Raw genomic sequence first — 59,689 nt, 5'->3', positions numbered from 1 at the left:
AACAAAGACAACAGCTGAAAAAATGCAGTTCTCATATCATAAATAGAGCAAATATAATTAGAGCCTCGACAGAGATCTAATTAGTGTCTTACTACAAAGCTTCAGCCTAATCTTAGCCTATTCAACCTGTACTTGGCTTTGAAGTAAATTTACAACTCATGTCCTCGAGCTCTGACATTTGCAAATAAATTTTACCTCTTTTCTGCTAAAGCTATTTTAAGTCAGTCCTATATAGTTTCAGCTTCCCTTACCTAAAGTAATAAAAAAAGTGATCAGGCCTCTGCTAATTTTTAATGCATTCAATAATTTTTTGCAGTTGTTTTAATACATACATAATTGCAAGTTTAATTTTTGTTGTAAAGGATCAGTCAGATCTGGTACAGTGAATTGTGCCAAGCTGAGCTGAGAACAGGATCAGACAGATAGTGAAATTTGGGGGGGGGAATAATTTGATAACATCAAAAAAATGATTTCAAGATTTAAAGCACTACTGTTTTTCACAATATTTCTCATGTAACTTCTCAATGCCTCTCTTAAGATGCTCAAGCACCTGCCACATTACAGTACAGCTAAGGGACACCTGTGAACAAACCTGCAGACCACCAAACTTATTAGCCAGAATAGTGCTTTTCCTCCTTTGTTTCCCATTTCCAGCTACCTTGAAGTTGTTTTCTGTTTTTTTGCTCTGGCTTCCTACATGAAAGGAGCTATAATTTAGGCAGACTGAACCAGGCTCACCCTTAAAACCAGTTTGTTTCCACTTCATACTTAACATTAGCCACATTAAGTTCTGTTTAGTTCCACTTTCAGAATTATTTAAAATACCTCCATCCTACAACATTTCTCATAAGTACAGTTCAGCAAGATAGAGTTCTTACAAAGCCTGTAAACCCAGAGGAGGAGTCTGAAGAGACAAAAAACATCAAATGATTTCCAAAATTTAAGAGCTGACACATGATTCAGTCAGCTCTTTGGCACATGGCAAAATCCATATACATACAAATTTTTCACAACAGCAAAGTCAGTAACCACTGGTCGTATTAGGCAGTATGTTAACTTCTGTGTTATTTTTTGCCACTTTCTGGTATGCCTGGATTTTTAAATTCTCCACTGTGTTTCTGTGTGCATTTCTTCATACATGACATCAACTGAGTCCCATTCTCCAGTATTTTCCATCTATTTCATATAGTATGCAAGTGATGTTATTTCCCATATTGTTTTGACACAATGACAGCTGTACATCTGCCTTCAAATAACTGTTCTTCCTTCAGTCTAAACATTCTTGCGTGATTTTGTTCACCTGATCCAGAAAGCAGTGCCACTTTATTGTTCAGACAAAAAAAAAAGATTTTGTAGGTGTTCTCTGCTACTGTTAAGGCAAACAGTAATTGTGCTTTCATCAATATGAGTCAAAATCAGGGGTAGAAGAAAAAAAAAAAAAGACCACCTTATTTGATCAGTTGATTTTGAAGTAGTACTACAAGAGGAGCAATGTATGATTCAATAATTTTGACTAAAGACAGCTAGAGTTCCAAGTTCCATCCAAACTGAGATTAAGCCACCTGTGTACAGATGTTACGCACACATGATGTCAATTTGCAGGGAATAAGGTAATCTGAGTAAGGGTCACTATTTAACTGACAAAGGTCATTCATCTCCCTATTTTTTTATTAATCTAAATACTGCTTCTCTTGTTCATTAAAGAATGGGGTAAAGACAGAAACATCACAGAAATAAAGCTCTGTGCCTGCTTTTTTTAAGTCAGTCCCTTCTCTAATATGCATTAAAGACTCAAAACACCAGGAAGCAATTTGTCATACATCTTTAATCATAATATAGTAGTGTTTCTCCCTTTAATGAATACTCTCTATGTTGCCCTTCTTAATGAAAACCAAATACCAGCAAGAAAGTGAAATTGCAATGCATAAAAAGCATGACATAAATTTATCTTTCAGCGTCTTTGCATAACTACTTGCACACAGTTGGAAAACCTTAACAAATTTTAGGGAATTGCAGCCATTCTCTAGACATAACCTTTGTCTAATTCACATCTAAATGTTACCCAAGGCAGTCAAGTTTTCTCCTGGAAAACCAATTTACCAAATCATTCTCAGACAGGTACAGTGACAGCAGCAGTACAAGTTCTGAAGTTTTAAAACAGCTCACTGTGGCAGAGAACTGGATGTGCAGCAATTCATTTACACATCTTGATTTTGACCAGATGTCACAATCCACAGGAACTACAAGTTACTTTGAAGCTAAATCTACACCAAAATTTTTGCTGTACTTGAAATTCTTACTGATGTAAGAGAGGTCTGTGACCTCCTGAGGACTTCAGTCAATTCACAACAAGCAGCACCCCAAATGGAATAAAAAGTCACTCCAGAGGATCCTTTTGTCCTAAATTTGCAAAAAGCAGCATCCATAATCAGTTTAAATGGAAGACAAATTTCAAAAAGACTGCCAGTGAATTGCAAGCAGCTATGAATATCAAAACCAGATGCCTGCAAGTGTCTTCTGGCACGATTAATTTTTTACAATAATACAGCTTTCTGAGCAGAGAGAACTTCAAATAGGCTGGATGTATTTTATTCAAGCAGCACAGGAAGAATCAAATACATTACTTGTGTGTTCAATTATCAAGCAACAGTTCCTACGTTTAAAAACTGCATTCACACCTTCACTTTTACAATTAAATACTGCCACATTAGTTTCTCTGCTTAGTAATAATTTGTATGGAAATCAGAGCCTTGTTAACGCAAAATATTATGTTTAATTACAAAGGTGCTTAAAACAGAAGTACAAAGTCAAAGAAGTGCAACGTACTAGAACACTGACCTAAAAATTCTAATTAAATTGTGACATTTGAGGAAACTGGTGTGAGATGTGTACAGGAATTAAGGTTATTACATGAAAATGACTGATGAAAGATGCTGAACACTTCAGTCAAACAAAATATAAGGTCAGCAATCCTTAAGTCTTGTGGGGTTTTGGGGAGTTACATCTCATATCTATACTCAACAGACAGTTCCTCAAATGCTGGCACATAGAAAAAGCTGAGGTGGATGCCTGTGATGAGAGAAAATTGAGAGGTGTGCTATTGTGTTACCTGTAAGTCTGTGTGTGCTGCATGTTGACAGCCAGAAATACCTTTGCAACATCAAATCATGACAGAGCTGTAACAATACCTTCACAGCTGACTGATTAGAGGCACTATCACCAATTCACTTAGGGCCCATTGTTTCTTACAGTGGAGAAATAAATGTCAGGGCTTTTAAAATGGAAGTTGTCTAAACCTTTCTGAATAATTAATAATGCCTGCACTGGAAATATTAAAGCAGAGCAGAGGAAAATAACTTGTATTTGCATTAGATTTAACTAAAGAGGTACAAACATTAAGTTAATAAGAGAACTACATGAGCTTAGATGAATCTCAGTGGCTGCATGCCTTCCTACAGCCTAAAAGTAAGCTTAAACAAACGTTGGAGAACAAATGTAGATGTTAATGAAGACAACTAATTATGGAGATCACTTCATCTCCACCTACTCATTGAGTCTTAATCACTGTTTAAATCTGAGTTTAAATCCAAGACCAACTTGCTAGCAGGGTGCCAGTTCTTAAAAAGACGGAAAAGCAACATAAATTATTTATTCTGTCATTAGTAACAAAAGGAAAATACCCTTTACTAGGTTGTATGTTTAGTTCCGCAACAGACAGCTGGGACAGTGAGAAAAAGGCTGCAAAGAAAGATCTGTCTGGTCTTCTTGCCCATAAGAGAAAAATTATAAAGTATCACAACAGAATCCCTGTACAAAGCAACAAACAGCTCACAAGGGCACCCCATTCTCTCTTTCCTCAGATTAATCTACACCAAAAAAAAAAAAAAAAAAAAAGGGTCAGCTTTCTAATACCCCTAGGCCAGTGAGGGAATCTGTGGGAATAAGGGGAATGCAGAGAGCTAATAAATCGGCCATATAAATTTGGAGCATCTGAGAATTCAACAGAGAAAAACTCGGATGAGGACGTGACAAAGACAAGGATATTGAAAAGGGATCCATGAAAGTCCTGTTTCTACAGCTTGTCCACATAAATACCAACCACTTGCCCGGCTTCTAGAACTCACCATTGTGAGTTCCTAAGCCTAAATCTACCTAGGTATGCCCTAAGTTGCTGAAGTTAGTTTTATAGGTGCTTAAATCCTTTATGCACCTTTCTTCAGCCTTCATTACAACAGGGACCATGACCACTTAAATCCCAGAGTGCAGATAATATGTTAGTAATTCCACAAAAGCAAGTGATTATTTTGGGTTATTTTCTTACCTGCATGCTGATTCAGAAAGCTCTAGACACACCATGAATAAACAGCTCTAGTCTTAATTCACTGCATATAAAGTAATACCTAGTCTTTACAAATATATATGTGTATTACTGAGTTGTGGAATAAAACAGAAAAGAGCATCAGAAGTTTTAGGAGAGATACAAAGACACAGAGACCAGGAGCAATAGCTGCAGTTTGATAGATACATCTTACTTGTGTGTCAGAAGCAATAAACTAGTAGAGCTTTAGGGGAGTTTTTTGCACTTCTCAAATTAAACTACTCAAACTGGCTGTTTGCCTTTAGGTTTTCCACAGTCATTCTATCTAGTCTGTACTGGAAAAAAAATTAAAGAAGGCTTCAAACTACATTCCATGTTTTCAAATCAATGAAGCAAAAAAACTGAGAACCAAGTTGCTGGACAATGAAAATGTGATGCAAGTGTGGCTTTTCTGTTAACTTTTCAAATGCACATAAGGAATCCAAACATGATTTCCTAAAAAACATTTGAGCTATCTCGTTTATCTCTTGTGCAGGTGCTGCATTTTATTTGAGGAATAGGAAATATAACTATGACTACAGATCTTGGCCCCAGAAGAGAACATGGCAAAATACTGACAGATACTGATGAGGCAATAAACTAAGAGCCTTTTGGTACAGAAAGTTTGGAATACTTGATAATGTAATGCAGAAAATGTTAAGAGAAACATGTGGGGATGTCCAAAGGCATCCAGAGGGACGCATATTGCAAGAAAGCAGGAAATAATCTCCCTTGGAATCAAGAAATGTAAGAGGTGCAATACACTTGCATACAGAACAACACATGCATGTTACATAGGAAATACAGCATTATGCCACATCTTTTAAAATTAACTGTTACATTTCTTCACACAGGGATATGAATTGTGCTGTTCTAGTTACTCTCAATTCTAGTGTTAGTTTCCTTATGAAAAAAGCAATTATCCAAACAGCACATTCCCTGAGTCAACACAGAAAATCCACATAGCTGATTTTCATTTGGAAGAGTCCTCATAACTTTAGGGGAGGGGAAAACATGCAGTTTGCTACTGTGCTAGTTTTGGGTTGGTTTAGTACTTCATACATATGCAACTGCATTAATGCTGTAATTACATCTTAACTTACAAAACTGTCTATGATCCAATCCCAGTTTGGGAGAAATGCTTTGTAATTCTTTCCCTGAAGAGATCTCTCCAACTGGAATCCCATTCACATCCCAGGGTAAAAACTCAGCCAAAACATACACAAAGGTATGAACATCTTCTACATAACATGAAAAAAAACCTATTAATTTTGCAACTGTCATACAGATTTGAGACACAAAGAGAGCTAGAGATAGAATCATTCAAACAACTCTACATGGATACAGGGGATAGAGGGTAAAAAAATCCCTTGTCAGCCACAGTCTTACTCTGCACCTTTTGATTTTAATTTGCAGGTAAAAGCGTGAAAGTTCCACCCTTTAAGGGTTGCAGAGATTCTCTCAAATCCAACCTAAAAGAATAATTATTTATATTTATATTCTGTTTATTTCTAATAAGAATTCACAAACATTTGGCTATCTGGATTGAAAAATAGAACTACTTTACATAAATATCTTCAACATCCAAGAAAATGTACAAATCTAAAGTCAAACACATTTGGCTTGCAACAAGTCCCCTTTGCTATTGTCTTTATAAAGGCTCAGTTTTAAAGAAAAGTAGTAATTTTAAATATAACCAGTACACTGCAAATGCCATCCCATTGTATGGTGACACTCACCATTCTTCTATACTTCTAGGGAAAATGAAAAATAACATTTCACATCTGCTTGCAAGAAACATATACCTAATTTTGGTCCTGGGTAGGTAATCTCCACTCCTACATTTTGGAGTGGTCTTTTTACAATTCAGAGAAAGATTGCACCTGAAATAGTCAGCAGCATTCTGCCAAACCAAAGCATTTAGTCCCCAAGGCTTTGGGTTGAGTGTGTGAAAGTCGAAAACCATGATGACATTGCTGATTTTGCACTTGTGAAGGCTCCTCCAACAGAGTGACCTGCAATACAAAACAAAGATCAATAGTGAAGTGTCATCTTTACTGAGTTGCTACAAAGAAATATTAAAAAATATATTACTTAATCAGTTGTCCAATTTGGGATTTAAAATCCAATTCCAGAGTCAGAAAATATTCAAAGAACTTGAACACAGCAACTCAGCAGAAATGGGCTATGATGTCCTTTGCCTGGGAAGGCTTGATAAACTTGATAAAGGCACTCCTTTCACCAGAGTGCACCACAGCAAAAAGAAAACACAGACTCCAATGGAATAAAAGAGAAATTTAAGCAATTTTTGGTACAGCTATTGCCAAACAACTATCAGGCCCCTTAACGGATTAATTTCCATTAACTCACACTGCAAGATGACAGTGTGATAATGCAACAAGTACTTTTCCAGAAAATTACAAACTGCTACAAAATCTGCAGAAACTGACATAAGGACTTTTTCTGATCTCAACCAGCTTTGGAGAGTTTCAGTGAAAATTGTATCAAAGTTGAGAATAACTCAATGCAGATGCTGGTCAAAGTATTTACCAGATTACATGGAATCTCTTGCCTAAACATCTCTCTTCCCATATGTACCTCCAGGCCATACTGGAAAACGAAGGTACACTAATTTCTTTAGCTGCTTCTCTTTCTGCTATTACACAATATATGGAGCCTCAATTAGCAGCTTCACCCTTCAAAATGTTGCTCTGATTTGTGCATGTTCTAGAGTACACTTGGACTAAAACAGAATATAACTGAGTAATGGGATCCTTCAAAAAAGATCCAGCATAGATGTAAACTTTTCAAAAGATTCTTACCTACAGCTTTTCCAGTTTGTACCACATTCCGGCTGGTAGAAACCATCACATTTCCAATCTTCTTTCCACGTTCACTGTTTTGCACTGAGCTGAAGAACAGAGATACTGAAAACTGTTAGGTGACTGACTTCTTATTACTCCCAGATGTAAATAAACTGGTTAAAATATGCATCATTATACACAGATTTATACAGCATACATGTATATATAGTTCACATATATGGTCAAGCCGAACTCCTGCATTCACCTTATCCAAAGAGACCAGTTAGGGAAGCTTCTCAGAGGATGAAAAGATGCTGCCAGCAGGACAGGAAATCAAAACACCCAATGGTTCATTCTTACACAGTACACTTTAAACCTTTCACAGACTCCACAGGGTTCGAAAAGACCTTTGAGATCATGGAGTCCAACCCAGGACTGAACACGACCCCTGTCAACCAGATCATGGCACTGAGGTCCAATCTTTCCTTAAACACCTCCAGGGACAGTGACTCCACTATTTCCCTAGACAGCCCATTCCAATGCTCAATCAATCTTTCCTAAACATTTACCAAAATGCATTTATGATCGAAATCACAAAGTCAGATCTGCAGTAGTTTTGGGAATTCTTAGCCATAATACTTAACCTTTAAACAGAACAAGTGTAACTGATCAGTCCTTTTTTTCTAGATAGAGCTTACTTTGTATCTTTGTCTAAGATTAAATTCTTGATCAAGGACAGTTTACACTCATGCTTTTGTTAAAGAAATGCAAGAAAATGACAGACATGGTCATCATTTGGAAAGAAAAGCACAACACTTGAAAATAATCTCATTTAGTTTTAAATGGCAACTTTGAAGTCCACATTTCAGGCTTTGAAAACCTATTAATGTGAAACTTAACAACACATCATGCCACATTCTTTTCCCACTTTCAAAATCTTCAGTGTTGATGGAAAAAGCAGAAAAAACAGAATACACCAAAACCAAGTCTAAGCTCAGTTTGCAACAGCAAGTAATTTTGATGAGGATCTGCTATCAAAGTCCCACCTGCATAATAAAGGCACTGTTGTAAAAATACTTATTATTAGAAGCACACTAGGAACTACTGGTCCTTTTACACTGATGTCACACTACCTAGAAGAGTTAGTAACTCCCCTTTCAGATAAGGGGACAAAACCAGGCTGAACAGAAACCTCCAGAGCTTTCAAATTAAGACTTTGTAGAAAGATCATCCATTAATAAAAGAGAGAGAGAGACTGTTGTTTTATGGTCAGCACAGCTAAATGAGGAAAAAAATCTATTTTGCCTACTGCATAAACTCCAGGCTGAATTTTGGCTTCATTTAGCGCTGGACAGCTATGGAAAAAACAAGTACCACTGAGTTTTAGGCTTGAATTTTAAAGGCAGCAGTTGAGATCAACTTAAAGTTCAACTGAGTCGAGTACAGTAAGACTATGCAAAACTCATTTGAAACTTGTAACTTGAAGGAACTGAACCACATCTCACTATGCATGCAGTGAACTTTGAGTTTTAGAACAATGCTGTATTAAAAAAAACAGCTAATTAGAAAGGGGGGGGGAAAGCTATTTTGTCCTAATAATGAGACAAAGTCAAATAACTAATGAAGGTTTTAACAGCTTTAGCTAACAAATTAAAAGTAAACGTACAAAAGCCTTATAATTGCAATGCAAAAAAATCAAGGCTGTATTATGTAAAGTCTAACACAAAATAGTGCATTTGCCCTTTTTTTTTTTAATTATTATTTATTTCAGGCAAATGTTTCATCTTTAGATGTGGTGCTGTTTTGCAAAAGAACTTTAATAAATAAATAGAGTATAGTTTCATGAAGATAGCCATTTGAATCCATATCTTGTTTAGTTCACGATAGCAATAGTTATTGATATTTGACCACACTTCTAAAAAATACAAATGAAAGTACTATGTACTTACTGTGACAACCTTAACTTAACATCTGATACAGAGTACTGTCCCTGGAATGGATGGCTAGAAGAAGAGGAAAAACCCAAGAAAACATTAATTTCTTTTGCATTATGAATCTGTATCATGCAATTATTAGCTATATTCCCCTCTGTGACTTACAAAATAAAAGTTAAAATATTTTGCAGGTATACTACTCTATCTCTTCAGAGAAGTCTGGGTTACAGTGACTATTCAATGACAGATTTCTTATGAACTACCTGAAAGGTGCCTTCTATTTACAGATGAAATATTAACAACTTTTTTACACTAAGTCAAAAGCACCTCCTTCCAGTAACACACGGCAAAGAGAAAATATCCCTTAAATAGACCAAAAGAGCCTTGTAGATCTAAGGAAAAGCCTTTTTCACACTACAGCAACTGACAAAGTAAAAGCAAACAAAACTCCCTGCAGCAGAGTAATAACCCACAGTAAACCGAACACGTGCACAGCCAACAATAGTACCAAGCCTGGCATTGTCACATCTTTCAGTGAAAATGCACGCAGAACAGCCAGCTCCCCTCTATCCCATCAGTCAGTTAACACCTTGGACACAGCTAGTCCCTGCACACCCAGAAGCAGTTAATAAAAAGCAGAACCATCTGAGGACAGTTCCTGAGGAATAACAAACTTTCTGTAGCTGGGAACAGCTGACAATCAACTTGCACAAGTTTAACTTCTCCTGACTCTGGATATGTTTTTCTCCATAAAACTACTACCTCAAATTAGAGTAAATACTACAAAGTTTCCTTACCTAGAATTTACCTCTGCAAGAGCTGGATGCTTGTTGCTATTCCATACTCTGTAGTTGTGAGTATTTTTCCAGGCTGTTACAAATGCTGTTCCGAAGTCTGACAAAATCTTTTCATTGTCTGATAAATTAAAATAAAGATGAGAATTTGAAGAAATTAGAGATGCAATATATACAAGACACATTACTTTTTTCTTGTAGGAAAAAATTCATTTTTCCAGGCTCTTATCAAATCAATAACAATTAAAACTCCAGTACTAAAGCCTGGGTCCTTCAAAAATGGTTTATTTTTATTTTAAAGTGTCAAAAATATACAGTATCAGAGGACAAGAAAAAAAAAGCAAAAAATTACTTTTCTTATTTTTAATTAATTTATAAAGCTCTAAGAGCTCAATTGAGGAAAAAAGTAATCCAAATATATGTCTCTTGACTTTTCCTCTGGGCAGTGACAGAAAGGGGAAAAGAATGGCCACATAACAACCAAGAACAAAACCACAATTTGCAGTGGTCTTGGTCAGATACATTGGGCTTTGCTGTACTGTTATTACTCATTCAAATTTAGTAACTCCCAAATCCATTCCAAAAGTGCAGTAGGAAATACTGTGGAATAAACTTATCATAACAACAACCCCTTTAAATCACTGAAGAGTATAGGAAATAATTTAACAGCCAGCCAGTGCAGTAGTATGAGTTCCCAGAAAATCCTGATATTTCATATCAATCTGGTAATCCTCTTAAAATATTAATTTTGTCAGACCAAGAACCTGTCATCTTCCAGACTTTAAAATCATCTTCTCAATCCCATGCTTTCTCACATATACCACGAAACAAAATCTGAATTTAATTAGTGTGAATAGAGAAAAATCATTATGAGAATGAAGTTAACAGGGCAAGTGCAAGGCAAGCTAAGCATTTTCCACAAGTAAAAAACACTGATTCTTTTATTTATATTCATACAAAAGGTTGGAACATAGAGAATTCCCTCTGAGGTAAAGCAAAAGATGTTGAGCTGCAGGAAACAAAAGCTTATAAAACCTGTAAATGACACTTTTCATGTATGAATCCCTACTTAGGACCACAGCAAGAAGGGAAAAGACCTGGAACAATCTAGCAAAACTTCCTGAAGACAGATGCTTAACTTCAGGTCTCCTTGAATCCAAGTAATTTCCCAAAATTAACTTGAGGTTGCAACACAATCTAGAATACACTCAGATTTGTAAGTTTCATCCCATACAGGTTTCAGGTATTTCTACTTATGAGGAAAACTTAATCAAGGAGAAGATGATATTCTAATAAGAAAGTGCCTGTAAGACTGTGAATTAAGGATTACAAGCTTGTGAAGAAGTAACAATGATAGCCAAAGACAACTGAAAAAGCAGTCTAAAATTAAACTTTAAGCTGAGGGCAATCCACTGACAGACCACACGTTGATAGCAACAGAGCAAATGCTTGACATGTCCAACCTCATCTCCATCCCCAAACAAGATATCTGTTCTACCTGGTTGCAGCACAGCAGCAAGCAGTGCATGAAGGTAAGCACTGAACTGAGCCCTGATCCACTCATCTCCTCCTTCCCATCCAGTGCCATCAAGGAACACATCATCTCTGTTCTCAGTTACATGCTTCACCAAATAATCTGAAAATCTTAGGTCAGCAGTTGTTGGGTTCAGGATCTTACGGAGTTCTGGGTCGTGGATTTGTACATGAGCATCTTCTATCTGTTTGAAATAATTTCAAGGGTAAATATTTATCTAAATAAAACTGTTTATACAAACTTTACACTACTACATACTGCTACCTAAATCTAAACCCTCATTTCCCCAAAATACCAAGAAGAAACAAATGGCCAAAGAAACAATGAACTAACTGTTCTCAGAAAGTCAGATACTATCTGACTTACCCAGAGTTCAATCATTTCCCTGGCACACAGTAAAAGCTGCTTATTTGATAGGATTTGGTAGAAAGTTTGGCAGAGGAAGTATAGTGCTCTTTGATTATCACCTCTACTAAGTCAATTACCTATATGGAACCCTTAGGTTCCCAGATGCTGATTATATAGTTGGGTCTATTTGCTAGAAGTGACACAGTGGGTGTTCTAGATACTGTGTTTTTACACTCTTGATTAAATCAGATGGAAGTCAAATCAGTACCTGCATCTGATTCTCATCTGCAAGCACTTATTTTTGAAGTCCTCACTAAAAAGCCATGAAAAAGCCCATGATATGTAAAATGAAATTACATCAGCAACACAGAAAAATTCAACAACTGCCCTGCAAATCCAAATATCAGACACATATGAAAATGTGGACAGTAGTTTTGCACAGCTTATCTAATCCTGTCCTCTTGAGTCACAGAAATTCAACAAACTTCTGCATCTGAGAATTTATTTAATATGGAATTTTGAATTCAGGCATGCACGTGAAACTGTAAAGCTACATTTAAAATAGAACCTCAGCTGCCCCCAACATTCCCCCCAGCTCAAATACAAAGATCCATACTTCCACAATTGCATCACTCAGGTGTTTCTGCTGTCGGAACAGGATATTGGTAGCTCCCGCAACAAAGCCACGGACTGTCACATCCGACAAGAGATGATGCTGCTGCAGCGCCATGTATGGCAAACAAAGGTACCCCTGAAGCAAGAGAGACATTCAGAGAAATAACATTTTTAAAAGTGCCTGTACGCAGCGGTATTCCTAATAAAAGCCAGCATATTTCACCTGGAATGAACCTTGGTTACTGCAGTTTCAGCCACAATCATCTGTTGTTTTGCTACATTTGCAAAGCGAAGCCATCAGATTCCACATGAACTAAATTTTTCAAGAGACTGTGTTGCCTTTCAGTCTTAGGATTGAAACCGAAATCCAAAGCAAAGGACAATAATTTAATGTGCTTGTAAGGCAACAGAATAAGAGCAATAATAAGCAACAAGAATGAGGCCTCATGTCAGTTCAGAGACAAGAAGCCAGTGGAGACAAGGATTCATCTCTCTAGCTGTACACATGATGTATTCTGGTAGTTGTGAGGCACATAATGCAGGAAAGCTGCAGACAGCTATCCACATTTTGTGGGTGGAAATTTCCAGACACCAGAGATAGCAATCAATTTTTGATAAGCATAGGTACTGCTTTAAGAAGGAGCAGGACAGAAAGCAACACATTGTGCTTTTTAGTCACTTCAGAGTGGTAAATTAATCTAGTATCCTGCGCTCCAGTTCAAAAAAAAACCTGAAACTTTTTGAAGAAAGGCTTTGAGTTAGTAATTTAGGGATTATTGAGAGATAGACAGGCAAATTTCTTTGTGAACATAGGATCAACATTCCCCTGATATCTTATTCCAGCTGTTCAACTGCATAAAACCCAAAGCAACTTATTCACTAGGGCTAATGGCACATTGGACAGAAACAAAGAGCACACACACTATCACCCAGTATGTGGCAATTGGAAACATATGGAAGAAAGAAGCATAACTACTCCCTTTTGTTATATTAGACACAGGGATGGCCTTAGAGATGAAAAGCAATTATCAGTTCAAAATAAAACAGCCTGTGTCAAAGGAACAAACAGTGCTCTGAAAGGAATCCCAAACCTAAACCAGAAAGTTTTCAAAGAATACAGCTTAAGAAGTAGGAAAAGAAAGGTTTAATTACTGTATACTAAAATAGTAAAGTCTGGGAGATCTTTAACTATTTAAAGTATCAAATTTCAGTTTACAAATGCACATTTGTAAGTACAACTTTTATTTCCATGAACATGTTCCATTCTTTTTTAAAAGAGTGCAAATGAAATTGCTGTTACACCTTACAGACTGGTAGTAAAGAAACAAATACCACAAGCTATTTTCCCTTATGCTCAGGGATAATCCTTGATAATTATTATGTCACCTGGCAAAACCTCCTCCCATTCAAATTCATCAGATTTATTAGCCTTTCCATGGCATGGCATAAAACAATCCTGAGTTAAGAGCTCTAAATGAGATGCAAACTTTCCAGTAAGTGGTTAAAACTGACCTTGAATCAAATTTTTCTGCTAACTCAGACGTACAAAGCCTTTTCTGCTTTAATTACACTGGCTGAACTCAAGTGAAAAGTGCCTTTGTGGAACAGAAGGTAAACATGTAGAAACTGTCAGCTTCCTTAAAATTCTTTCCATTTGATGATCTTAGCAGCAAACAAAAGTTTGTACTTGGAGGTCCCATTATCAATTATTTTAGTCTTGCTTTCCCTGTAGTATTTTCAAAGAACTAGACTAAATACAACTTATAGGCTATAGCTCACATTAGACAGATCATAAGGACAAATATCAAATGAAGATCTGTGTTGAAATAGCATTTCTAATGGTGCCATGAGGCAATACAGGGCAATGACATTTGAGCTGCTCACTTTGGCCCACACAGTGTACTACTTCCAATGAAAGCTACAGTGAGAAGATTAAACACAATGGTAAAATACAACATTCTGCAAGAAATGCAAATAAACCCCTGCAAAGGAAGAAAAAAATACTTTAAATATCAGCAGCTTGAGGAAATAAATCTGAATCTTATCTTCTACTATGGGCAAATGTTCACTTAAAAGTTTATTACATTAAAAACAAAACAATGAAATGTACCATACAACTTCTTTTATTGATAGCAGTATCTTTAAAAGGGATACATTCTAACTGGTTTTTATAGCGAACTTGCCCTATTAACCAGTCCTACTTACCAGACCTATTGCTTGATATCTGACTATGCCTATCACAGTCCTTAGAGATTCTGGAATACCTGGAGCTCAGTTAGGTATCAGTGCAAGCTTAAAGTTCAGCAGCTCAGCACCATGCACAGAGAAAGAGATACAGACAAAGTCATCATGGACAGGAGGGTGAAATTTCATTCTTATATATTTTTATGTGCGTGTATATATATATATATATACACACACACACATATATATATATATACATATATATATATATATATATATATATATATATATATATACACACTTTGTGCATATATACACATATGCATTTAAAAATACATATATAGATATAAATTAAAAGAGGGAAACAGACTTAGGTGTCAGCAAAGGTAGACCTTTCAGAATCTTTGTTTAGATTAAGGTATCTAAATGCTTCTGAAGTACTTTGATCTTGCCCTATATAGGTTAGATCACCAGTTTCTCAGAGTTAAGGAAAACTGTAGTTTTTGCTACAAACAATTTATTAACCACAGTGGGGCTGCAAGTGATCACCATGTAAAATTGCAAAAAAAATGCAAATAGTATTAACATATAGGTATGAAAGTGGAATGCAAATATGCATGTGCACAACCCTCTCAGGCCTTTCAACCTACCTAGGAGAGACCATACTAAAATGTTTTGTAGTCCCCTATTGTCTACCTGGAGTTCAGTAACCAAAATTATTAGCTATTTCTGGAAAAAAAACTGTCTTTATGAGTTACCAGGTGCCAAAAAGAACAAGCTTACCTTTGTAAAAATAGCCAGTGGCATCCCATACTGGTCCTCCTCCAACCCAGACACCAGTCCTTGAACAAGCACCATGTGCCCAGTGTTTGCCTGGGGCTGCACAGTTATGGGGAGGCCTTCAGAACTCACACCGTTGCTCCGAAGATTTTCCGCCTGATCTGATGCTGGATTCTCATGTTGTCCTTCTTTCAAATTAGACTCCTCCAAAATGCTGGGATCTAGGGTCTCCCAGTCACTTTCTGAGTACACTAGAGAAGCATGGGAAGGGACTTCCAAGCGCTGCACAGTACTGTTGGAGGGCTGAGCTCTATGGCAAGTCTTCTCGGGCTGGGAGAAAGGCACATTTGCTTTTTGACCTTCCAGTGAATTATTTTCTGCCATCTTCCTGTCTCCCTTTCCCATTCCTAGGTTTGCATTTGACACATCAGCAGCAGACACAGAAACATAGTCATCCAACCGTGGTGTATTTTCCTGCAAGCCAGCATCCTCTGATGTGCTCTTTCTTGGTCTGTACTGTGAGCAGTCACTAAGACCATGTTCAATCATACCTGGAAAGAACAGCACACACAAATATCAGTATCTCAATTGAAATTTAAGTGACTCTTGTGGGGGGGGTGGGGGGTGGAAGTGCTCTTGTGTACATAAAGGAAATAATGTACTTTAAAACTACTTTGGGGAGGGAGGGGTGTGTTAAAAAAAACAAACTCTATGCTTTCTCTCCCAAAGAATCTGCCCCAACATTTTGCTTTAAGAAGACTGGTTAGAAGCTAAGGATTAACAAAGGTAGGGATTATGTTTGTTTGTTTATTTGTTTTTAAGAGCACACGTAGAAGGAAAAGTTTATATTTTGGGGTTTTAAGGAACTCAACAGGAATGTGTTACTTATTCAGGGGCCCCCACCTATGTTACCTACAGGAAATACAGAAAATCCAGTGGCTCCAATTAAGCACAAGAAATAACCCATAAAGTGCAAGTAGCAAGTGTTAGGAGATGTGCACAGTACATGGAACATGCACACAAGTCACCCGTTTTTCAGGCAACATATCAACTTAACTTTATTATCACATGAGTTGATTTCCAAATGACAGCATAACCTGTCTCAGTTATCACCAGAAATCATACAAAAAGAAGTTCAAACTTCTCTTCTTACCAGGAAAGAGTGACAAGACAGCCATCAGAGCTCCCACCAATCTATTTACAGGAGAAATATAAAACAGCACCTGGTGGCAGGAGGGAGGGCAATGGGAGGAAAAGAATGCAAGAGAAGAAAGGGGAATTAGGGATGGGAGAATGAGAAAAATAACATTACTCTCATGCATGAAAAAAGACACATGCAAACTATTCAAGGCACTACTTTTTATGCTATATTAGAAAATCTTACTAGCAAAACTTCCTACAACAGTTCAAAGTAAATATTTAAATATGTCTACATATATATGTCTACATATATATATATGCACAAGTGTTTGTAACACACTTCTCAATAATTAAGATTTTTCTATTGGTTTTTAAGACTTTTTTCCTAATTGATCCAGTTACTGAGGAACTGAAGGAAAAAAGTTGTTCCTGGCATGCTTCATAAATTCTTGCTCATTTGTAGCACATTAAATTCTCTGTTATAAATCAAAGAGGCCAACTAATCTCCACTCCAGAACACTGATACAAACCTATGCAAAAACATTTCTTTTAAGAAATTCTATTAAGGATATGTAGAGACATGAAAAATAGGATAAATGCTGCATGCATTTATTACAGTAATATTCATATGTAACAAAAAAGATATTTTGGAAACAGAAGACATGACTGATACTAATTTTGGTAAAGCACTAACATGGGAAAACAGAATCTTCTTAATTAAATCACAGAGACTGGAATTAGTAAATTAGTCAGGAATTCAAAAGGTGGTGTCAAAGACCAGAAAAGAAAGAAGAAACAGAAGGCAGACTGAATATTACTTCTGGAATTTCTTCAAAATAGGCCTTCAGGGTAAAAGGGGGAGAAGAAAAAATAACAAACAAAACCAAAACAACCCAATCCCAAAAAATCCCCTCAAAAGTAAACTTTTTTAAAAATGCCATTTTAACATCCTTAATCAGCACAATACCAGTAAAAAAACCATACATGAGCATTACGAGGAATCAAGATAAATCAAGTAAAGGAATATAGAATAATCTAACTTTATGACTTTGCAGTCCAGTTTAGTAGGCCTATGATGTAAGTAAAAGTGCAAGTTTGTGGACTTGGCCTTAATAAGAGACTTCTGCTGTAAGAAAGAAACTTTAGAAGAAGCTGATAAATAATAGCTCATTGTCCCACTAGTATTTGCCAGTCTACAAGCTAGTGAATGGATGGAACAAAGAGAAAGACCTACACAGCCTTGACGCAGACCAAATGATATTTAATGGTACCTCAGCTGAAAACAGACTATGTATATTATTCTAAACATACTACAAAGAAAAACTGTACAAGATAGGTGAATTCAAATTGCAACAACCACTGAAAAAGCATGATGAGAAGAACAAGCAGCTCATCTGTGGAAAGAGTTTTGGTTGACTCCAATGGAAATGAAAATGTCTAACTTTAAAGATGCTGCTTTATAATATATGTATGAAAAATGCATGATACAATAGCAATGAACTGCAACAGAAAGCTTATGATACTCCCACTGGTTTAGATTCTCAGACACAATGGATTCTTAGCCAAGCTTATTTTTAAGCCTACAGAAACAATTAAGCCTATAAAGAAGTGCCTTGTTTTAAAGAAATCTATTCCAGTCTAGGTTTTTGTTTGGGTATACCACTTACTTAAGGCAAATACCTTTTTATATTTGTTTCATCTGGTCCCTTTCTGTCTATAAGGATGCACAGTCCCTTACCCCTCCCAACCCCACTACATGGCCCACAGCATTTACATCAGCAAACTGGGTGGTCCTGGCAGCAGAAATTGAAATTATCACCATCTGGAAGTAGTCTTCCAGCCTAATAACAGATGAGAGGTGAAAAAAAATTCTTTTAGCCCGTGGAAAAACATCAACCAAATTGCTACGGATTAAAGGAAATTAGTCTGTGGCATTTTTCAGATCAAGGAAAATTGGCATTACGAGTGGCTTCTTGCGTATTATATTTAAAGTCTTTGAACATACAGATTCCCACAGTTGTTCTGAAACCAGAACATTTGCGAGAAAACAGGCAGTGCCTGAAAACCAAAACTTTCTTTTGAAATTGCAAGTGTTGTGTTCCTGTCAGAGCTTAAGAAAAAACAGACACAAGCAACCTGCAGGTTTGTTCCATAAGCATTCGGTTACTTTCAAAACAATTCTGTATGTTTGACAAGTGTGAACACACTTGGGAAACCCTCTCCTCTCTTCCTGTGCATTTGTGTCTTATGGTTTGAGCAGTTCCAGAAAAGAACCACAGCTCAGTGAAGTATTTTCTTTGTATGTGTCCAAATGCTGAACTGATCTGGTGACCCCTACTGTGCCATAATCGTATTTTCCCAAGCGAACCTTTTGCATAGCCTTTAATATAGTCATCTTCAGCATATATTCTCATCATCAAATACTGAGAACTGTCAAGGTATACCTGACCTCCAGAATTTAGTGACAAGTGCAAAAGCTTCAGAGAAGCTGCTACATCTATATTAAAATGGAATAGCATATTTACTGCCCCAAGGAAGATACCTCCACAACTGTTTTGATAACTTATAGATTAAATCCTACCAGCTTTACAGCTGCAGCTAACAGGAAATTCTAACACGCCAGCCCAGCAATCTGAAGAAGTTGGGTTTTAGCGCAGCAGTTCACTGAAGAAAAAGTAGCATTTGGGAAACTGAAACAAAGCTTTAAATAACATTTTTAAACCAAAACAAAACAAAATCCCTTCATAAATATGTCTGGCAGCTGAGTCATTTCACTCAAAGCTCTTGCTCTAGGGCACTAATATGAACACAGAAGAAAACAAATGTCTTGATTTCACATCTGCTTTCACATTTTGTGTATTACACTTAAATTACTAAAATAGCATTGCTTCTGAGGCAGTAAGATAGCCCAAAGCAAGCACTGAGTTTAGAATTTAGCAGTTATTATCAATTTATAATTTGAGTTTAGCCTGACCTAACAGATACAGCTCTCTTCACTGTCTCTTGCAGGTGTCCATGGAACTCAGGTCTGAAGGACACTTCTAGCACTTGTTTCTTTTGGTCTGTCTATTTAAAGTCTGCCTGAACCAGAAGTTCTACTTACTGGATCTCTGTCAAGCTGTACCTTTTTAGGTACCCACATTTTTTATATGTTCCTCCACACAGGTACCTATCTGCATGATGTGTATCCTGTCCTATATTTTACAGTAGGTTAAGTTTGTCTGGTTGCATTTCTTCATGTTTTACTTTGGCTGAGATTAAAGAAGCAAAGTATGGACAGAGCAGAAGTGGAGGCAAATTTACAGGTCAACACACAGCAGTTTCTTTTAGCCTAACAATCCAATTTATATATTGATGTAAAGTTGTTGATATGATTCCAGATGCTTCTATTTTACAGATGAAAATTATTTAAGAGACATATTTCTATTTAAACTACATGACTCAGCTTATAAAATGTTACCTTTTTCTCTAGAAGAATCAATTTAAAAAGGATCAAGACCTGAAAAAAAACACAAAAAGAAAAAAAATGGTGAGTGAACCAGTGCCATTTTTCAAAAATAATGTGCAAACATAACCTCTTGTTGAAGATTTTATGTTAATCACTGCATAACAATCAAATGACCAAATGCATTTTACCAGTGGAAACGAGTGTTCCAATACCCTTTTTCCACCTGAGCACCCATTTAAAAATAGCATGAGATGAAAAAAACTCCAAAAAACAACCAAAACCTCCATAAACGAGAACTGTGTAATTTGAATCATGTGTAGCTTAGCAGAAGGGACATGTTGTGCAATTCCAGAATTTTAAAAAACAGTAAACTACATAAACATAAAATTTTGAGTTCCTCCACAAAATTATTGAAAAAAATCCAGCAAAATAGTATTCACCTCACCTAATTCTGGGCATCTACAGATGAGGCATCTAGATTAGAAGTGGCTGTTCAGACTCTCTACACTCAAGAAAAAAACACAGATGCTTCTGGGGTATGATTGGCAGACATCTGAAGTTAAACAAAAATGAATTCTACCCCAAAAATCTACTGAGCAGGTGCAAATACACCATGAAATTCAGATTCTCAAAGTTGTTTCCTTGATTCATCTCAGTTAATAGAAGATTCTAAATGCTAATTCTACTTTAGCTATAATATGTGTATATATATTCAATGTCAACAGAAATTAGGATAAAGAAGGACAGGTCCAAGTCCCCTCAGTTCTGTGATCGCAGAAGCTACAAAATTTACAAAACACAGGATAAACGCTCCAAGTTGTGTCTGCACAGACTTCAGCAATAGTGTTTTATCACATTCATTAAAAGGAGAAACAGGAAATAGAAACAAAATCACAAATGAGATAGCATTTGCACTTTGGGACAGGATTAAAAAATGTCACACAAACCTAGAAATCTCCAGGAATCCCTCAGACTAACAAAACTCCTTAGTCTGGAATGTGCTTTCATTGAAGTTATGCAGGTGAAATGGCAGGGAAAAATCAGGAGCCCCTAAACAGCAGTACTTAGGAAATAGTCTTCTTACTCCTAGCTGAGGTATGTCTAGATATATTTATTTTTCTGTTCCTCACAAAGCATTTTATTCCCCAAAATAGTGCAGTCCTTTAAATATCTAGTAGAGAATGCCTACCTTGTGTCTAAAATGGAGAACAAGATCCCGAGGAGACAGACCTGAGACACCAAAAAGAGAGCAATTATTACAATTCAACAGCTGATAGGGATACTAATTTACTTCGTCACCGTTTTTCAGCGTGAGGGAGACAGCCATTATGGATTCTGTGCGAACCTGGTTATTTCAATAGCAGAATTCATATAAAATTCTTTTTTTTGTTTGTTTTTTTTTTTTTTCCCCAGCAGGAGCAAGAATTCATCAACAATAGAGTCAATAATAACATGAGTATTTGTGATCTGCATTAACATCTGTTGGCTGCCACACAGCGTTAGGGAAACACTGAGGTAAATACTACACTGTGCATTCAGAAAGGACAGGGAAGAGTCAGAACTGGATGGTGAGATATCCTAAATAAGGGGTAGATGCAAGCTTGAAAAATTTGATGGTGTAGGGTGCTCAATGTGAAAATTAATTACTAAAAGCAGATAAACAGTTGCTAGTCAGACTGTTAGGCAAAGGAGTAATATGGCTTTCAATCTGCAGCTAAATCCTGTTATGAAAGCAGAAGTCCATTTTACATTTATTTAAATCCATTAATAAAGAAATGCAGACCTCTGGTGCTTAATCTATTAATGCACATAAACAAATTAGCTCAAGAGAGGCATGTTTAGGGTAACATCTCTGCTGCTTTGTACAAAACAAGTCACTTACCAAGGTAAACTTGTGACCCTTCTAATGAAGTATTGCCCAAGGAACTATTCATATGATCATAAAGTTCCTGTAAAAGTTAGAACAAAGACAAAAAAACCCCAGAAGGTGTCAATGGCACATGGTCACACAAAATCCAGAATAAATAAAATTCACTTATTTAAGGATTTCAGTGGCTTTTTCCAGAAAGAAAACTACATTTTGCTAATGGAATCAACAGAGATACAGGCTGACAACCAACTCAAAACTTGTAACAAATCAGAAAGATTTATCATATTAGGGCAGTACATTTAGTTCATGTTAAAGTATTACAGGAGCTGAATAACTGAAGGACTTATACAAAAGCAGTATTTGAGCAATAAATTAAAGTAAGTTTGTGGCCATACACTGAAAGCTGTTCTGTGTGGCATCTACTAGAAAGTTACCTTTAGAATTGAAATTTGTGAGAAGTCTTTTTCTTCAAAATATGCATGTGTGATGAGTTGCAGCTTTGCCTGAAGTAACCCATATAAAGGCTTGGAAGAAAAACAAACAGAAAAGCAAGTGAATAAAACTACTTAGTCACTCATTCTGAACTTCAATCTTCTTCCATGCTTATATTGCAATACTGACACTTCATCATACATGGAGTTCAGTTAGCCTCATGACTAACTCCCAGCATCTTTCTCCTGCGCTCATTTTAAATGATGATAATTTCATTTTCCTTCTATTTGCATGTACCATACCCTCACTGAACACCTTTCTGGAAAAGCAGTTTCCTGCTTTAATGCTGTTCATAATAGTAATAGCTCCAGTAATAGTTCTTTCTTCAGCTAAGCACAAAAAGAATTTCTATTCCCTGCCTGGTGACCAGCAGCTTTTGATGAATAGGTAGAAATAAAAGGTATCTCTTCAAAGCAAGAATATGCTGTATGTGTGGCTATCAGAAAACCTCCCTCACAGCTGAAGGTGGTAGCCACTCCCTCCAGCTACTATGCTAGAAGATCTTTAAGGCCCTTTCCAACCTTACCCATTCCATGATTATACTAGCAAACTCCTCAATTCTACCACACGAAATTGAGTTCGTAACATTTAAGAAGGATCAAAAGTGCGAATGGGTATCCTCATCCATGACAACAGGCAGACACTTTTCCAGTTACAAGCAGATACCAAAAATCAAGGCAGATTACTCAAATGCCACAGCCTTCCAACTCAACTTTTCTCTGCAATGGCTACGATAGATGTTTGAAGATAAATGTTCTAAATAAGAACATGGAAAAACAATTGTTAAGGTTACCTGAAAGTGTTTTGGGAGTTAAACAAACATGCTTACCAGCTGGCTGAGAACACAGACACTTTTCTGTACAGTTTCTCGGGTGATGTCTGCTTGCCGTACTTTTAAGGCCTAAGAAATAGAAGCATTACAGCATTTTTACCCAAGCATAATTTCAAAAGGAATTTCCCAAGTCTAGTTGCTACATACCATCTTCCTATTGAAACAAAATCCTAAAACTAGCTATGGTGGAATATCCAAACCATGCAACAGTATGCTCCTATGTTTTCACAAGGGACAGGCTATGAAGGAGGGGCACAGGTGTCATCCTCTACGTTAAGGAATGGCTAGATTGTGAAGAGCTGCCTCTAAGAAACATCCACAAACAGGTCAAGAGTTTGTGGATAGAAATCAAGGGTAGCACTAACAAAGGACACCTGGCTGGGGTCTACTACAAGCTGCCTGATCAGGGGGAGCCTGTTGACAAGGCCTTGTTTCAACTATGGGGAGCATTGTGCTTGCAAGCTCTCATCCTAGTGTGGGAATTCAACCACTTGGATGTTGGCTAGGAAAGCAATGAAGTCTGTGGATGCCTCATCCCTGGCAGCTTTCAAGGATAAACTGGATAAGGATTGGAGAAACCTGGTCTAGTGGGTATCTGCCCACGACAGGGAGTTGGAACTAGATGATGTTTAAGGTTCCTTCCAACCCAAACCACTGTATGACAATTCTATGATTCTACCTAGTAAAAACACTGACACGTCAGAGCTGTATTCTCATCTCATTGTGTCCAGCAAAGATCCAAATACAACAGTGACAACTGGCAAAGCACTGTTTAAAAGATACTAGCACGAGAAAAAGGCAACAGCCTGGAAAAGGAAATAGCATTTTAACTCGGAGGAATGTACAGGAGAGAAAGGATAGCACAGCACATCATTTGCTCTTCTCTAACATCATCTGTGAAAATGGACCAGATTAAAATGTCTGCTCAGAAATTGTTTGTTTCATACTCCAGCATCTTTTTTAAGCCATCCATAAAATAAAAGTTTATCCATAAAATAAGCTAGACTCTCAGCCAGAACAAATGGTCCCACCACTTCACAGCAAACCTAGAAATGGTGAGGGCGGAATATACACAAATGATTCATTTACAAAACAGAAAATGTATGGACTGCGGCCCAGCCATCAAAAATGACAGATGGAGAGAGTGCTAGAGTGGTCATATGAAACACATTGGAATTTATTCTGGTTGTTTCAAATAATTCGTTTTAAATATATATTTATCTTCTTAATTGGTAAAATAGTAAAGAGAATAAACTGGAATCAAGAGCACAATAAAGCCAAGTTATTGCATAGTTAAATACATCAAGACTCCAAATCACAGAATAAAGTGAAGGCTGCTGCAAAAATAATGAGTGAATGAAAATCAACATGGAATTTAGTTCAAAAGAAATGGAATTAAAAACTGCACATAAAAAATTTCTCCTAGAGCAAGAACAGGAACTTGAAATATAATCAAGATGTAATTAACACAGAAACAGAGCACATAAGCGAGTCATATAGTCAATGGATACAAATTAAAACTCAAACCCACATGACATTCCAGATTCTTGGCAATTCACTGAAAAAAGAAGCAATTTTAAAATAAATTTGTAATAACATCTCAATTTTAAGTGCACAGATTGTATTACCATTACCATTTTTGAAAACACACCATGATTTGAGTAGATCAAGTACTTAATTTCCTCAGTGTGATCACGTGCACATTGTGGGTCTCCTCAATTTTTCACTTTTACTGCTAAAGCAGTAAACTGCTTAAGCAACTACCATGAATAGGAAGATTCCAGTCTACTCTGCAAGTGTACATTTGGCAAAGGAGGCAGGTGAGGAGAAACATCCCTACACGTGCATGGTCAGACCCCAGGAAGTACTCAAATTCTCTGTGGGGAGAAATTTCAACTTTTTCCACACAAAAGGCCTACTGCCTGGAAACTTAACTTTGCCACCTAACAGACTGTCAGTTGAGTTTTACTGCTTGGTGCTGATGGCTTTCAAGAAACAAAATATATTTTTCAATTGCCTTGAACATTTCAAAAGACATACTGGAAAATACTACTGCTGATGTATTGGAAAGAATACTCAAGTTCTGGAGCTACATACTGTGAGCAATTTCCCAGACTTTTAATGTAAGACAATAATGCAGTTTTTGAGTGTTGGTGTAATGCAAGTCGCTAAATTTTAGGTTTGTTAATGCATCAAGCCTATTATTCATTAATATTAATTCACAACTTGGAAAGTTACCTTCGCTTCAATCTGCCGATAGCAAGAGACACCATACACCGTGGTTTGATCCCCACACCTTGGAGGCAGATGGAAAAACACAGTATCTAGAAAAAAAGAGAAGACTATTTTATAATTCACTAACAAGAGTTCAGTATATTTATTTTCAGCATCGCTTAAAGGTTTAGTGCAGAAAGTACTGGCACACACTTATTTTCTAGGAAATAAAAAGGAAGGGAAATAATAAAAAGGAAGGGAAATAAAAAGGAAGGGAAAAGAACAAGTCACCTATAAAGTTACAGGACCCAAATTAGTTTTCACACTGCAAGATAATTTGCAGAAGAATCTCCAAGTGCGCAGGACAGTTTCATGTTTAGTCAGACCAAGCCAACATTGCTTTTCAGAAGCAGTTACTGGGCAGCAGAGAAAATGAAAACCTACCTAAACAAAAACCACTTTTTACCTAAATAAAAACCACTGAAACCTACATGCATGCTGCTTTCCCAATTCAGGACAAAGGAACAAAGGCATGGCACTCTGAGTCAGTGTGTACAACTGGGACTGTGATCCCATTAAGAAGGCAAACACAGTCAAGATAGGAAAAAAAACCCAAACAGCACAGAGAATACACACAGTTGAAAGGTTAGAGAAGCTCCTACCACTGCCAAGGTAGATATCTGCACCATCACCAGCACAACACTAGCAAAAAGCATTTGAGCTTTTAAAATAAATAAAAAGCAATTTGTGTTTTTAAAATAAACCTAGTCTTACAGAAAATAATAACTGTCTCTGTGCACGTGCAAAATGAAAAACAAAAGTATCTATAAAATATGACAAGAGAAAGACTTTTATGACTTGAGATATACACACACACACACAACCTACTACTACTGCAAAAATGTTGCTACATCCTAAGCAAAGAAAGACAGTTGCCCTCTCCTTTCAAAATATGAGTGAAATATTTTTTAAAAACAACTGTTAATTTCTTGTTTGCTTCACAGTAAGAAAATGAACAGGAGGGACAATCCCATGTGCATTATGACCAACAGAGAGGTGGACTTTTTATAACAAAGCTTACCACCTTGATCAAATTTATATTCTGGAGATCACCCAAGGTTTTAGAATGCCTGTAAGACAATTTCCTGTACCAACTACCCACAGGAATTAATTTACAACTCAAAAAACAGATCTCTAATAAAGTTACAGTAAATGAAATATAATTATTATCAGAAAATCTATTTGTCTGGTTCAAATTAATGTGTATTCTTGACTACAAAACACAAGGATATATATATTTCCCCTTTGCGGACAACTCTTTCATTTTCCTCACCAAAAAATAAACATTTATATTCTTCTACAACAGCAATAGAAATGCTCAAAGTTGAATATTAACTGGAATGGTACTGAGAGCAGGTAAATGCACCTGCATGTGATTTTCCTAGCTTTGAATGTAGCCTACTTCTTGTAATGTATTTAACAATGCAGAAATTCAACAAAAATCATCATCCAGAGCAGTCAGAGACACTCTTATTGCTGCTAGGAAAGGGATCATTTTGATAAACTTCCTTTGTTTCCAAATGAGATCTCCAAAAGCTAGACAATAAGGAAGATAAGTATATCAAGCTAAAAAACAATAGTAGTATTAAAAGGTTTCTGTAATTTTGCTGTTTAAAGTGACTTCCTTGTTGTTTGCTCTGCAGAAAAAGAAATTAAATGACTGGACACAAATACAAATGTCAGGGATGAATAGAACTACTAATAAATTAATAAATGCAATACTAAAATAATAAAAGGTGCCACAAATTTGGTGGTGACTTTGTGGCAAATGGATATTTCTGTCTTTATTCTGCCACCAAATACCCTTTTAAAGCTCATGCCATGGCTTTACCATATTAGCCATACTGACATGGCTTTCCATGACTTGTAGGTCATTTTAAGAATCTCTAAATTTGTAGATGAGAATTTATTCACCCTTCAAAGAGCCTCTGAGAAAGCCAGCAGCCTTGCTTTGTGCTAGAACTACGCAAAATTGTTATGTAACCCTGAAGTTTTTACTGACATTTGAATTCTGGATGTCAGAAGTAGACCTCTATTTACACCTAAAGGAACATGTAATTGCCAATGTATTTTGCAACTTAAACAAACAGTGCGGGAAGTCTAATAGAAAAAGAATCATTAGCCAGCTGTTCAGATATGAGGTTTTTTCTTTAAGTTGCAGTAGAAGTGCACACAACTTTTCTCTCTCATTTCTCACCTTCTTGATAGTTGTGAGCGCCATCCGGTAAGGCAAGAAATGGCAGGTACTTCCATTCCTCTGGTAAACTCTGGCTGTCATGTCCTTCTCCAGGTTTTAGGGGAGGATAGGAAAATTCAACCTAAACAAACAAATGAAAACAAGGGGGAGAAAAAGAGAGAATACATTACAATTAGCATACAAGCAGGCATCTATGATTCAGCCTAGCACTTTTTTACTACCAATATTATGGAAAAATAGTGATTTTCTTACAACTAGCATTCCTTGTCTCTTTTTCAAGGCACCCACAGACTGACTTGTGAGGTTTAACTGACAGGCCCTGGGCAGATTTGGCTTCTAGAGCCTGATTTCATTTCCTCAAGAGAAATTAGAAAGATCTTAAAACAGAAAACAACACCCAAGAGCTGAATATCTTCTTCCCTGGGTACACAGACCCAGCAGCACATTGCCACACCTGCAACATCAGCAGGGGTGATTGCTGGGGCACACACAGATTTGATTTCTGAGCTCTTCAAGTGCTTATGACTAGGTAATGCTAACAGATGCAGGCCTCTCTTTTATCCTACAAGTCATTGAATCATCTCAGAAACTATACTAACAGCAAAACATTGGTTTATATACTTTTATGTCCCTGAGTGCAACATATTCTACACAATGGTAAAAAGTGTTTTCCTTTCACTAAGAAATACTGCTTTTAAATTTTGCCTGTCATTTAATTGCCATTTACGTCTTTTTCCTAGAAATAGGGACAACCTTTCAATTTCTTGCACTACACTACACATCTACCACAGATCCCCACAATCAACATCTTTACAGTGCAATCCTCTTTTCCTATGGAGATCCCTCCATAGGAGGGGGTTTCCAGCCATTTCCACCAAGTCTTTTCCAGATGGCATTTCTTAATTCAGTGAACAAAATCTAAACACAAATTTCTCAGTAAAAAGAAACTGCTTATTGATACTGCAACTTCTCTCTAAAGATATTTAGTTAGTGAGCATAATTAGTGAACTGTAAAATGTATGCACACATGGAAAATAAAAAGCATGAGAAAACAAGCACATAAATAATCTTAGCATCTGATGGAAAACTAAATAAAATAGCAGTAATAATAATAAGAGCATCAAAAGAAAAAACCCTGTGAAAGATTGGAGTACCAAGGAAAATTGAAATTCTTCACCTTAACACACGATGTCACTGTCTACAACTGTTGACAGCTTGAGAAAAAGGCACAAAGGACAAGAGAACACCATGAGTAATCAGCCTTGATATTTGTTGTATCAATTTCAAATTTTCTTATTCCTTGTTAGGATGGGTTGACCCTAGCCTGGACACGAGGAACCAACCAAAGCTTCCCTCCTCACCTAAGTAAGGGAGAGAAAATATAATGAAAGGCTCATTGGTCAAGATAAGGGCAGGGAAGGATCACTCACCAGTCAGTGTCATGGGAAAAACATGGGGAGGGGAGGGGAGGGGAGGGGAGGGGAGGGGAGGGGAGGGGAGGGGAGGGGAGGGGAGGGGAGGGGAGGGGAGGGGAGGGGAGGGGAGGGGAGGGGAGGGGAGGGGAGGGGAGGGGAGGGGAAAAACCTCACAAAATTCAAACAGCTTGAAGAAGAAACAAAAGGCACTGGCTTGGCCCATTTCACCCGCCAAGTTCGGACAAAAAAAAAAAAAATCGTTGCCTGTGCCCCAACCCTGCCATCCCAGCGCTGGGAGCCATCCTCACTGCTGTCGGACCCTGCACTGCTGCCTTATCGCCTTAACCTGCCACCATCCAGCACTCTGCTGAGCACTGGAACCAACACCGTGAGCGGAGAGCTCTCTCTCCATCTCTCTCTCCCCCTGGGACAGCGCTGCCATCACCCCCAGCCCTCCTGCAGCTCTGCGGGACCTGCCCGCCCCCAGCACCGGGAACTGCAACTGGGGGAAAAGATGCCTGCAGCCAGAAGGACTGAAACTAAGCTTCTGCTCTGTTTATGGTTAATTTCATAGCTGTTGTTGTTTTTGTTTGTCTTGTTAAATATATTAGTAAAGAACTGTTACTCCTATTCCCATATCTTTACCAAAAAGCTCCTTTAATTCCAAAATTATAATAATTTGTAAGGAAGAGTAATCACATTTTTCAGTTCAAAAGGAGGCTTCTGCCTTTCTTAGCAAATATCTGTCTTTCAATCTAAAACATTGATTCTCTACCTTCTTCTCCAGCAGTGCAGGGGGACGGCAATGGTTCATGGTCAGCTCATCACACGCTGCTGCTTCCTCCTCAGAGGGAGGACTCCTTCCCCTGTTCCAGCACCAGGACCCTCCCCCAGCAGACTGCTCCATGAACTTCTCTAACATTAATTCTTCCCACAGGCTGCAGTTCTTCCTTAACTGCTCCAGTGTGGATCCCTTCCACAGAGGGCAGTCCTTCAGGAACAGATTCCAGTGCGGGTCCCCCATGGGGTCACAAGTTCCAGCACAGGCTTCCCATGGGGCCACAGCCTCCTTCAGGCTTCCACCTGCTCTGGCATGCGGTTGTCTACAAGTGGAGCTCTGTTCCACCACAGACTTCCATGGGCTGCAGGGGGTCAGCCTTGTCTTACTGTGATTTTCATAACTATGCTCTAGTACCCAGAGTATCTCCAGCCCTTCCTTTTTCACCGGCCTTGTTGTCTGCAGGCATGTTTCTCCCACATAATCTCACTCCTCTCTTCTCTGGCTGCAATTTGCTTCTCTGCAATAACTTTCCTTCTCAAATACAGGATTCCAGAGGTGTTACCACCACTGCTGATAGGCAGTCATCAACTCTGGGTCTCTTCTTAGCTCTGTCAGACATGGAGGAAGCTTCTGGCAGCCTCTCAGAGAAGCCACCCCTGTAACTCCCTGTAACTATGAGGAATCCATAGAATCCTTTAAAAAAAATATGCCACTAAGAAAAAAAGAAGAGCATCTGACTTCTAAATGAGAGACAAACACTAGAATCAGCATCCATACAAGGAGCAGAGAAACTGTCTGCCATTTAGTACACATACATCCTGAGAATTCCCTGCAATCCTTTTCAAGTCACAGATAAGAAAATTACAATGGTAGATAAGAAAATGAAAATTGTAGAAACTTCACATAAATGTCTGCAACCTTTTGCTGATGTTCAGATTCAAACTGGCTGGCTGAAAACATTGCTTACAGAATTATTATTAGAATCTTGCAGGAGTAACTTTAGCAATAAATAAAGCACAGTTACTTAGTTTAAAACATAGATAGTCAAGAAGCATCTACACTTATGTCCTGACTCAGGTATTTTATTTCACTGCATGGCCAACAGAGAAGAAGCTTCTTTCTAACAAATACAGAACAAACTCTGAGTTCCCTAGATTCCAGCAAGTATCTTCAATACATCATTCCTGACAGGTAAATACTATAAGTAAATATTTAAGACATCATTGCTTCCAAGCACCTTCAGAATTACCATTGAATTTAGCACGTATTCACTAAGGAACACTAATTTTTAAGTTCCATATTAAAGCTGAGAAATCTGGCTTCTGTGTTCTTTTTACAATGTGAAATTTGCTGAAGAACTACTTTGTTCTAGCTCACAATATGATATCAACACCTCAGCTGCTATCAGATAATTCCAGCAACAGGGGAATTATCTGCAGACTCTGTCAGTTCCAAATTCAATAAACTCTACAGGCATTAATGACACTGATGACAACCTTGTTTTCTTTTTCTTCCTTGTCGTCTTTTTACAAAAAAACAGTTTTAATATAAATTTCTGCATGCGTGTGTATGTATAAGAGAGAAGATAACAAAACTCAGGCAAATCAAAACTAAAACTGTTTAAGTGGCCTTAATCTATTTTACAGATATACTTTATGATAGACCTGATTTTACATTATGACATACTATTATTTCTCCTCCTCCCCAAGAGGATCCATATAGGAAGTATCCTGGTTTCTAAGGAAGAATCACATTTATGTAGTTTAATAGAACTGCTGCTGGCCAAAGTACCAAAAGTATGGAAGTAACAAAGAAATAGGAAAAAGGATAACCCAACAGCAAGAAGATCATGCAATGCCCTGGAGAGCTTCCTTCCATCCCTCATCCAACTTAGCAGTCCCCAGTGATAAGAAAGTTTGACTTTTTGATACTAAATAAACAGTCACTGCAGATGGGACTCATATCAGCTGACTGTACATCAAAAAGCAAGATATCCAAGGCAGTTTTCCTAAGCATTCTGCAAAGTCAGAGAAAACAAGACACCTGTAGAGGGTGATTCATCTGATCTGTTTCTTTTGATGATCTCTGAAGAGAGCTAGCTCTACATCTAACTTGTAAATGACTGACTTAACATAGATGAAACTCACCCTAACTGTTCCCCTTCCTCTAGATGCTCTGCTTGATTTTTCCAGCTCAATTTGCAGACTTGCATCAATTGCAGTTAGGAATCCTTTGCAAGGAAAGAAACCATTATTTCAAAATCAAAGTATTATAAGAATACTGAGCAGCCTTAAAAAAATGGCTAAAACCTCACAGCTCTTGAAAGTTATGAAACTGAGCAGTGCACATGCATAAGGGTGGTAATCATGGGGTAAAAAGAATTTCAGTTCTATCAGTTCTGAGTTTTCAAACAACTGGAGTCTCATTAAAAACCTTTCCCAGCCTGCATGTGCAAACTACAGAGCAGTGCTCCTAGGGAAAGCAACTTTAAAAATTATTTTCTTATTATTTTCCACCACAAACCAAAGACAAACTGTGACGGGGAAGAGATGGGACTACTGAAGAGACCTGTCTCTTCACCTCTTTTTCATCCTCTTCACAGAATGAAGAAAGAGAAGCTCATTTTTTATTTAACTATAATGGCTTGTTATGTACATCCACCCATATATGCATGTGCATACATAAACATGCACTTAAATGTCACTGTATGTCATTATTATAAGTATCACTACAAAAACGCCTGCAAATATGAGAAATAACATCTTTTCATAAAGCCCAGTAGTCAACAGGAACAAAGACATAGACACAAGTTTTTAGAGCTGACTGCCAGAGAAAATTTTACAGGTTTTTGTCTCCTCAGCTGAATTAAACAAGACAAAATTCAAATTCAAAGCTGAACTCCTGAGAGACTTCAAAAATGCAAATACATAAAACATGAATTAGTATCTCCACGCATTTCTTACTCTTCCAAGTGTCAGGGATCTTCATTCCAGCTGGAAATATTGCTCACGCTTGTCAAGGGGTTTTGATGGCAATGCTTTTTGCCTGTTCAAACTGTCATGTTCTGTAAGCAGAGAGGTCCTGATGGATTTTAGAAGTAAAAACAATACCAAATATTGTCTCGAGGTTTAGGGGAGAAATAAATAACTGTGCTCTTCACTACACAAAACACTTCAACTCTTGTGAATTATGAAGTTAAAATAAAATCTAATTTTTAAGAACTCCTTAATATGCGGTTTGTATTGAATCTAACAGTTTGGATGCAAAGCACCAATGAACGTATAATTCTAGTGGGAAAAAAATCAGGTATTCTGGTTTTGTTCTTGTCTTTAAAGGCACTTCCTAGCCAGAATAAATTTACTACATATTCATTAAGTCACAGTAAGAAAACAGGAGAGCAGGCAAGGGAAAATGCATTTCAATTCCTACATCTAGGAAATAACATGATAGTTCTGCTTTAAGAAAAATGCATTGATAGTGTCTTCTACAAAACTGCAAGTACACAATCAGAAGAAAGGTTTAAAAAGGATACTGATAAAAGAGGAAATTCAAAAAACATGTGCATGTCCAGCTAAACTATTGCACTCAAACATTAGACAGGTAGTTGCCATTAATTTTACACTCAGGTAAGGTTGTTCTCCTTATCTGTGAAAAGTGCTTAATGGTTAATCAAAGTAGAATCCTCAGTGAGCACTAAACAGTGATAATTTAAAATGTGCTGACAAGTCAGTATAACCTCCCCATCCTGCCCACTTCATTTACTATCACATTTGAAATATAGTCACAATATAAGCTCTCCTCTTTAGTATAACAGGTATTTTGGAAGATTTCTCTTCAGATAATTAATGAATAAACACCTGGACCCAAGTAAGTTTTTGCATTGGTAAAATTGAGAGATTATTTAATTTCCAAAAAACTGAAATCTTTAGAAAGACAGTATTATGTTAAAGACCCAGGATGCTTTCAGTAAGTTACAGAATCTAATTTACAGGAAGCAAACTCATTTCATCCTCTAAACAATTGCTTTGATTTCTCCCATTGCTTTGACTGCAGCAAACAGGCAGGATAATTGCTTGAAATGAAGAAAAGGAGAACAGCAAAACCCACTAATTACATTTCTATTTAGAAAATCTTTTCCCTTGGTAAATCATTACAACACATTTAATTTAAAGGATACCAACCCCTCCTCTCTAAAAAATAAATGCAGAAGTATGCTAAATAGAGTATAACTCTAAGCAGCAATAATAAAAAAGACCAAATAGATTAAAACTACACCTAAAACTTGATACCTCTTTATAAATAAGTCAGTATTTGTTCTTCACTCAAAGTAGGGATTTGTAAAATCACTTTTCCCAATTTATTAGTCCTAGTATAGCCAGACCCAGAGAAGACCAGCACACCAATAACCTTATCTGAATCACCATAACAACTGCAGCACACAGCCAAATGAAAATCTAAGAGAATTGTCTTTCAGCTCTAAGAACAATTTATTATTTGAATAACAATCGAATTTAAATTACAAACTTCCACCATTTTTGCACACCAGAAACAATAGGTCAGGATCTGCAAGCCGAAGAGTCCATGCACATCATAATAATAATAATACTCATGCAGCAATATAATGACCTCTAAGAGGAGAGTTTTAAATATATATTACACATTTATATAAATACAAATATTTGTAACAACTATGTATAATACATGCATATATGCATATAATATATATATGAAGAATACATATAATACATATTTATATAAATAAACTTTTAAATACACTGTATGCACAAATAGCAACAGCAAAAGAAATCCCTGTATTACAATGAGGCAAGGGCATAGTTGTTTCTACCCTTTCAGCTCCTGAAATTGCTATTTCCTCACATTTGCATACTGCTAAAGCCACAGAGTGGCCACTTAGAACACAAGTTCTAAGGCACCATTTGTAGACAAAATATCACCATTGAAGTTTGCTTCAAAAACTCTGACTAGGTTAGCAAAGTTCTGACTCTTACTGAGGCCCTTAAAAGATAAAATAACCTGAAACATCAAAACCTTTGTTTTCAACATCATGCTAGCATGCATTCTAGACACTCCTTCCAATTATTTAACATTTTATTTTTATAGTCATAGAGCTCAAGCTTACACAAATACTGTGCTTTGGAAGTTTGGCTCTTATCAGTCTCTTCTAAGAAAGAAGAAACAACAACAAAAAACACCACACTCCTCCTAGAAAAGAAATTTAATGCTACTGCAACCATTCTAACCAAGGGGACTTGCTAGGGAATTCCATGCCATCAATACAAGATTCATTCCATTACAGAAAGCAAGAATTCACATACAATGAACTCTGGCAAGAGAGAGCAGCTTCCCTGATTAAACAAGCGAGGGCACCCCAATCTCTACCCCTAACAGAGGTATCTGTCCAACACAGCAGCCAGTGGATAGACTGGGGTCAGCAATAGCCAATTGTTCACCTACAGATCAGCTCCTAATGTCCATCTTGGTGCCCACGGGCTCTTAATGAGCACACCCAGCCACAAGGACTGTGGAATTTCCCTTCTCCAGGGAGAGCACCCCGACCCCAAGCATTGAGGCAGGCAGCCTTTCCTCAGTTCTGTGCTCCACATCCTGCTTCCCAACAGCAAGGACCTGGCAACAAGTTGACCAATGATACACTGAATCCATCTTCCCCTGGGAAAGTGCCAGGACTGGGACAGCAGGGAGGCTTGTAAGTGCTTTTACTCATCAGTTCAGAAATAGCCATTGTGTCATTCACCCAGCATCTACTGCTGAACCAATGCAGTTCAAGCGAGCCATCACTTGGTCTTATGAGCCAACAAGCATTCAGACTCTTTGCCACAGGACATCTGATGGGCCCAGAATTGCTCTTAGCGAATCTGCTCCTTCCTCACTAGTTTCAACATCAGAATTACTCTTGACAGCCAGCAAATCTTGTACACTAGGATGTATAGAAGGTGCACAAACACGGTAACATAATGAAGCACAGACCACACTCTGCTCTTGGTGACCCCAATGAAGTAGGCAGGGCTGCTGCACAGGGACACAACAGCCCTGTGTCCTACCCCCCTCCCCAGCATGTTGGGGCAGCAAAGAACTTGCTTTCATAACTTGTGCCCACAACTTTCTTTGCTTTTAGAAATAGCATGCTGCCTAGGTGTATTAACTCAGCACCTCATATAAGCTATGAGATGGATTACCAAAATTAGGCATAGATCATCAAGTCAGGGATACTAGGACAGGGAACACAAAGTCAAGCCTTGCAAGTTCCAATTTACTCCTGTAGGAGTGACCTCTGTTCAGTGATTTTAAAGCTTTGGACATCCCTCTATATTACATGTATGTAAATTACGTTGCCACCTCAAGTGTCAAGACCTCAAGTCACTATTTGAAAACATTCTGAAATAGGTAAATGAAAGGAGCAGCAGAAGTATAGAAACATATGTTTTATTGACTTAGCATTCATAAATTTATTCAAGAGAAAACCCAAGATTCCTGGTACAGGATATTTAAATAACTACTCAGATGTTATGACACATACAAAGAAGTGACAAATCATAAGATGAAAGTTAAGTATGATAACTATGGGAAGCATTACGTAACTGCAAATGAGTATTTAGTAACCTTCTCTCAACTTGCATATCAGGGCAACTATGAGAAAAAAGTCCAGTGTGGAATTCATCCTTCAGTATGGAATACTTCACTTCCCAGGCAGCACTTCACAGAAGTAACTGCAAGATTATCCATGTACAGGGTTCTTTGAAAAACTAAACAAAGAAACAAAATAAAGAAACAAACAAATAAACCACACTCTGAAGCTTTTCTTGAATACTGAACACTAAGTACTATGTAAGTATATTAAACAGATACGCAAAAAATGGAACTCATTGTTAACTCTACACAAGAGATCAGAATCTGCAGTACTGTTTACAGAAGTACATGTGTACTCAGCACTTCATGTATTTAAAATTATTAGCACCCCATGCCAATTAGAGTAGCCTTACAAAAATAAAAGGTAAAAGCCTCCTTAAAAGTTACAAACTGTTGAGCACAAAATCCACATATTTTAGACAAAAGACTAATCTTTGATACTTGATGTATGCTATGATTAACTTTATTACAAGATTTCATGCTCATAATAGTCCTCTGAGTGCTTTAATATTATTAAAGCAGGGAACAAAACCAAAATAATTGTGCTAATGTTTACAGGTTATCATCAATAGGAATAGGAACAAAGCACTTCAGCTTGATTCCAGCCTAGTTCCTTTTCAACTTATTTTTGTTTTTGTTGTTCCATTAACAAGATCTTGTTTAATCACTAGATAAGATTACCTGTTTCATAATACCTGCCTATTGTGCTCTGAAACAAAGACACGAGGAATTTAAAGACAAAGCATACATTTCACTCGCGTGTTTAAGAGCATCAAGCACATCTCAGAGAATCACAGCAACTACTGGAGTGACAAAGATAAAGAAGGGAAAAAATAATTCTCCAGTAAAGCAGAGTCTTAGAAGAAAGACAGCAAACAAAATAGGGACTACGATAGGCTGGAAAGTGCTCCCCTGAAACTTTCCACCCATGGAATCTAAGGAAGAGAACAACTTCAATATTTCCCTCTAGAAAAATCTGTGCTACAATCAAGAGTGCAGCAGACCTGGAAACATAGGCAGTTCACAAGACTTGATAAAAAGTGCCGACTGACCTTGCTCACTCCTTAGACATCTAATTCTGCAAAGTCAAGACTAAGCTGCCAACACTTCTGCTTAAAGACAGCTGCTTCCTAGGCACCTGTGAAAAAGGCCATGCGCATGGATTGCTCAGGCCATGTCACGCACTGATTTCTGCAGATCACAACAAGCACCGTCTTCCAGAGTTCAAGTATTTGAAATTCTCAAATGATGAAAATCACATACATAATTCAGGAAGAATTAAATGTCATTCTTTCCTCTCAAGGATTACATTCAGGCTGTTCTCTTAAACTGGATATCAGCTTTGCAAGCTGATTTCCTGATTTCCTTTGCAAGCCAGGAACAAAACATCTGGTCAGGCAAGATAGGGGGGGATTGGTCTTCAAGCACAGTCAACACAAAAACTGTCTCACACAAACAAGCACTCAGACACTACTTTGGAGAAAGCTGACATCGCATTTACATTATAAAGTTCAGTACCTTGAAGGTCCTTACAGCAAACTTTAAGATTACATGGAAAGATGCCTTTCAGTATTTACAGTAATCCATTCCCATGTCTGTAGGAGTTTGAAATGTCATCTTCCACAGAAGTACAGGGAAGTGGGTCAAGATACACTTCCCGTATACACAGCCACAGTATATCTGTGAAATATACTGTTATTTCACAGATCAAAAATCCCAGGAAAACAAAACTGACCAGCAGCGTGAGCATTCCAGGGAACAGAGGGCACTTCCCTCACCTTCTCTACCACCCACAATTTAATTTTTTTGCACAACAAAGTAAGAAATGCATATATTAAAGAGAGCCAAGAGTGAACTGGAATAATTTTAATTTCTTAAGAGGATACGTGAGACAATGGTCACCTGCTGCACAATATCAGCAGTAATGTGCACAACTGCTCAGGACACCGAGTGCAGAAAAGTTGGGCCTTGCCCCAAATGAAGTGAGATTCTGTGCAGCTTCACTGGTGGTGACACAGGGCCCGAGTTCACTCAGATGTGATTGGCTTAGAAACTTTGCAGCATCAGGAAAAGGTAAGGATTGTTGTGGTAGGTCAGGCCATGCACTTCCTCAGCAACCAGCCAGGGGGTTTACAGGGACTTTGTACCTAGCTCTCCTTACCCACAAGTTTTTCCAGCTTTGCTGAAATGTTTCCGTCCTCTCCTTTAAAAATGCATCAGTTCTCATTTTAACTCTGCCTTCAAAATGAATTATTTCTAGAGTACTTGTTATATTTTAAGCCTTCCTACACCCTCAGAGACTATTATCTCTCTGCTTCTCCGTGTAAATAAAGCTTGGATACAGAGCTCAAGTGACAGTCACAGCACATGTGCTCACAACTGGAAAACTGCACCTCAGGACTTTCAGTCTTCTATTATCACTATAAATCAAAGGTCTTTCCATGTATTTTCAACACAACTTGCATCTTCTAGTTAAGGTCTGTTCAGGCTACATTTTTGCTAAAGACTTCTATAATAAGGTAGGTAAGGACCTCCCACACTAGTTAATGCTTTCAAAAATTCAAGTGTAGTAAGACAAATTAGATGCTTTATCATTCGCTTGTAATGGGAGAAAGTGTTTCATGCTCCTGAAAATAAGCTTTCCCCTTTTTTACTCTGAAATCACTAGTCACTCACTACTACAGTTCCTCAGAACTACTGAGGAATTTGTTTTCAGCTGCTCCAGAAGAAAGGCACAAATAGCCCAGAAGTCCAAGTCTTACCACCCAGCACTGAAGCAGATCAACAGAACCTGCTGCAGTAGGCAGTGAGTTGAGCAGCTACATATACTCCAAAACACATCAGACCATTTCTGCGGCAGATTTCCCTTATTGTCACTTTGTCCCCCAATGCTTTTGGGCCTTAAGTCCTACAGAGCCTGAGAAGTGTGTAGAACTCCTACTGCACCAAAACTGTGTGTTTTACATTAATGGGCAAGAGTTTGAGCAACTACACATGATGAAACGCTATGTTTGCTGTTACTTTTTCCTGAGGCCACTCCTCTTATCCATAGCAATGAGGGATCAAAAAAGAAATTTTTAAAGTTTGTCATTTCATTTCAGATGCATGAAAACCATGATTGAATGCATACTGCCCCTGAGTTCTGCCTGCTGCAGGATATTCACTAATGACTCACGGAGTAGGGTTCCCATAATAAGTCAGCTAGCACATACAGAGCCAAGAACCCAGTCACCATTCCTGCTTCCTGCCAATTGCCATTCCCTTCCTTAATGGGCCTGTTGAAAGTGTGTCAAACACTAGGTGGACCTTGTAGTTTGCAGCCAAGTTTCTCCTCCCATTCTCTGGACACTTTGCCATAATCCTTAGCAAAACGAGACAGCAAACAGCATTTTCTGCATATCTCCTTGGATTCACAGTTCAACTCAGGGGATTCACAGAAACTAAGAAGCCCAAAGAAACAGGATGGCAATCCGCTCATGTAGAAAAAAGCCTGCAGGTTCTCCAAAAGTTTACTCCCTACTTGCTAGAGAAAATTCCTCCCGATGTGTTCAAAATTTTTAGTGCTTTAGTTTTCAGATAATACAAAGCCTTCACAGTGAGTGGTAACTCCCAAGCTTTTAACAACTGCTTGGGTAACTGGATCCCCAGACTTAACAATGTACATATGGAAAAATTTCACTTTGTCTCTTATATTCCAGCAAAAAGACTCCCAGTTAAATAGTCAGCCCTTGAAAGGAGCATGAGGAACAATTGTGGTGCTCAGAAATCCAAAGGCACACAGAAACAGATTCTCTGACTCTCCTCTTTCAAAAACAAATGCATATGGATAATTTTTCAAGTCTGTGAAAGAAAAAGCTACTCCTATACATTTCCAAACTGCACATCAAAGCCTTTGCATGTTGCACATTTCTTATCCTGTAAGTAAACCAACAGGAAGAGCTGTACATTTCAAGTGATGAAGCCTCAGAAGCAAAAGCAGCTAATGAAAGAAACTAGCATCAAGAAATCCGTAGAAAATCCTAATTCCACATGTAAAACTACAGAGAAAAGAGGTGGGAACAGAAACTGAAAGGAGCCTTGTCAGGCAAATCAGGTTGATTCCTGTTAGGACAGGCAGCCTAGCTCTATGATCTTTCGATATTAAGCTTTCCAAATTTACTCTGAGTGACATTCATTTGAGCACTGCTATAGACCTCTGCTTTTCTGCACTTCACAGTTTCAAGTATGAAGTCTGCAGCACATGCTCAGACAGTTCATATCCACTGGTCTTGTGCGAACACTCATTTAGATTAAATGGCTGGTTTTTCCTCCAGATTTTTAACTTTCCAACAGTTTCTTGGAATGCAACTACAGGTACTGCAATGTTTCAATTAATACTTCAAAGGCCATCATCAATACTTTAAAGGTCATTGAGAGCAGCCACATGGAGAAGGATTTTAGGGTGATGGTTGGTGAAAACCTCAACATGAGCTGGCAATGTGCACTTTGCATAGTGTAGCCCAGAAAGCCAACTACATCCTGGGCTGCATCAACAGGAATGTGGCCAGCAGGTCAAAAGAGGTGATTCAACCTCACCAGTCTCCTTGTGCTACTCTGCAGCTGTCCACCTGGCAAACAGAACCTGTGAAAAAACTACCTCAAAAGCAACCCACCAAAACAAGGCCTGCTTTTTGATCACCTCAGTTCCCCATTTCAGCTTACCACAACTGCTTTTGCTTACCAGTTGTGAAGAGGCAGGGGAAGAAAAGGGAAGAATCTTTCTACATCTACAGAGGTGAATACTGCCTCCAAATCTACTTTGTTAGCCTAAATAGAGAAGCTCTTCTACATTCTTCTTTAATACAGACTGCCCAGGGACTATCTCATCCAGTTCTGGAAGAGAGAATTCAAATTCCTTTCTCTGAAAAGTGGATCAGAATTTATATGCATTGATAAACATATTATCACACAATAGGATTACATACATTGCCATTCTTGCCCTCAAATCACACTACTTTGGTGACTTAGTCTTGATCACATGTGGTCTCAGTTCTCCTCCAGATGTTTCCTTGTGTCAATTCCCAAGATTATACTGTTATTATTTATTCCTCCTGCACAACCTCATAAAGCACCCTGTTTTTATCAGTCCAGCATTCCTTACTGTCCAGCTCTTGCACAACTTTCCAGTTTTCCTTTGAAAAGGATTTCTCAAGTTGGCTTATCACAGTTCAATTTCATGGTGTAAACAATACCAGCACCACTTTCACTCTTGAGAAACATTTCATTCAAGTACCTTTTAAACCAATAGCTTCTTTTCTGACTCAAATCTGTTTCTGCTTCCTCTCCTTCAGACTATTCTTCACCCAAATACCAGTTCTTGCACTAATTCTCCTGCACCTCTACCTTAAAAATAACTATGATACATTATCAAGTTCCCAGCAGATCAGAGCTACTTCCATTTCTTTCACAGAAAAAGGAATTCAATCACTTATTCTTACAAAAGATGCAGTTCAGTCAGGCATGAAAAATCTTTAGCAAATGCACACAGGACTCAGTCTGCTTAGTTTCATGTTGTTAATTAATTCTTTCCTTCAAAAATTCTCGCAAGTCTTGCATACTACTGATGTCAGACTCATTAGGCTATAGCTGTGCTGCTCCTCGCCGCCAGTTCTTTCAGGAAATGTTCTCCACAGTTCAGTAAAAAATCTGCTAAATCAGAGGCAGGATACCATTTAAAATTAGATTTCTGTTTAGCTTTCCCTTAGGAAGCCTGCCTGGTTGTGGTTCTACTGACTGTCATTCTATTCCTGCAGTTATTCTCCCTGTGACTCAGCTACCCTGTCCCCTTCCCAAACTGCCTTCCTCTCCAGCTTCTCCAGGTCATTTCTTGAGATAAAGAAAATTTCAACTCAGAGGTATTTTGACCTAATTTTTGACAACACCTCAAAAATGTACTTCTATAAGCATTTTACTGGCAACAAAATAAAATTCACTGCTACTAATTTATAATTTGGAGGTTTGTTTGGGTTTTTTGTCCTTTTTTTCTCCTTGCATGAACACTGCTAAATGTGCAAGAAAATTAATACACACTCTAGAAGAACAGAAGAAACAAATCTTCTTTTCCAAGAAGCTAACAACAAGGAGAGGGCAAAAACATGCTCTTCCTCCTACAGATACCCCACTAAGACTCACCTCACAACAGTGTTTGGCAAGAAAGTGCCTGATAAATACCACAAACCTCACAACCCAGATGATCTAATTACTTCACAGGAACTGATCCTGTGAACATCCATATGCAAAGAGCACCCAGACACCCTAAGAAGAAAGGATGCATTCAAAAACCATGCACTTCATTTAGAAATTGAGTTATTGCACTTTAGCCTCTGAGGAACTGTGCTTGTATTTTTTTAAGAATAATTTAATTCTCAGCTACCTAGTATGGAATGTATTTACATCAGATCAACCCTTGTGTAACAGTAACCATCACATTCATTCGTGTCTTGGCAATTTTTATAAAGGCCAAGAACTTGCTATGGAAAAAGACTCACTGGAAACCAAACATTATGTCTGTCTGCTCTAATAGCAAAGCAGCTGTGTGAGCAGCCCAGCTGGGCAACCACATCTCCTGCTTCAAGGGTTAAAAAAGAATTAAAACAATCAGAACATAAACCAGCTATGAAATACATGATATAAAATCCTTCTACCTTACAGGCCACATGAAACATTTATGAAAGCGGGGAAGAGACAGGCAAAGAAAGCTTAAATCCAGAGTGGGCGTGTTACCCTGGGGCTGTTTGGTACCTGTGAGCACTCAATGACGGGTCGGCAGGGATAGAGGAAGGTATATTGAAGCACCATTTGCGTATTTTTCCTCAGAATTCTCTCTCTGAACGCATTAAGCACGCACGATTCGAAACAGACACGGTGCCACGGTGTGTGCCGTCGCCCCTCATTCCCTGGAGCTCACCCCGCCGGTCCTCGCCCCGCCTTGGTGCGAGGCGGGGAGGGAATGGAGGCAGCTCCGTGACCACGAACTGCCCGGGGCGAGCCGAGTCATCCAGCCAGTGACCCCCGGCCGGGGGAGGCCGCGGCCAAGCGGAGCCTCGCCGGCTCCCAACCCATCCTTTACCGCCCCCTGACTAGAGCGAAGCTCCCCAGCCTCGCCGGACGCGCCCCTCCCGCAGCCGGGCAGGCGCCGCTGGGCGCGGGGAGGGCCGGGAGGAAGCGCAAGAGCGGAGCGGAGAGGTGAGAGTCGAGGGATACCGGCGCCCCCTCACCTGGCAGCCCTTCTTGTGGTGGAAGCCCACCACCACGATGTGCAGCACCGGGCCCCGCTTCTCCATGGAGCAGCCCGGTGATGGCCGCGCCGGAGGATGCCGCCGTGCCCGAGCTCTCGCTCCGCCCCCCGGGGTCCGGCGGGGACGCAGCCCCGGCCGCCTGCGCTTCCGCACCGCCCGGCCCGGGAGGGCGGGCACGGCCCTCAGCACCGCCCTCCGCCCGCCCCTCCCGGCGCGGGTTGCGGAATTGAGGGTTGGGATTTCCCCCTTTTTTCTCTCAAGGGGCTAAGCCTCCGAGAAGGGGAAGGCCAGGGGGGGCTCATCCCTCTCTACAGGTACCTAGGAGACTGTGGCTAGGTGGGCGCCGGCCTCTTCTACCGGGCCTTTAGTGAGAGGGCAAGAGGAAATGCGTTTAAAATGAGACAGGGGAGATTCAGATTGCATTTTAGGGAAAAAAAAATCAGTTAAAACACCAATTAGTGTGGTCAGGCACTGGAATAGGCAGCCCAGGGAGGTGTAGGAGTCACCACCCCTGGGGCGTTTTACGAGGCCTCTGGCTCTGGATGATGTGGGTTAGGTGTTAACAGCGGCGGTGCTGGGTGGACACTTGGACTAGACGATCTTAAAGCTCTCTTTCAACCTTAATGATGATTCTACGGTTCTATAAACATGCTTTATCATACCCTAGAAAGAAGGCAGTTCAAAGATTTGTCCAAGAGCACGGGAAGTTCAGAGAGAAAAAAAAAATTAAATACTGTATCTTACTGCACTCACACCATGCTCCCTCTTTAACCTTTGTTATGACTGAATTCTGACTGCTTGAATCAACAGCATTTAGTAGAGGCTGTACTCTTAATTATTAAAATTCTCTGTGGAAATTGAAGAAGATAATCTATTTGAAAGAATTGTAAACGAATAATGCTTAAAGAAAATCTCATCACTAACACAATACCCAGTGGCTCAAATTATAACAATACAGCATGTAATCACATGCTGTTTTTCAGATTCAACAGAAGTGCTGTTATAGAAAAAGTATACTGCAGGGAACACAGGATAAACTACAAGGAGCAATCCTTCTGGCAAAGGAATAGTTTCTTATTAGTATTAGCCTGTAACTGACAGTTTATTATATTTTCAAAAAAGAAAAATGCATGCAATTTTGACCATTATCTCCTGCAGTAATGAGATATCCCCCAAAAGATGCATGTGAGTGTTTACGGTTCATTCTCATTTCATTCAGGAAAGTGCAGTCTGGCATCGCTCTTACTTACCACTCTTATGGATTATGCATTATAGAGGCATCTCAGTGATACTACTGGATAATGGTGGCTTATGGCTTCTTTGAATAGATTATTAGATTTTTTTTTCCTGCTTGAAATTCTCTTTCCTGCTAAAGCAATAAAAATGTTGAACTGACAGCATCAGTCTAGTCTAGGAAAATTAAGTAGTTGACATAATCTATATTGTTTTCACAGTTCACACTGTGTGCATTTATGAGAAAGAAAGGCAACTGAGAGCTGCTATGAAACAGCTCTCAGAAAAGTCTCAGAATTTTCCTAAGGGAATTTTCTTTTTCCCTGCATAGCTAACAAACAGCAATGAAAACTCAGCCCTACAGTTCTTCTATTACTCAGAGACTTTGGTTACCTTGAGAACTACCAGCCGTGATGTCATTACCATAGTAATAGTAATTTGTTAGTCATTTTTCAAGTCATAGCAATAAGGCAGAGTTCTCAGCTTATGCGCAGTGAGACTTCTAGAGATGGATAACCTTTCCCTGGGCAGTACAATACTTTATGTCTGGAAGAAACATCAGCGCTAAGTAGTGCCCATGGCAACTGATAGCTCCCCTCTATTTGTTAGGTATAGCCCAGTTTCCTAAGGAACAAATCTCTGATTTTGTGGAGACAAGCATGTGAAAAAAAAAAAAATGTCCTTTGATTTCTGTTGAAGAAAAGCATATATGAAACTCTGGCATGGATCTGAGGTTTGTATCTAATTTCTTCTGCATGGCAAGCTCACTTCATGTTTGCAGTAGGTTTTCTTTGAAGTTCATATCAAAAATGAATGCAGTAATTCCCCTAGAAAGTTAAAGTAATATTTTATTTTTTTTGCAGTAAACAAGACCAAATGTAATTTTAATTGTACATTTAGTTGCATTAGGGCAGCATGATGTAGGAGGCAGTGTTCCAAACAGGCTTCCCCATGGAAAATACTATATTTGATCCCGTGGGAATGATGGTGTCATTCTCATGAGATTGATAGGACTCTCAAGCGTGCAAGCAAGAAAAGGGGAGCTTGGACTGTTAGAGAGGTTTGCAGACATAAATGCAATATGTCTTCTCCTGCAACTTTGAAGTCTTAGATTTGGATGGCAGAAACATTGCTTTCAAATCCTGACTGTTCTCCCCACACAAATAATCTCTTGTCCTGACCACTGTTGATATTTTCACTGCCTGGGGTCCCTGCTTACTTTGGCTGGAAGGGTTTGCAGACCTCTAATTCCTGCTTCTCCAGGTCAAATTAGACATGTTTGAAGAAGACAGCTGGTCAGAATTGTTTCTTTAGAAAATATTGGTTGTGAGTAGTAAAGCAGAGATCTGTTCCAGTGGGTCGTGAGGGGAGCAGAGAGAAGCTTGAGACCCCAGGTGCAGCTATTAATTATTTGTGAAGTAGACACTCTTCTTGGCGCCTGATCCAAATGCTTCCCCTCCACATACTAGCCATGAGAGGTGATCATTTTCTTTGTAATTCTGTGCTGTTTTCCTCAGAACTCCATTTCTGCCCTGTCCTTTGCAGAAGCTCTGGAGATTGGGAAGCAAGCATAAAAATCCTTATCACAACCTAATGCACACTGAAGGTGTGATATGGACAGTCTGTAATCTCCTTTTTTTCTTTTCAAGACTGACATAGCACTAAGTACAGGAGACAGCTAAAGCCAGACAACACTGACAGGAATGGATTGAAGGCTGAAACAAAAAGAAGTAATGAGCATATGGTACATTCCCACAGTGGTTGTCAAGGCAGACAACAAATACCTTTGAAGGTGGGCTAGAGAAATTGAAAGCAGATAGATTGCAGAATGATGATCAATCACTACAGTTTGGGTTTGACTGGCAGCTCAGAAAGTTGCGGGTCCACTAAGTAGGGAGGGTAAATGGAAGTGAAGGCTAAAACTGTACAGGATACACATGTACCTCATTCTGTTTCTTTTCTTACTCCTGCTTATTGCCACAGCCAGAAAAGGAAACAAAATACTTTTTAGTCTGATCCTGTGTGAGAGCTTTTTGGCGCCTGTTACTGGTTTCATTTTTTCCCAGCATCTAATTTGCCCTTGGTCCCTGCACTGGCAGAAGCATAGGGGCAAAACTATCAGTGGCAGGGAGGCTGATCAGCTCAGTGTTTTACGCTGCTCTCTTGTTACACCTTGGCCATTCAGGGGTTGCTCTCTTTGTGGCTAGTACTTGAAAACATTCACTTCTGTTCTTTTGTAGTTCATTTCACTGGGGTCTCTCAGCTAACAAGTATGCAGAAGCAGCTAAGGTAAACACCTCCAGGTGTAGGGATCTTTGCAGTACAGAGCAGGCAGATGAGCCCATATCAGCAGCTGAGGCTGTTACTGCAGCTCAAGTCTTCAGGAACATTCAGTCATTCCATTCATGCATAGTCATTCCAAGCTCTGTAACTAGGAATTATTGCAGAAGAGGAATGAGAGAAACCCATGCTTGAACATCTGTCCAGCCAAGTGCCAACACTGTTTCTGATGCCATGAATACCTGAAATAGGCTATACAAAATCCCCATAAAATTTGCTAGTCAGTATCGCTGGTGGCAATGTGTGTTAGTAACATCTTTTTCTACACAGCTTGCTGAGAAACCTGAAGAAGTTATGTTGCCTGCATGTACTGTGTGGTGGAGCAGAGGGCAGAGAGATGCAAGCTCGTAAGGCATAGCACAGCTCCTGCCAGGTCTTTTAGACAAGTTTCAACTACTGTAGAGCTGCTTATGCTCAGGAACAGCCTTTGTGCATATGGTCTGTCTTTCTGCGCTTTCATGGTTGCCACATGGATGTTGTTTTCAGTTCTGAGGACAGACCTGGATGCCTTTCCCTGACAGCATGCTCCAGGGCCTGCTGTAAACATGTCCTAAGTCTCCTGTCTTGAATGTAGACTCCCACCTGTGACTTGTGTTTACTGAAACAGATTCAGAAGGAGTCAGGCTTTATCTGTCTCAAAATTGATCCAGATGATTTTGATGGAATTTTGTCACTTGTTCCTGATTGTGTGTGAAGTAAATAGAAATTAGGTTAGATTTGCTACTAGTACAGCTGCCTACTCAAAATTGCACATTAACCCTAAACTAGTCACTGCTGCTTTTAGGACCATTAGTTAATGGAAATGCACTGCAGGCTGTAGTCAGTAAGACAAATACAATGTTGAGGAATGGAAATTGCAATTGATCCCATTTTTCCCTCTCAAACTGTTGACAAAGGGCACTTTTCCCTTGGGGCCACCCTGCTCTGGAAAGTGTCAGGATGGAACAACTGCCCAAGTGCAGCAGTCCTCCTGCCTGTGTGTGTTCCAAACAGCCTTTTCCCAGCTTGCTGCTTCCTGGTCTGTTATTCATTTAGCTGTGTCATTCCAGTGCTCTGCTTTCACAGCTTGTCTAGATATGGAAGGTGATACTAGCTGTTGAAGCATCCACTGGTGTCATGGGAGAAGGCCATTACATCCCTTCTTCCCATTTGTAATGGGACAGATTCAATTATCAACATTTCCTCTGTCTGTTTCACTAATATTGCATCTCCGCTGTGACAGATCTGGTCTCCTTCTGCAGGCCTTGAGGACAATTAATGGACAAAATTCATACTTTTAGTGTTTACTTAATTTACTCCTTTTACTTACACTGGAAAATCCCAAGCTCTGTCAACATAACTTTCGTCCTCTCCTTCGGTGCAATCAGGAGTCAATACAGCTGGGCCACCTGCAGTGGGTTGGACTTTTCCCATACACTCAATTGATGGATGCCATGTTATTTTTCTGCATTTTATAAAGTTTTTGGGTGACCCAGGTGAATGACTCTGGTGACAGTTACCCCATCTGGAGCACTGCATCCAGCTCTGCAGTCTCCAGCACAGGAAAGACATGGACCTGTTGGAGTGAGTTCACAGAAGGGCCACCAAGATGATTAGAGGGATGGAGCACCTCTCCTATGAGGAAAGGCTAAGAGAATTGGGTTACTCAGCCTGGAGAAGGCTTTGGGGTGCCCTAATTATGGCCTTCCAGTACCTGAAGGGAGCCTACATGTTATTGTAATGACTGGACAAGGGAGAACCAGTTCAAACTCTCTGAAAGAGAGTAGGTTTAGATTAGTTATTAGGAAAATATTCTTCACTGTTAAGGGTGATGTGGCACTGGAACAGGTTGCACAGAGAAGTTGTGGATACCCCAGTCCTGGGAGTGTTCAAGACCGGGTTGGATGGGGCTTTGAGTAACCTGCTCTAGTGAAAGGTGTCCCTGCCCATGCCAGTGGGGTGGAATTAGATGATCTTTAAGGTCCCTGTCAACCCAAAACATTCTACGGTTCTGAGTTGTCCTGCTGACGCGCTAATGCTTTGCAAAAATCCGTGTTTAGTGAAAAAGCCTTTGAAAAAAAATCCTAGGTGGTGTAAATAAACGTGGGATATTTCCCATCGCGCCTAACTGCCCCTACCGCTTCAGCAGCTCACTACTACACAGCACAGTTTTCCAAATTGCACCTGAGCACGTAGGATATACAAAGGTAAATTTAAAAAAACCGAAAACATCTTTTATCTGGTTCCGCGGCGCGCGGGTCACGTGCGCGCGCCGTCGCCAATCGGAGCGCGCCGCGGGAGCTCGCGAGGCTTCGGTCTCCATGGTAACGCTGGGCCCGCAGCCGTCTGAGCGCCGGCGGAGCGGCCGCCATGGTGAGTAGCGGGAGGGTGCCGCCGGCCGCCTTCCCGCTTCATCCCGCCGTGGAGGCACTGCGCGTCGGGCGGCCGGCCCGCAGGCGGGGCAGGGGTCTGTCGTCATGCGGAAGCCGCTCGGGGCAGCTGCGGCCGCCACCTGCCCTCCGGGGCATCCCTGCCATTCCTGCGGAGACTCCCAGGGCTTGGGATTTTTGCGGGATCCGGTGGCCCGGTGGCTTATCTACGAATTACCGTGGCTGGCTCGGAGATCACGAGTGGCCTGTGCTTATGTGTTTATTTGCTAGTATAATTTCCTTTCTGTCTGTAGTGAATAGAAGCTTTTCAACTAATAAAAAACCCTCTAGCAACAGCAAAGAGGACATTAATTTAGCTGTCCATATGATCCTTCATCTACCATATGTGGGACTTGCTGGGCAATATCGGGCTTGCAGCCGCACTATAAGAGCTGGTTTTATTTAGTGTTGGTGCTGCTTCCTCGGCTGCATTTAGTTTCCAGAGTATTGATTGTTCATCCAGGTATCCCAGGATTGCATTGTCACTGGAGCTTCCGTAAGGACAAGGTGATCAAATGAACTGTTTTGTGAGTTACTACATTGCTGTCTCTCCCCAACATCAGCCGTGCTAACAAAATACATCAGAGTAAATGAAATGGGCCTGCCTTTGCATCAGTTCTCCAGGGACTGTGGTGATAAACTCCTACTCCTGCCCTATTGCGCTTCCTTGTCACCCTTGCTACCTGCATGAGCAGTGTAGTCCTGATGTGATTGCCCATGCCAATAATTCTTTGAAATAGAGGCTTGCATAAAAGCGCTACTTAGCCAGGCCTAAAATTACTTCTTTCTTAATTTGCCCTGGCAATATTTGTTTCTGGGCAATAGGCTGTTGAGAAACAAATTCAGATTATCACTTACAATCTCCTTCATCATCAAAATCAGCATGGCCAGCAGGTCGAGGGAAGTGATTCCCCACTCTGCTCTCATGAGACCCCATCTGGAGTGCTGCATACAGTTCTGGTGTTTCCAGCATAGGAAGGACATGGAAGTGTTGGAGCAAGTCCAGAGGAAGGATACAAAGCTGACAAGAGCACTGGAGCATTTTCCCTATGAAAACAAACAAGCTGGGGGTGTTTAGCCTGGAGAAGAGAAGGTTGTGGAGAGACCTCATAGGAACCTTCCAATATCTGGAGGAGGCCTACAAGGAAGCCAGAAAGGGACTCTTCATCAGGAACTGCAGCGATAGGACAAGGAGTAATGGGCACTAATTGAAAGAGAGTAGGTTTAGATTAGATGTACAGAAAAAAAATCTTTCTTGTGAGGGTGGTGAGGCACTGCAACAGGTTGCTCAGGGAAATTATGGATGCCCCATCCCTGACAGTGTTCAAAGCCAGGTTGGATGGAGCTCTGAATAACCTGATCTAGTGGGAGGTGTCCCTGCCCATGGCAGGGAGTTGGAACTAGATAATGTTTACAGTCCCTTCCAACACAAACATTCTATAATTCTGTGGTAAGTCTCAAGAATTTACATAAAGAGTAACAAACATAGCATACTTTTCTCCAGGGTTTTTTGTTAGTACATCTAAGGAAGATACATAATTCAGCTACATTGTGCATGTGTAATGTAATACCAAGATATATTTATCTAAGAGCTTCCTCTCCTGTACAGTCCTTCTGGTGCTGATCCTCTGATTGCTTCTGTCTCTCTGATTTTGTATGACTTTTTTGAGGTTACTTGAGCCTTTGCTTCCAAGTACTGGAGCTTTCTCACCTACTTACGAGAGATGTATAGGTGGTTGTTTTTCACCATGCTAGTTAGCATGCTAAGCCTGTGAAAGCAGTCACATAAACTAGTCAGAAGGCAAGTATTTACAGTAGTTATGCTCATTTTTTTCCTTATGTTTGTCTTTGTGCTTGTATCCTCCTCCACAGGCGGAGCTGGGTGTTAATGAGCACCACCAGAAGGAAGTGGTCAGCTACATGCGCTTCGCTCGTTTCAAGCGTGGCATGTGTCTCAAAACAGTGGATTCTTGTTTTCAGGACCTCAAGGACAGCAGGTGCTGTGTGGGGTGGTTCTGAGCAAGAATAAAGCAACATATGCTAGCAGGAGTGGCAGGTTTGAATACTTTATGGGGTGACTTTTCTCTGTTTAGGTTTGTATGTTCTTGTATTTTCCAGAAGTTGCAAGTCATATGCTTTTAAACCCAAGTTGGTCAAATTCTTAGGAATTAACAGAGGTATTGACAGCATGATGTTGCTTTATGTCTTGCTTCTGAGATGTAAATTCAATGCAAGGCTGTAGCTGAATTAATATTTGTGGTTTTAATGATTTAAAGAGAAAATTCAAATAAAACAACCAATTAGTAATGCTGTGGTCACCTAATAACGACCAACAGTGGATGTTTTTAGAAAATACTGCATTGTATGAGTAGTACCTGTGTTGTGAGGTCTCATAACAAGGCAGAATTGTTACCTTTATCATAACTGATTCATCTTGACCTCTCTGTTTAGACTTGTTGAAGAGACCTTCACAGTTGACGAGGTGATAGACATGCTGGATGGACTGCAGAGTGTTGTACACAGTGAAGTGGAGTCAGAGCTCATAAACACAACTTACACCAACGTTTTACTTCTCCGGCAGCTCTTTTCACAGGCTGAGAAATGGTACCTGAAGTTACAGACAGACATCTCTGACTTGGAGAATCGGTAACAGCTATTGGACTATACTTGCAACAATAAGAAAACTTCAAAATGTTTACAATTTACATTATTTTCCTAACCATAGAAACCTATTGCTTCACTATTGTATCAATGATAGGTTATCTTCAATGCTTCCATCTATAAAATAGCAAGATACAAAATAATTTCAAACTTGTGAGCAAGGTGTTTTATTAGTAATATTCTTACTTGAAGAGCAGGTGACTGGACTCAATTAAAAAGTTTTTGTTGTCTGGTTACATTATATTTTAATTAAGGATGCTGAATCTACTGTAATGCATGTATCATGCCATTGCATGACAAGATCTGTTGCATTTATGGTATTTGTGTAGGGCTTCATCCTGTACTTCTAACAAGAATTTTATGTGCAAGAAAAAGCATAGCACCAACCTGCTTAATTTGTTTCAAAATGTGTTTCGTAGTGTAGCTCTTAATAAAGAAATGCCTCCTTATATTTTTCTTTTATAAATAAATGCCTCTTTTTTTTTTTCCAGAGAATTATTGAACCAGGTTGCTGAGTTTGAAAAGTCAGAATATACATCTTCAAACAAAAAGGTAGAATTTTATTTTAATCAAATCATAATCAAATATCATGTGGAGTCATGACAGATGTTTAAAATCTTAATATTGACTCTTTGTACTTAAGAGAAAACCAAACGCCATCATTTTTTCTCAAAACAGTCTTTACAACTGTCCAAAAAGTCACATTTTGCCTTTCAGCACCAAGGCTCCCTCTGAATTGCCTTGGCTGTTTCCAGAGTGCCTGTTCTGCACTTCTGGATTGTGCCTCACACACCTCATTGCAAGGTCAGCCAGACCAGGGATGTGTTGAAGCATCTGCTTCTGGGTTCCCTTCCCCTGGCACCTGGGGTAAGACTGGGACATTCACTTGTCCCAACATGAACTCAAGAGCTGAGAAGATTGCACAGTGCAGATATCACACTAGCTTGTGTGCATGGATATGGTTGCACCTTATTTGGTTTGTAGCATAAAGGTGTATTTATATATATTATATTGTATTTACAGATATATAATATATGTTATTTTAAATACCTTAAATGAGAAAATTATTTGGAGCTTTGTAAATACTTTTTACTTTTATAGTCACTAAAATAATATGTTATCCTTACTCTTTGTCTTTTGTTTGCTGCAGGATTGTCAGTCTTCTGTAGAACCATGTTTGCAATATTTTACGTCTCTATGCAGTATCTTTGTTTAACTTAAGCTCAGAGTGAAGTACATAACTTAGGAGGCAAGGAAGTAGACAAAAATTATTTTTAATTTCAAAAAATGAACTTGAAATAAAAGATTGCACATTTTCTTTGCAAAAGAAAGCTGAATTTACTATCAGTAGCTATTTTACAGGCTAAAAGAGTAATTTTCTTTCTCCTAGAAATCTGTATAAATTATTTTTTTCACCTTTGTTATTTCTTCAGTCCACTGCAGATCCCATTAAACCAAAACTTGCTCCATTAAATGAAGGTGGGTCAGAGCTGCTAAACAAGGTAAGAACTTGACTGTTCATGCAGTTGTGGTCAACGATCATTCTGCTTATGCAAATGAGCTGAATAACTATACAGTAATATTTGTATGATGTGTCTGTTATTATACAGACATCATGGTAACATATCACAGAAGTAAAATACTAGTAAATTATTAAATATTGTAAAGCATCATAAATTTATTGTGTGGTTATGATCTCTAACATGTATCGCAATATTAACTTTTCTTTTGCCAAGACATTTTGGTCTTTGTAGAAATTTATTTTTCCATTTAATGGAGTAAAATAGTAAATTAGTTCCATGCAGTTATCTGGTGCTTCAACAAAGAAATAAATTAAAATATGTAGCTGGCTGAAATTACTAGGTTATTGAACATTTTTTGTATCACTCGAAGTCAATCTTGTTACATCCATTCTTTTTGTTTTTTAAGTTGGTTAAATTGCTTCTGAAGAAACAGGCACTTAAAGAATTTGGAATTTACTGGTTTTGAAAACATCTGATTTCTCACTTGCTAAACATTTTTTAGTACTTAATATTATCAATAGTTTTTATTAGGTATTGTGCTAATTTCATTCAACTGAACTTCTCTAAAATGTCACACTTCTTACAATACCCATTTAAGTTTTTGATAATCAAGATAATTAGAAAGGAGTTTTATTTTCTGTCTTCTGTTCTGCATTTCCAAAATGATGTGTTGAGTACAATGTCTGTCTCAAATTGTTGTTGCTCACTACAATAATTAAAGCATTCAAGAATTCAGACTTGTATTTTGCTTATAGGTTAATGTAGTTCTCTTTCAAAAATAATTTCACAATTGTAACAGTTTTTCTTGAATATGTACATCTGTTGTCTTTTTTTTTGCCAAATCATTCAAAGTTCATGTGGTGAATTTACTCTGACTAATAAAACATGGGTATTTCTTCTGACAGAACAGGATAGGCAGTAACCTGGTATTCGTCTCTTTTGAAAAGGAGCAGGGGATAAAGTCTTACTTGCCTGTTGATTGAAAATGTGAATTACAAACAACAATGAGATTTGCATGCCTGAACATAGAATTTTTAATCATAAATCTTGTTACTAACAAGATACCATTCTCAATAATCTCAATGCCATAAAGCATGTGTTTAAATGAACAACCCTGTATGTTACAGTAGAATTGGAGACTTAAATTGCTTTCTCACTGAGGCAAAAGGCCACAATAAATTAATGATTTCTTGAATTCTTATGAAGGCCATTTTTATAAGCATTTAGGATCTCTTTGTCTTTCCTAAATTATGAAGTGTATTTTCTTCTCTTAGATAGATAGAATACTTAGATAGAAGTATTTGCAAAATCTGAAATGGCATAAGGGTGTTCACAAACATTTTCTTGTTCTTGAACCCAAAGACAGTTGCTCATCTCCAAGAAGAAAATGAAAAATTGAAGACCAGACTCAAGACCATAGAAACACAGGTAAATTCCCTGTAATCTTGGATGCTTTATGTTGGTTACATATTTTAACATATCTAAATAAGAACCCCATGGTTGTTATTCTTACATTTTCAGGTAAAATGTGTTTCTGAGGTTTTAAATTTTCACTGTATTGCAGGCTACAGCTGCCCTAGATGAGAAGTCCAAGCTGGAGAAGTCATTGAGGGATTTACAGATGATCCAAGGAGATCAGAAGGTAAATAAAATTATATCACTCCTCTCCCATTTAACACAACTGTTGCCAGTACATCCAAAACGTTGGTCTGTATGGTGTGTTTCTTTTCTGGCAAATGCAAGAGTTTGAGTTAGTGTTGTTCCTGCTGACACTGTCTATTCCCACTAGTCTGTCAGTCAGCAGTTAATCCATAACATCAGTTGATGTTTTGACATGTATTCAGGAACTATCAGGAAGTAGTATTCCAGAATTTATATTCCCAGGTCTGATATTTGTGTTAACACAGACACAAATCTATGTCTGTTTGTTTCTTCATATTTACTAATGAGAGAGTGATGCCTAACTTGGTTTTTAGAGCAACAATGAAACACTAATTCTTTCACGCATTTGTCACTTGATGTTGACATGAACAAGCCAGCCTTACTGCTTGTTTGATTTTTTTTGTAGTTCTCTCTGTATCAGCATACTGTTAAAAATGTTTCACCATTTATTTTTAATACTTGAGGTTCTTAATCTGTTTTGTAAATGAGGACTCCAACATGGTGAGTTGCTGCTGGCAAAAAAATGTAAGAAGCTGCAAGTCATGTTAACACAAAAAAATCTGTTCGGGCCACCTTAGTATTTTTCTATGTTTCTACCTTTATTTGTCAATAATTAGGATTTTCCAAAGTTTATTCATATGTAGTTGTGTCTTACATTTAAAACATTTCAGTTCAGGCTTTCAACAAAATTAGAATGCTTTAATCCCATTATTTTGAGTAATTGACTTTAAAATTCCTGCAATATTTACAGGTTAGGAAGTAAGGTTCAAGATAATAAAACATTTCTATTTTAATTTTCATCTTTTAATCCTGATTTCTTTTTATTTTGCTTTCTACCTGGTTTATGGTATGTACTTGGTTTTCTTAATATGTTAAAAGCTTACTTTGTAACTTCAAAAATTATATTCAATAATATTTTTAATAGGGAACTTGATTAATAAGTCATGGCAATTATTTTCTTTCTTTTGTTAAACTTTAAATTATTAAATGTTTAAAATATGAAAGGGCTGTATTAAAGCCTGGATAATACTGTTTGTAGCGTTAAAAGGTTGGAATTGAATCTCATCCTGCTTTTCTGGTTAAATAGGAATTGACCTCAGTGTCAGGGTTGCTGAGTATCTTCAGCTTTCATGCCCTAATTTGCTCTCTATAATCTGTCCCTTTCTCCCAGTTGCTCATACGGCAGTAGATTTCAAACTCTTTGACTGCCAAACCCCAATTGGTTCTTGAGGATCAACTCATCAGATTGATTTTTTTTAAATTAATAGTTAATAGATGGCCTCATATAGAAAGTGTGAGCCACAATAACTAGGAGTAACGCCCAGTAGTTAACTGGGAATAACTGCTCTATTGGATCAGTTTAATTTGAGGATTTAGAATTTTTGCATAATTGACTTATGTCATGGTTAGAAAATAACAACTAAAGCATACAAAATGTATGTAGTGCTTTTCAACACTGCAGCATTGGACTCTGTCTCAAAATTCAAAATAAGCTTTTCTTCTGTACAGGTACTACTATCAAGTGGTTTCCTATTCTCAAGTCTTAAGCTCCAGATAGAAAAAGGAACAAGGATTTCTTAGGTTTTAGATTTTGTTGTTTCAAGGTGCTTCTGGTTCAGCCTCAATCCTGAGTCATTACACTTTTGAGTTTGAAATTGAGCTTTAAAACCCGAGAATGTTTTGTGTTTGGTTTTTTAGTTTTATTTAAATGAAAATCCATAGAACATGATTATTATGTTTTAAGACCTAGAACTGATGTTCAGAAAAGTTTGAGTTGATTCTTCTTGTAATGAAACTGGAGAGTTGCTTCACAGCTTGGAGCCTCTTTGTTTAAGACACCTGAGAATGGCACAGTGTTGCTACCTGTCTAAGAGCGTGAACCTTAACACCTTCAGACTTTCCTACCCATACTACAAGAACGGCTTTGGAAATGTTTCAAAAATACATTGTAGCATAGACATTCATATCTTAAATGGTAATTTACTGTTTCTGTATGGTAAATAACTTCTTGTAATATGATTCATCCTCTGGCTCTAACTAATTCCTAAAGAAGTGAAGTACAAGAACTTAAAAGCTCAGCTGAGAAGACATTCCAGCCATCCTTAAAAAGCATTTATTAATAATTTTTTTTAAGTTACAAATCAGTCCCTGCTCTTTTTTTTTTTTAGTTGAAGCACTTCTCATTTAGGCTTTACAGGAGTAACATGTACATTATTATTAAAAATTAAGACATACCTACTTCATGTGGAATTTTTAACTTAAAATTTTAATTATTTCTTCTCTTGAATTTGACATATTTTAAATATTTCTTCTGTTGAAGAATAATGCAAACCAGGATATCACTGAACTGGAGAATAAAGTGGCAGCTTTGAAATCCCAGTTTGAGAAGACTTTAAATGACACTACCGCAAATCAAAAATTCTTAGAAGAAGACTTGGTGACAACAAAACATGACTTACTGAAGGTTCAGGATCAGCTATCCACAGCTGAAAAGGTTAGCTTTTTGTTGTAGTGTCAAAATGATTTCCTTACTTACATATTAACTGACTAGTAATTTAATAAGTACAAGCTACAGGATGCAGAGCTTATCAGGCCACACTTTTGCCCTTGTATTTTTGTTATTTCAGTTGCAAAGCACATTATACATAAAATAGTAAACCCACAATTAACTGCATGGTTATAAAGAGATGAATATTAAAAATTGACTGTCTGGATGTAAATTTTTAAATGAAAAGCATATTCCCAGTCTTCTGAAGGCTTTTAGTTAGAAAATTAGTTTTAGTTAGACTTTTTGTTAGAAAATGAAGTTGGTGTTTCTATGGCTGCCCCAGTAATCTCATTTGAATCTAGGAGCTGATTATCTAAATTTGAGCAAGTTATGGAAAACTAGTATTGTCAAACTTGAGGAGGAAAAGCAAGTAGGTTTCTTTTTTTAAGTATTTTTTCTGGTCTTCATAATATGTAAATAATATGTTGATGTTATTATGTAGGAACTGGAGAAGAAGTTTCAGCAAACAGCTGCCTATCGCAACATGAAAGAGATTCTCACCAAGAAGAATGAACAGATAAAGGATTTGCGTAGAAGACTTTCCAAGTAAGTGGTGCTGCCCTGTCTGTCCCAGCAAGATCCTTGTTCTGGATCCATGCTGTGCTCCCATTTTGTCTCTAAAACAGTCTGTACATTTTCCCTTAATAAGAACTTCTAATAGTCTGTGCCTTGAGTTTTGACAGACTAGTCCTTTGAATGGGTATTTTGCGTGGTTAGAGCTGGTGTGTGCAACAGCAGCTGCTGTGTAGCAAGTAATGAGACAATTTGGTATCAAGAGGGTACAGGATATTCTTGGTTGTGGTAGATAAGACCTCAGGTGCTACACACAGAGAGACACACGGAAGATGTTCCAGGTGCTTTGGTAATAGTTTGGTTTTGTGGGTAGGTCATTCCTTCATTCTACTATTTGGTAAACTAGTCAGTTTTAAAAGGAGAAAATAGTCTATAAAGTACATGCATTTGTCTGTGGCTTAAGTCATACAGTAAACCTTGACAGAAATGTGTCACTTCTGTGTGTAATTTATTGCTTTGGTTTCATATTTTCTTTAGAGACAAAATGTCTTTGGGGTATTTTCTAGTCTGTTTTAATTATTTTTCTATTATTTTTTTTTAATTCTCAGATATGAGTCAGAGGACTGAAATCGCAAAAAGCATCTGATCTATCAGAAGTTGTCATGGAAAGAAAATGTAGACTGGTATTATTTTTCAATAATGTTCATTTTGAATGGTGTATTCTTTGCTTCTAGTGTTTAAAATAACTTTATTATTATTATTATTAATATTAATTTCACACTAAAACTCTTACCTTACTTCCTTGTAAACCAACAATTTATAGGTATTAGTTTCTGCAGTCATGTTTTTAATGGTTAACCATTGACATTCCTTGAGAAACAGTAAACAGGACCTTGCTGAAGAACTGAGAATATTCCCTACAAAAAAAGGAGTTTATTTTTGTTTAAAAATGGGGGAAAAAAAAGGCCAAAAATATATGCATTCAAGTTTTTTGATGTCTTCAAGGTGGAAACTCCAGTTACTTATGTGTAGTTGATGTAGTTATGAAGTAGCATTATA

The 59,689-nt window shown here is 38.4% G+C and overlaps 2 protein-coding genes across 2 annotated transcripts; one reads left to right on the top strand and one right to left on the bottom strand.

Annotated features, from left to right (window-relative positions):
- Positions 1-6,277: 6,277 nt before the first annotated feature.
- Positions 6,278-43,787, bottom strand: AVL9 (AVL9 cell migration associated). Its single transcript, XM_062497188.1, has 16 exons — positions 43,722-43,787; positions 27,604-27,724; positions 25,371-25,456; positions 23,130-23,201; positions 22,243-22,332; positions 21,821-21,887; positions 21,128-21,168; positions 19,951-19,989; positions 16,504-16,573; positions 15,354-15,901; positions 12,388-12,522; positions 11,388-11,607; positions 9,893-10,010; positions 9,111-9,164; positions 7,180-7,268; positions 6,278-6,372 (listed from the first exon to the last, which is right to left on the bottom strand). Exons 1-16 carry the CDS (start codon positions 43,785-43,787, stop codon positions 6,278-6,280), a joined length of 1,911 nt encoding a protein of 636 aa, XP_062353172.1.
- A 7,841-nt stretch (positions 43,788-51,628) lies between these two features.
- On the top strand, positions 51,629-59,642 carry LZTFL1 (leucine zipper transcription factor like 1). Its single transcript, XM_062497175.1, has 10 exons — positions 51,629-51,720; positions 52,175-52,369; positions 52,876-52,936; positions 53,818-53,886; positions 55,270-55,335; positions 55,472-55,549; positions 56,187-56,201; positions 57,902-58,063; positions 58,560-58,663; positions 59,239-59,642. Exons 1-10 carry the CDS (start codon positions 51,644-51,646, stop codon positions 59,255-59,257), a joined length of 846 nt encoding a protein of 281 aa, XP_062353159.1. The 5' UTR covers positions 51,629-51,643; the 3' UTR covers positions 59,258-59,642.
- Positions 59,643-59,689: the final 47 nt, after the last annotated feature.

Source organism: Cinclus cinclus, chromosome 1 (genome assembly GCF_963662255.1).
Source record: "Cinclus cinclus chromosome 1, bCinCin1.1, whole genome shotgun sequence".
Taxonomy (NCBI): Eukaryota; Metazoa; Chordata; class Aves; order Passeriformes; family Cinclidae; genus Cinclus; species Cinclus cinclus.
The sequence above is the reverse complement of the archived record's forward strand: the minus strand, read 5'-3'. Positions and strand labels throughout refer to the sequence as shown.

What these genes read in the sequence shown, in the direction of transcription:
- AVL9 (XM_062497188.1), bottom strand. Translation starts at nt 43,787, where the DNA reads ATGGAGAAGCGGGGCCCGGTGCTGCACATCGTGGTGGTGGGCTTCCAC. An exon ending in TCTGTGTTCTCAGCCAGCTG is followed by an intron (nt 22,333 to 23,129) that starts GTAAGCATGTTT and finishes TTTTCTTCCAAG; the next exon opens with CCTTTATATGGGTTACTTCA. An exon ending in TGTCTTGTCACTCTTTCCTG is followed by an intron (nt 15,902 to 16,503) that starts GTAAGAAGAGAA and finishes TGTTCTTTCCAG; the next exon opens with GTATGATTGAACATGGTCTT.
- LZTFL1 (XM_062497175.1), top strand. Translation starts at nt 51,644, where the DNA reads ATGCGCTTCGCTCGTTTCAAGCGTGGCATGTGTCTCAAAACAGTGGAT. An exon ending in CAGGACCTCAAGGACAGCAG is followed by an intron (nt 51,721 to 52,174) that starts GTGCTGTGTGGG and finishes CTCTCTGTTTAG; the next exon opens with ACTTGTTGAAGAGACCTTCA. An exon ending in ATCTCTGACTTGGAGAATCG is followed by an intron (nt 52,370 to 52,875) that starts GTAACAGCTATT and finishes TTTTTTTTCCAG; the next exon opens with AGAATTATTGAACCAGGTTG.